The 70,244-nt window shown below is 42.5% G+C and overlaps 3 long non-coding RNA genes across 3 annotated transcripts; 2 read left to right on the top strand and 1 right to left on the bottom strand.

Moving 5' to 3' along the window:
* The first annotated feature begins 5,650 nt into the window (after positions 1–5,650).
* Positions 5,651–7,879, top strand: LOC103280084 (uncharacterized). Its single transcript, XR_507150.3, has 3 exons — positions 5,651–5,759; positions 6,056–6,183; positions 7,685–7,879. It is a non-coding gene; the product is annotated as an uncharacterized LOC103280084 (long non-coding RNA).
* An 8,813-nt stretch (positions 7,880–16,692) lies between these two features.
* On the top strand, positions 16,693–32,932 carry LOC103280085 (uncharacterized). Its single transcript, XR_507151.3, has 4 exons — positions 16,693–16,814; positions 18,508–18,628; positions 24,787–24,956; positions 30,882–32,932. It is a non-coding gene; the product is annotated as an uncharacterized LOC103280085 (long non-coding RNA).
* A 13,696-nt stretch (positions 32,933–46,628) lies between these two features.
* On the bottom strand, positions 46,629–51,691 carry LOC103280086 (uncharacterized). The gene is made up of 4 exons (XR_507152.3): positions 51,545–51,691; positions 49,410–49,495; positions 48,494–48,626; positions 46,629–47,773 (listed from the first exon to the last, which is right to left on the bottom strand). It is a non-coding gene; the product is annotated as an uncharacterized LOC103280086 (long non-coding RNA).
* Positions 51,692–70,244: the final 18,553 nt, after the last annotated feature.

Raw genomic sequence — 70,244 nt, forward strand, 5'->3', positions numbered from 1 at the left:
AAACACCAAAAAATCGTCCAGGTAGATTATCAAGAACCTGTCTAGATAGTCCTGAAAAATGTCATTGACAAAATGCTGGAACGTGGCGGGAGCTCCGCATAAACCGAAATTCATAACTCGGGACTCGAATAATCCGAATTTGGTCTGGAAGGCGGTCTTCCACTCGTCCCCTTCCCTGATGCGAACTAAGTTGTAAGCCCCCCGAAGATCCAGCTTGGTGTAAACCTTGGCTCCTCGAAGCCGATCCAGTAGATCCGAGATTAAGGGCAGGGGATAGCTGTTCCGCTTGGTGATATTGTTCAATGCTCTGTAGTCCACCACCAAGCGCAGTTCCCCTGACTTCTTCTTCACAAACATCACTGGGGAGGCGGCTGGGGATTGAGAGGGTCTGATGAATCCCTTGCGAAGGTTTGTCTCTATGAATTCCCTGAGAGCTTCTTGCTCTGGTTCAGTCAGGGAGTAGAGATGCCCTCGCGGGATCGGGGCCCCCTCCACCAAGTCAATGGCACAGTCATAAGGTCTATGTGGGGGTAATTTTTCGGCTTCTTTCTCATTGAATACATCCCAATACTCGGAGTACTTCTTTGGCAAGGTGATGATGGGCTCGGTGTCTGTGGCATGGCAGACCTTGGCTACGAGGCAATGGTTTTGGCAGTACGGTGAAGCAAACTGCAGTTCTCTGTTGGACCAGGAGATGTTAGGGTCGTGGAGAGTCAGCCATGGAATTCCCAAAATCACAGGGAAATGGGGAACCTCGGTAACAAAGAAGGAAATCTCTTCCATATGTTCCCTTATCCACATCCTGGTGGGTTCCGACCACTGACTTACGGGGCCCGTCTTGAGGGGGCGGCCGTCTATGTCTTGCACCACACGGGCATTCTTGAAATCATGATATTGTAATCCCAGAGAGTCGGCATACTCTCTATCAATGAAATTGTTGGTAGCTCCAGAGTCTATCATGGCGTGGATCATGACGGGTCCCCTTTTTGCTGACCATAATGTGACCACGAGAAGGAACAGGACCCCGGTTGGCGGCTCTTGAATGGATTTTTTGACCGGGTTGGCGAGCCTCTCTACACCCGGTCGTTGGCTTCCCCCGCCGGCTGTGTGCCAGTCGGCTCAGACGCCTTCGTCTCCGTGGAGGACGCCGCCGCAAGACGGGCGGCTGGCTTCCCTTTGGCTGGGCACTCTCTGGCGAAGTGGCCCCCGTTCCCGCAGTACCAACAGAGGTTTAAGCGTTGACGACGGGCCTTCTCGGCGGCATCTAGTCTGGGACGCACATTGCCCAACTGCATCGGCACCTCCTCGCCTCCTCTGGGGTATGGGGTTGGCGGTGGGGGTCTCCACACTGGACGTGGCTGAACGCTGGCGGGAGCGGGGGGTTTTGCCCCGGCTCTACTGCCCTGGCCTCGAACCCACTGTTTCCTGTTGGCAATCATGACTTCAGCCCGTAAACATTGATCAATGAGTGCCTCGAGGGTCTGGGGAGGATCCACCTTGGAGATTTCTTCCAGCATTTCAATGTTGAGACCCTCCCGGAATTGTCCTCTGAGGGCTACATCGTTCCAGCCGGTGTTGTGGGCCAGCACTCGGAACTCGGCTATATACTGAGACATAGGTCTGTCTCCTTGGAAAAGGCGACGGAGTTTGTGACCGGCTGCCTCCAAATTGTCCTCGATTCCCCAAGTCTCCTTGAGGTGGTCCAAGAAGTGTTGCGCTGATCTTAGGTGTGGAGAGGCTTGGTCGAACAGTGCCGTCGCCCAATTGGCCGCTGGCCCGTCTAGAAGACTGTAAACCCACGCCACTTTGATGTCTTCTTGGGGAAACTCGGCATCACGGGCCTCTAGATAAGCTTGACATTGGCGACGGAAAACATGAACCTTAGAAGCTTCTCCAGTAAACTTGGTAGGCAACGCCATGGCCGGGAGGCGGATTCCGCGCTCCCGCAAGCCCTTTATTTCTCCATCCTGGGCGTTGAGTCTGTCGCGGATGCGATCCACTTCGTCCTTGCTGATGGTGTAGCTCAGTGGCTGCCCACCGGGCACGGTTCCGGTAGACATTCTGGCCGAGGTTAATTGGTGCTTAGGGTGGCGGAGTCAAACTGTCACGACCCCGGCTACAGAGCACCAATAACCATACGCAGAGGCCAGATTCTAACTAATATCTTTATTAAGGAAATATATATGGTTAATAAAACAAATGTAAAAGTTAGTTCAGAAGCGGACCTTTCAGGAAAGGTCAAAATTAGTCCAAAAAAGCAATGTCCAATAAGAAATATTATGGTCCAAAGTTGTAATCCAATAACCGAAACACTCACTTTGCCAGGCAAAGTGAGGGGAGATGACAAGGTCCTTTAGTCCATAAACTTGAGCAAGGCTAGGAAATAACTTGATACTTGAAACAAGGCTTAAAACGTGGAACAAGGTAACTAGGAACAAGAACAAGGTCCGTAGAATAACTTGGTAAAATCCGTGGAACAAGGCAAGGATTGGTCCTGGGAACAAGGCAAAGTCCGTAGATAAACAAAGGCTGGGAAGCAAGGCGAAGGCTGGATAGCAAGGCAAGGCTTGAGCAGGAGCGAGGCTTGAATCGGAGCGCGCTGTCCAGACACAACTCGCTCCGTAGGCTGACGAATTGACTCCGCGAAGTTACTACGCGGGTAAAACACCTATATAGAGTCTAACTTTCCCACCGAAGCAGTTCTCCGGGAATCAGAAACGAAAGCTAAACTCTGAGACCAGATGTTAAACTCCTTAAAGATTCTCACGAGAAGCAGTCTTAATTGGCTACATTCTTAGCTGCAATCCTCGCACTCCTGCGCGAAGCTGATTCCAAACTTCTCTGTTGTTTACAAAACTCCCGGCGCAAGAACACGGGAGAAGTAGGCTCTGGGCTTGTTTGACATACTTCTGGGAGACAACTTTCTTGCAGGTGCAAGGTTCCCAGATCTGCCTGGGAAAGATCTGGCTGAGAGGAATCCAGTTCAGACTGGGAAGGTAAAAAACCCAAGTTTTCATCTTCATCAGGAATTACAATGTCCTGAGCAGGACTACAAGGCCCATGGGTCATCACAGACACATATTCAGTGGGACAGAGTACATCAGGTACTTTCAGAGAAACAAGTAACCACACAGACACCAGCACAGAATTTTACAGTCAATTTATTGATTACACAAACAGAGAGGAAATATCTCATTCACTCAAGATGTTCACTCAAAATCCATACATTCAAAATACACACTCACCAGTTGTTCAGGTTTGTTGGGAGAAATGAGGTGGGAGAACAAATGCTACATCCCCTGTGAGTCTGGCACAACCTCAGTAAGGTAGAGGGTCTTCCTTATCTAAGGATAAAGCTTCCTTAATTTAAAAAGTCATTGTGTTTGACTATGTAAGCAATGCGCATATCAGCTTTGACCCAAGGTTCCCAATTCAGTTCATTGGATTTGATCTTATCAGCACTTTTCTTGCCAAAGTTTATGAGCATTGTAATTCCTTGAGTCCTTTGCTCTCCCGTAATGCAATTCCTAAGTTCTATTTCGAAATGGAGGCTTATTATACTTTAGTAGGCCTCAGCTATACCACAGGCAAACAATCCTTTCCTTATATAGAGAATGATAGTTTTGTGACACAGCACCAGCTGGGAATGATCGAGGGAGAGCTACAGGTATTTCCAAGAAGAACGGAGTGGGATGAGAAAATCAGATGGTGAATGCAACACCTGCCATTTTCATGGAGCTGAAGAAGACATGCCTACAAATGTTAAACAATATCCTACACAACATATTAAAAAGGCAAGTTTCCAAATATGCCAATGAAGAAACCAGCTGAAATGTAAAGAAACACAAATTTCTGTGCTACATTCCCATAAGGAGCAAAATCCAAAGATTTCAAGATGTTAAACCCTGTAGAATGCTAGATTCTGGCAATGAAATGTAAGGCTGATGCTAATATAAAGAGAGCATGTGTCTTTTGGGAGTATTGTTCATAGGATTATAGGAAAATGTATGCAGTACAGAATACAGCAAAACCTGCTCATTAATGCTGTCTATTAGTTTTGATGGGCCCCATCATAAAGAAGAAGCCCTTTCTAATATTGTGCTTTTGTATGGAATTGCTGCTTGTTTTGTGTAGTTTAATTTGTTTCGTCTTATTTTCATATTTGTTCCTGCTAACGAAAATGGGGTGTCTATACTAACAGAATTTTTGTCTGGCTTATGAAAAAAATGAAAATTTTTGGATCATTGGCAGCCTTGAGAGGTCTTCCAAGGATCACCCCATTCCCGGCTTGTTTTTTGAGCTAGAGGGGTGAAAATAACCACACATGGAGAGCATTTCGACCCTTATTAGCCCACCAACTTTTAAAACGTTTGAGTCTTCCCCAGAGTACTATTGTTGTGCTGTGGCGCAGCTGGCTAGTAACCAGCTGCTATAAATCACTACTAACCGAGAGGTCATGAGTTCGAAGCCCGGGTCGGGTTAAGCCTCCCACCATTAATAGCTCCGGCTTGCTGTTGACCTATGCAGCCCCGAAAGACAGTTGCACCTGTCAATTAGGGAAATTTAGGGACGCTTTATGCGGGAGGCTAATTTACAACACCATAAAACTGCCAGCAAAACACGAGGAAAGGAATGAGGAAGTACAGCCTCTACTGGATGGTGAAGCAACAGCTCCCCCTGTGGCCGGAATCGTGAAGCTGGAAAAATGTTAAAAAATGCCTCTGTGTCTGTCTAATGTATGTTGTTTGTCTGTTGGCATTGAATGTTTGCCATATATGTGTTCATTGTAATCCGCCCTGAGTCCCCTTCGGGGTGAGAAGGGCGGAATATAAATACTGTAAATAAATATTATTAATGCTCATTGGCACACATCAGCTGTCATGGGGAAACAGCCCTCTCTCAGTCTCAGATTAGGGTCCCAGAATAACTGCTGCTATTATTATTATTATTATTATTATTATTATTATTATTATTATTATTGTGACCCACTGGTACACATCAGATGTAATAGGGAGGCACTCCTCTCTCAGACTCAGCTTAGGGTACCAGAGTAACTATCGTTATTTATATTATTATTAACACCCTTTGGTACACCCTGTAATGGGAAAGCAGCCCTCTGTCAGTACCTGCTTATTGTTACAGAGCCGAAACTAAAGGAAAATGAAAGCAAGCACGATGACTGTGTGGCTTTCATTTTCGTGTCGCCTCTTGTTTCCTACGAAAATGTCATCATTTGTTTTGTGTAGAAGCGAAACAATAGCACGAAGGAAACAAAGGAAAATTTTTCACACACATCTCTAGTCATTTCCCAATAATGTACTGCACAAGGTGGGTCCCATGAGAATCTAATTCCATCTATCATCCAGGACTGACAAAGACCTGAGAGTTAAGAAGCTAAAATCCTACAGAGGTGGAATCCTATCAGCTCAAACTCAGGATAATGGAAGATGGTGCTCAGCAAATCATAACTGCTTTTAATTTAATTTGTATAATCCCTTTTTAAACTTGTAAAAATGACTTCTTATCTTGCACAATGTTTTCTCGAGGTCACTGTACCCGAAATGAACATTCTGAAATTACGTAAAGATAATTACTGATAAAAGTTTGGTGGGCCCATAAATTGCTGGGCATTTGGGCATTAGATAGATGCAGGACTTTCCTCTTTTAGTTTTCAACTTCAGTTCCTGGTCAACTTTTGACAATGCAGATCAGCTGGCTTTCCGTCCTTATCCTTTCAGGAATGATCTTGCTTTGTTCAGGTAGGAAGTTTCAAACATTGACAATCAACTCAGGGAATGCTATAGCTATAGGGTCACCTGTCGTTTATGCACCCATAGAGACAGAATCATTGCTAGTATCAGAAATAGTCCGGAAAGTCAATAAATCCCCCTCATTTGGCAATGTGACATCTGATTAAGGGAAATCCAACTTAATGACTGTGCAGATGAATAACAAAAATTAAAAGGAGAAGATACTTTTCACTAAAAGATACAGTTTCAGTTCTGCCAGAAATGTGGAAGATCTTCAGTTTAACATCATCATTTGATCTTTCTAGCAAAGTATTTGATCAAAACAAAAGCGGAGTGTAAGGATATGCATGGAAAGTGTGTAAAGAAGAAAGAATGTGAAGTTGTAGGTTATGGCATCATTGGAAAATGTGGCCTTTCGAAATATTGCTGTTGGGTAAGCTTTCTACTGTTTTTGGTCCGTTGTTACTGTTGTTATCTGTTGTAAGGTTGACTTTCTTATGGTGGTCTTATTAGTGAGAAACCTCCAATATCTCATTTAGAGCTGTGGCTTAATTGTTGAATCTATCGAGATGTAATGTCATTTTCCTCTTTTCCTACTCCTTTTTCTTTGACAAACATTATTGCCTTTTCCAGTGAGCAATGTTTTCTCTTAATATGTTGAAAGAACAATACTGTCGGTCTTGCCATCTATTTATTTTTCTTTTTAACTACCCAACTCCAGCACATCATTTCAAACATCCTCATTCTTTTCCTATCAGCTTTCTTTATAATACAGCATTTCCATACATAGAAACTAGAATTACAAAGGTATAGACAATCCTGACCTTGCTATTTGCCAGTATAGCTTTACTAATAAGTGATGTTGTCATCTAGCTCCTTTATCACTGCCCTTATAAGTCCTAGTCTTCTTCTAATTTCTTGACTGTAGTTTTCCATCTTATCCCTTTCCTTTTCAAAATCCATCTAGAGCAGTGGTTCTCAACCGGTTGGTCCCCAGGTGTTTTATTTAATTACAGTATTTATATTCCGCCCTTCTCACCCCAAAGGGGACTCAGGGCGGATTACAATGAACACATATATGGCAAACATTCAATGCCAACAGACAAACAACATTCAGCTTTAGACAGACACAGAGGCATTTTTTAACATCTTTCCAGCTTTACGATTCCAGCCACAGGGGGAGCTGTTGCTTCACCGTCCATTGGTGGCTGTTCTTCCTCTTCTTTTCCTTGTGAGCAGTTTTATGGTGTTGTAGATTAGTTAAATTAGCCTCCCGCATAAAGCGTCCCTAAATTTTCCCTGCTTGACAGATGCAACTGTCTTTCGGGGCTGCTAGGTCACCAGCAAGCTGAGGCTTTCTTTTTTTTTTTATGGTCAGAGGCTTAACCCGACCCGGGTTTTGGTCTACAACTCCCAGAAATCCCAGCCAGTTTACCAGCAGGTAATTCCCGGTGGTGCAGCAGGTTAAACCACTGAGCTGCTGAACTTGCTGACTGAAAGGTGGGTGGTTCAAATCTGGGGAGCAGGGTGAGCTCCCACTGTTAGCCCCAGATTCTGCCAACCTAGCAGTTCAAAAACATGCAAATGTGAGTAGATTGATAGGTACTGCTCCAGCGGGAAGGTAACAGTGCTCCATGACCTTGGAGGCTCTTCTGCTTAGAAATTGAGATGAGCACCAACCCTCAAAGTCGGACACAATTAGACTTAATGTCAGGGGGAAACCTTTACCTCTACCTTTAGGATTTCTGGGAGTTAAAGGCCAAAACATCTGTGGACCCACAGGTTGAGAACCATTGATCTAGAGATTAGAATTGCTACCACATTACCAAGCAACAACTGTCAACTGTGTTTTCCAGATAATGCATGAAGGAGAATGACATCCCCTTGTGTCTGTACATAATGTTACATTTTAAAAATCCATTTTCTTCTTGCAGAACTATGCGAAGGGAAGTTAATATGTTTTTTGAGCACCGGTTACAACATCGTGAATGTCTCCCAATTTGAACCTGAAAGAATAAATTATCACTGTTGGAATGAGATTGAAGGTTATGAATCAACTGATCAAGTCATTCTTCTGCTTTATAAAAATACCAATGATTTCAATAAATGATTTACATGATTTACTGCAAGAGTATTCCTCATGTGTGTTTATGGCCATTAATTAAGTCTATGTCCCACTTCCCATAACACACACACAAAAAGGTGTGCCATGACCACAAACGTTTGCTTCACTGTAGAATAAAATAGGAGGCATGTGATGGATTTCTTTCCAAGTATGCAATTTCCTGATCCAATTGGTATCAAGGTCAAACCCTCTAAGCAAACAAATTAAACCTTCTCCAGCTCCCAGCTTCCTGTTCATTTATTCATTGAGTTTTCCTCATAATATGATCAGATTCTTTCATAAATTCCTTCTTACACAGATTTTTAGCCCAAATGTCAGAGATTGTCAGAGGAGAGGAAGACCAGAACTTGGCCTGTATTAGGTTATCTTGACTATCAGTCCCAAATGATACATATTCTTTACTGCAAACAATACATTTTTAAATCAGATACACATTTGTTTTGGAAGATTCAAGTAGAATATTAATTACAGAAGGAAGAAAAAGTGTGGAATTTACCAAACCACATTAATAGGTGAAGTGAAGCCTAAGGGAAGAAGCCCTTTCCTGATAATGTACTGCACAAGGTGGGTCACATGAAACTCTCATTCCATCTATCATGCAGGCCTGAAGAGATAAGAAGCTAGAATCCTACGGAGGTGGAATCCTATCAGCTCAAACTCAGGATAATGGAAGATGGTGCTCAGCAAATGATAAACTGTTTTAAATTTTAATTCATTTAATCACTTTTAAACTTCTGTGTTAATTTTTACTATATGTCTTTTATCTGCAGTAAACTGCTATGAGAGCTGACTGGGGAAAAGCTGGTGTATAGATACATATAATACCAATAAATGAGAGAAATGTCCTTATGTGTATGCATCAGTTGTTCCAACCAAATGCATACAAATAAAATCATCTGCAAAAATGATTTCTTCTTATCTTGCGCCATGTTTTATTGAGGTTAATGTACCAGAAATGAACAAACTGGAATTATATAAAGATAATTACTGGCCAAAGTTTGGTGGGCACATAAATAGCTGGGCACTTGGCCATTAGGTAGATGCAGAACCTTCCTCTCTTTCTGTCCAACTTCAGTTCCTGGTCAACTGTTGACAATGCAAATCAGCTGGCTTTCTATCCTTATCCTTTCAGGAATGATCTTGCTTTGTGCGGGTAAGAAATTTAAAATCTTGAGCATCAACTCAGGGAATGCTATAGTTATAGGATCATCTGCCGTTTGTGCACCCATAGAGACAGAATCCTTTGTTATCCTTTGATATATTCATTTTGTCTCCTGCAGATCTCTTTATGAGTTTCACTTTGAAAGGGAGCCTCTATTCTCCCCCCCCCTCTCTCTCTCTCTCTCTCTCTCTCTCTCAGTCGCATAGTCGTTTCCGACTCTTCGTGAGCTCATGGACCAGTTAACGCCAGATCTCCCTGTCGGTCGGCCGTTGCTGCCCCCAGTTCCTTCAAGGTCAAGCCAGTCACTTCAAGGATACCGTCCATCCATCTCACCCTTGGTCAGCCTCTCTTCCTTTTTCCTTCCATTTTCCCCAGCATCATGATCTTTTCCAAGCTTTCCTGTTTTTTCATGATGTGGACAAAATACTTCAGCTTTGCCTCTAATATCCTTCCCTCCAGTGAGCAGCCATTGGGCATTATTTCCTGAAGTATGGACTGGTTGGATCTTCTTGCGGTCCAAGGCACTCTCAGGATTTTCCTCCAGCACCAGAGTTCAAAAGCGTCTATCTTCCTTCGCTCAGCCTTCCTTATGGTCCAGCTCTCGCATCCATAGGTTACTCTGGGGAATACCATTGCTTTGACTATGCGGACCTTCGTTGCCAGTGTGATGTCTCTGCTCTTCACCATTTTGTCAAGGTTGGCCATTGCTCTCCTCCCAAGAAGTAAACATCTTCTGATTTTCTGGCTTTAGTCTGCATCTGCAGTGATCTTCGCACTTAGAAATATAAAGTCTGTCACTGCCTCCACGTTTTCTCCTTCTATTTGCCAGTTATCAATAGGTGTAGTTGCTATGATCTTGGTTTTCTTGATGTTGAACTTCAATCCAGTTTTTGCACTTTCCTCTTTCCCCTTGGTGATAAGGCTCCTCAGCTCTTCCTCACATTCGGCCATCAGAGTGGTATCATCTGCATACCTAAGGTTGTTAATGTTTCTTCCAGCAATTTTAACTCCGGCCTTGGAATCTTCAAGTGCTGCACGTCGGTATGGGGATATAAATTGATTTTTTCCAATCTGATGGCCAATCTTGTGTTTTCCATATTTGATGAGATATGGCATGCATCATGTTGACAGAATCACCTTCCAAGATTTTAAACAACTCAGCTGGGATCTCGTCCTCTCCTGCTGCCTTGTTAATAGCAATGCTTCTTAAGACCCATTCAACCTCACTCCTCAGTTTGTCTGGTTCTAATTCACTCAGCACACCATCAAAGCTATCCTCTAAATTATTATCCTTCTTATACAAATCTTCTGTATATTCTCACCACCTTTTCTTGATCTCTTCAGCTTCTGTTAGGTCTCTGCCATCTTTGTTTTTGATCATGCCCATTTTTCCCTGAAATTTGCCTCCGATGTTTCTGATTTTCTCCCTTGCTTAGGTGGAAATAGTCTCCTCTCTCTGCTGCCTTATGGGGGAGACAATTAACCTTGCTAGTGTGAAAAAAGAACTTGGAAGATGAATGAATTCACTAATTTTGCAACATGACTGAGGTGAAGAGAAATCCAAATATTTTTGCTGTTCAGATGAATCATACAAAATGGATAGGAGAAAATTATTTTCACTAAAAGGTGCTATTAATGCTTTACTGGAATAATAGTCATTGTTTTAACATCTCCATTTGACCCTGAGAGTATGCTTGATTCCGGCCACGGGGGAGCAGCTGTTTCATCATCCACTGTGACGGCACTTCCTCATTCCAACGGTGGCTGGGTGATTTTTATGGTGTCTCAAATTAGCCTCTCCTAAATTTCCTACTTGATAGGCACAACTATCTTTCGGGTTGCTTAGGTCAACAACAAGCAGGGGCTATATTTTATTTTAATTGTCGGGTGCTCACCCCAACACGGGCTGGACTCGAACTCATGACCTCTTGTGTTGTGGAATTTCGTTTGGACGCGGGTGAAGAAAGCAGACTGACAGCAGAAGTTGTCTTCAAGATAGTTTACTTTTGGCCAAGAGCAGGTGACAATGTTAGCTAATGCCCAGAAAACGCAATGCCACACCTTGCCTGTAGTGGCTTTCCAATTTATACAATTTTACAGAGCATGCGCAGAAGCTAACTGACAATGGAATTTGCTGACTATTACAATCCTTTTGGACATGCGTAGTTGCCTTGAAACTTATATAACTCATTACTCATCACATCAGGTGAAGTGTCCATAGTTTGCTCCACGTATGCACTATCCTCAGGTGACATGTTCATAGTTCATCCCACGTATGCATCATCCAGCAGCCAAATCATTACTGTAGTTTGCATGACCTTATATTGTGAGCAAAGAGCAAATGTCAGGCAGAACATGTCCTGTCAACACTTTCATGGAAAAATAAGATTTTTGAGTAAGGGTCATCTAGATAACAGATTTTTAGGGTCTATAAATAAAATATTCAAGAGCTGCTACATTACTTGGTCAGAGTGATTTATTGCATCTTGCTGCTAACCAGCCTGTGTCACAGCCCGGCCCCTTTTACTGCTTGATCTGCACTGATTAGACAATGTAATTTATCCTTCTCTGAATGTCCACCTGCTGGCAGTGCTTTGATTGTATGTTCCTGCAAGACAGAATGGGGTCGGGAAGGGTGGCCCTTGGGGTCTCTTCCATCTCTATGATTCTATGATTGTAAAATGTCACATTGTGTCATCACTTTGAGGCAGATTACAAAGGAGAAGTGGCTCCTGAATTGTTCTCAACTCCTGCTATCAGGAAAAGAGAAGAAGACGATAGAAGAAAGTTGCATTATAAAGTTGTTGTATACCTCACAACCTCTGAGGATGCCTGCCATAGATGTGGGCAAAACATCAGGAGAGAATACTTCTGGAACATGGCCATATAGCCCGGAAAACATACAACAATCCTGTGATTCCGGCCATGAAAGCCTTCGACAACACATTTGGCCATTGTGCTTGAAACTAAGAGCTGTCTGACACTTCAAAATGGTTTCAAAGAGGATGAAAACACACACAATGTCACCCTCTTCTGAATTACACCTTTATTCTGTTTGAAGAGTAGGTACTTTACTGTATATTTTTACAAAACAAAATTAAGAAAAGACACCTTTCTTTATGAATTATATTTTTCTCCCTCCGAAATGTCATGTAAATAATATTAACAAACGAAATACAATCTGTGATGGGTGAGTCAAACAGCTTAGTGTAGGAGTGTAAACTTTATCAGAATTATCTGAACTTCTGAATCATTTTAAAGGTTTTTATTCCTTGGGTAGCCTCTTTGAAGTGGAGGAGATTCACAGCCCTATGAATATTTTAGCCACCAGACCCTGTCCTGCATCAAACTAGTGAACCTTGAATGAACAGGTCAACAGGATAGGAGGGCGATGTGCCAGGTGTATCCTGCTATGAGACAGCAAACCTTTCCCCAAATAGACATTCACTTTGCATCGTCCAAATTGATTCTGTGGTGAGTCATTCAATCTTGACATGCCCAATGTTCCCTTCATGGTGGTGCCTTTGAATAAGGAAACTAAATTGGAGCGTGGATGCTGGATGACCCAATCAGTCAAAGTTTGGGAAACTGGTTCTACCCCAAGTATGTTTCTAACCTTAGCACCAAGCTTCCTGGTATGATCCTTATAGTCCTGAATGGTTTCAGATGACATTATCCGACAAACTACTTGCATACACACATATAAAAGTGCCTTGCTGTTAAGGAGTGCTTCAGAAGCTTTCCTCATACACAAGAACAATTTTTGTTGTTGGGAGGAGAGATACAAACTTTCCTCTGGAATTAGAATCTTTCTTGAGGTTCTAATTCCAGTTGCCTTATGTGTATTCAAAGGTTCCACCATCATGATTAACTAAATTTTAAATAAAAAACCTAATTGCTTGTTATTTATTTATTATTATTATTATTATTATTAACAACAACATTTATATCCCACCCTTCTCACCTGAATGGACTCAGGGCGGTGTACACAATTGGCAGCAATTCAATGCCTACACATAGTTGAAACATAGCAATGAATAAAATCCAATTACAACACTTAAAACAATATAAAAATATAAAAAATAAAATATAAACATATGGTTAAAATCCGTTCATCCAATATCCTCGTACTGTGGCTATAATCATCCCTCTCTATCTGAAATTTATTAAAATATGCTTGGTTTCTATTAAACGTGTTCATTTATTCATTGAGTTTTCCTCATAATATGATCAGATTCTTTCATAAATTCCTTCTTACACAGATTTTTAGCCCAAATGTCAGAGATTGTCAGAGGAGAGGAAGACCAGAACTTGGCCTGTATTAGGTTATCTTGATTATCAGTCCCAAATGATACATATTCTTTACTGCAAACAATACATTTTTAAATCAGATACACATTTGTTTTGGAAGATTCAAGTAGAATATTAATTACAGAAGGAAGAAAAAGTGTGGAATTTACCAAACCACATTAATAGGTGAATTTGACTCTGTTGTGCCTCAAATAACAGAAGAACAGACTTACTTACTTGCAATGGCTGCTGCCTGGAGAACTTTGATAATCCCTCCATATTTTGTCTACTATATAACGGGGAGCCCCGGTGGCCAAGTGTGTTAAAGCGCTGAGCTGCTGAACTTGCAGACCGAAAGGTCCCAGGTTCAAATCCTGGGAGCGGAATGAGCGCCCGCTGTTAGCCCCAGCTCCTGCCAACCTAGCAGTTCGAAAACATGCCAATGTGAGTAGATCAATAGGTACCGCTTCAGCAGGAAGGTAACGGCGCTCCATGCAGTCATGCCAGTGGCCACATGACATGGAGATGTCAGCTTAGATATGGAGATGAGCACCAACTCCCAGAGTCGGTCACGATGGGACTTAACGTCAGGGGAAACCTTTACCTTTTTACTATTGAACTCATATGGATATTAATATGAATCAGTTGAAAATGTGTTACTCTTGGTTATATATACATCAATGTGATAATGAACTCTGGTCAAAACATTTCTAATGGTTTATGTGCAAAAACATCTGGTCAAAATGTTGGAATTATGACTTCAGTCCTGCTTGATTTAATAGACCTCAACCAGATCATAGGCATACAATCCATTCATTGCATACAAGATGATAGTTTTGTGACACAGCACCAGCTTGGAATGACCAAGGTAGAATTCCAGGTATTTCCAAGAAGAATGGAGTGGGACACGGACACCAGAAAATCAGATGGTGAGTGAAAAGCCTGCCATTTTCATGGAGCTGAAGAAGACAGGACTACGAATGTGAAACCTTATCCTACACAACATATAAAAAGGCAGGTTTATAGAATCACAGAATAATAGAGTTGGAAGAGAGCTCATGGGCCATCCGGTCCAACCCCCTGCCAAGAAGCGGGAAATCACATTCAAAGCACCCCTGACAGATGGCCATCCAGCCTCTGCTTAAAAGCCTCCAAAGAAGGAGCCTCCACCACACTGGGACAGAAAGTTTGACTGCCAAGCAGCTCTCACAGTGAGGAAGTTCTTCCTGATGTTCAGGTGGAATCTCCTTTCCTGTAGTTTGAAGCCATTGTTCCGCATCCTAGTCTGCCGGGCAACAGAAAACAAGTTTGCTCCCTCCTCCCTATGACTTCCCCTCACATATTTATGCATGTCCCTCATCATGTCTCCTCTCCACCTTCTTTCTAAGTGTGTCAATGAAAAAACAAAGTGAGTACAAAGCCTGCCATTTCCATGGAGCTGAAAAAGACATGCCTATTTAAGAATGTGAAACAGTAACCTGCACAACATATGCATAAGACACGTTTCCAAATGTGTCAGTGAAGAAACTGTTACGGGTTTGTGGAAAAACAAACTGCATGCAGTCCTGTCCAGACTTATCCAGACCTTTTGTGCATCCACAATGAGCAAGGAAAAAAAAGCCAAGAAAATGGAAAAATCAAAGTTTACTCTTAAGTAGCAGAATCAAGGAGAAAATTAAACAAGCAGCTTCAAAAACACAAAAGCTCCAGCTTCAAAATAACTCAGTCCATCTGGAGCAACAAACTCACATAAAGTTCTTTGCATTAAATTCATGCATCTTCTTTGGATATTTCTTCAATGGTGCAAGGAGACAAACATAGTAGACTCTCAGCCAGGAACTTACTCCGAGTAAGTTCTGAAGCAGTAAGTCCCCAAAAGCATTACAAACATTCCCCAAGTTATACCCCATTCAGGGAGTGGTTCAAGCTTGTTATCCTTGATTGTTCTAATTACTCAACTATTTATTTATTTATTTATTTATTTATTTATTTATTTATTTACAGTATTTCTATTTCGCCCTTCTCACCCCGAAAGGGACTCAGGGCGGATTACAATGAACACATATATGGCAAACATTCAATGCCAACAGACAAACAACACACATTAGACAGACTCAGAGGCATTTTTAACATTTTTCCAGCTTCACGATTCCGGCCGCGGGGGGAGCTGTTGCTTCACCATCCAGAAGTGGCTGTACTTCCTCATTCCTTTCCTCGTGTTTTGCTGGCAGTTTTATGGTGTTGTAAATTAGCCTCCCATATAAAGCGTCCCTAATTTTCCAAAATCACAGGTGCAACTGTCTTTTGGGGCTGCATAGGTCAACAGCAAGCCGGGGCTATTAATGGTCGGAGGCTTAACCCGACCCGGGCTTTGAACTCATGACCTCTCGGTCAGTAGTGATTTATAGCAGCTGGTTACTAGTCAGCTGTGCCACAGCCCGGCCCCTGGTCAATTACAACTATGAGTTGTAATTGACCAGGTGTTTTCCCCTTAACACACACATGCACAAGTAGTGATCCCACAGAAACTTAGTCAAATACATGCCTATACAGCAATAGAAACAAGGTGACATTTAAAAAAGCACACATTTCTGTGCTACACTCCAATAAACAGCCAAATCTACAGATCTCAATAGTATATAATTATTTTTAACCCTCCCTATCTCCCCAAAGAGACTTTATGAGTTAAAACTTATAAAGTGTTATATTTTGGCAATGAAATGTAAGGCAGATGCTAACATAAAGTTATGGGGCTCCTGTTCATAGGACTGTAGAAACATATATGCCGTATGAATGCAGCAAAACCTGTTTATTAATGCTGCTTATCAATTTTGATGGAATCAAGCCTGAAGTGAAGCCTAAGGGAAGAAGCCCTTTCCTGATAATGTACTGCACAAGGTGGGTCACATGAAACTCTCATTCCATCTATCATGCAGGCCTGAAGAGATAAGAAGCTAGAATCCTACGGAGGTGGAATCCTATCAGCTCAAACTCAGGATAATGGAAGATGGTGCTCAGCAAATGATAAACTGTTTTAAATTTTAATTCATTTAATCACTTTTAAACTCCTGTGTTAATTTTTACTATATGTCTTTTATCTGCAGTAAACTGCTATGAGAGCTGACTGGGGAAAAGCTGGTGTATAGATACATATAATACCAATAAATGAGAGAAATGTCCTTATGTGTATGCATCAGTTGTTCCAACCAAATGCATACAAATAAAATCATCTGCAAAAATGATTTCTTCTTATCTTGCACAATGTTTTATTGAGGTTAATGTACCAGAAATGAACAAACTGGAATTATATAAAGATAATTACTGGCCAAAGTTTGGTGGGCACATAAATAGCTGGGCACTTGGCCATTAGGTAGATGCAGAACCTTCCTCTCTTTCTGACCAACTTCAGTTCCTGGTCAACTGTTGACAATGCAAATCAGCTGGCTTTCTATCCTTATCCTTTCAGGAATGATCTTGCTTTGTGCGGGTAAGAAATTTAAAATCTTGAGCATCAACTCAGGGAATGCTATAGTTATAGGATCATCTGCCGTTTGTGCACCCATAGAGACAGAATCCTTTGTTATCCTTTGATATATTCATTTTGTCTCCTGCAGATCTCTTTATGAGTTTCACTTTGAAAGGGAGCCTCTATTCTCCCCCCCCCCTCTCTCTCTCTCTCTCTCTCTCAGTCGCATAGTCGTTTCCGACTCTTCGTGAGCTCATGGACCAGTTAACGCCAGATCTCCCTGTCGGTCGGCCATTGCTGCCCCCAGTTCCTTCAAGGTCAAGCCAGTCACTTCAAGGATACCGTCCATCCATCTCACCCTTGGTCAGCCTCTCTTCCTTTTTCCTTCCATTTTCCCCAGCATCATGATCTTTTCCAAGCTTTCCTGTTTTTTCATGATGTGGACAAAATACTTCAGCTTTGCCTCTAATATCCTTCCCTCCAGTGAGCAGCCATTGGGCATTATTTCCTGAAGTATGGACTGGTTGGATCTTCTTGCGGTCCAAGGCACTCTCAGGATTTTCCTCCAGCACCAGAGTTCAAAAGCGTCTATCTTCCTTCGCTCAGCCTTCCTTATGGCCCAGCTCTCGCATCCATAGGTTACTATGGGGAATACTATTGCTTTGACTATGCAGACCTTCGTTGCCAGTGTGATGTCTCTGCTCTTCACCATTTTGTCAAGGTTGGCCATTGCTCTCCTCCCAAGAAGTAAACATCTTCTGATTTTCTGGCTTTAGTCTGCATCTGCAGTGATCTTCGCACTTAGAAATATAAAGTCTGTCACTGCCTCCACGTTTTCTCCTTCTATTTGCCAGTTATCAATAGGTGTAGTTGCTATGATCTTGGTTTTCTTGATGTTGAACTTCAATCCAGTTTTTGCACTTTCCTCTTTCCCCTTGGTGATAAGGCTCCTCAGCTCTTCCTCACATTCGGCCATCAGAGTGGTATCATCTGCATACCTAAGGTTGTTAATGTTTCTTCCAGCAATTTTAACTCCGGCCTTGGAATCTTCAAGTGCTGCACGTCGGTATGGGGATATAAATTGATTTTTTCCAATCTGATGGCCAATCTTGTGTTTTCCATATTTGATGAGATATGGCATGCATCATGTTGACAGAATCACCTTCCAAGATTTTGAACAACTCAGCTGGGATCTCGTCCTCTCCTGCTGCCTTGTTAATAGCAATGCTTCTTAAGACCCATTCAACCTCACTCCTCAGTTTGTCTGGTTCTAATTCACTCAGCACACCATCAAAGCTATCCTCTAAATTATTATCCTTCTTATACAAATCTTCTGTATATTCTCACCACCTTTTCTTGATCTCTTCAGCTTCTGTTAGGTCTCTGCCATCTTTGTTTTTGATCATGCCCATTTTTCCCTGGAATTTGCCTCCGATGTTTCTGATTTTCTCCCTTGCTTAGGTGGAAATAGTCTCCTCTCTCTGCTGCCTTATGGGGGAGACAATTAACCTTGCTAGTGTGAAAAAAGAACTTGGAAGATGAATGAATTCACTAATTTTGCAACATGACTGAGGTGAAGAGAAATCCAAATATTTTTGCTGTTCAGATGAATCATACAAAATGGATAGGAGAAAATTATTTTCACTAAAAGGTGCTATTAATGCTTTACTGGAATAATAGTCATTGTTTTAACATCTCCATTTGATCTTCCCAGGAAAAAAATCTTCAGAGAAGTGTCAGCGCAAGGGTGGAGTTTGTTTAAAGAAGAGTAAATGTTTAGGAACACGTATTGGAAAATGTGGGCTATTGAAAGTATGCTGTATGGCTTCTCCTGGGTAAGATTTCAACTTTCTGGTATATTGTTACTTTTGTTAACTGTTGTAAAGTTGACATTCATATGGTTGTCCTGTTAATGAGAGACCTTAAAGACGTCAATCAAAGCTGTGGCTTCCTAGATTGAATCTATCAAGAAATTATTCTGACTTTCTGTTTTCCAACTGCTTTCTACTTTACCAATAACTATTGTCTTTTCTAGCAAGTTATGTTTTCTCATAGTACGTCTAAAGAACAATTGCTTCAGCTTTGTCGTCTTACCTTTTAGGGGGAGTTCAGGCTATGTTTAATTTAAAACCCATTTATTTTTCTTTGGGACATCCCTTGATTTCTCCAGAACTTTCCTTCAGCATCAGCACTGCATTTCCAACAAGTTGATTCTCTGCATTCTTCACTGAGCTGCTTTTTGATTAATAATTAAACCAATGTATAGGAAATCTTTGACTACACCAATATCTATATTCATAAAAAATGAAACATTTTTCTATGTGTTGAGACTTATTTTTCAGTAATTGTACCAATGGATCTATTCCAGATGGGACCATAGTGTCAATCTCTAGATGAGACTCATATTTCCAAAAATTCTACTTGCAAAAGGCATCTACAGAATATATATATATATATATATATATATATATATATATATATATATATATATATATAGAGTATATATGTCAGGCACTGGTTTAGCAAAGGAACAACTTCCTTGGAATTAGATGAAAAGGAGTAATAGAGTTGGGTGTCATCTGCATATAGATGGCACCACACTCCAAAATTCTGGATGACTTTTCCCTGTGGTTTCATGTATATGTTAAACATCATGGGGGTTAAAATGAAACCCTTATGGACCACACAGGCTGGTGGCCAAGGAATCAAACAGGAGTCCCCCAGCACCACCTTCTGAAAATGCCCTTCCAGGAAGGACCAGAGCCACTGAAGAACAGTATCTCCAAGCCCCATCCCAGAAAGGTGACTCAGATACGTACCATGGTAGATGTTACTGAGAGGTTCAGGCGAATCATCAGGGACACACTCCCCCTGCCCAGTTTTCTGCAAAGGTCATCCATCAAGGCAACCAAAACTGTATCTGTCCCATAACCAGACCTGAAACCAGACTGAGATGGAGCTAGGTAATCTGCTTCATCCAGAAACCATTGGAGTTGAGATGCCACCTCACCCTCCAGTACCTAGAATCATAGAATCATAGAGTTGGAAGAAATCTCATGGGCCATACAGTCCAATCCCCTGCTAAGAAGCAGGAAATCGCATTCAAAGCACCCCTGACAGATGGCCATCCAGCCTCTGCTTAAAAGCCTCCAAAGAAGGAGGCCCAGAAACTACAGCTGATCCAATGATCGGATGCCAGATTGTTAACTGGAGCAACTTACAGAGAGCGGTCAACCCTCCTGTTTAAGGAACTCCATTGGCTTCCGATCATTTTCTGGTCCCAATTCAAGGTGCAGGTTATCATCTACAAAGCCCTGAACTGTTTGTGGCCTGCCTACCTTCATGATCGCGTGTCTCCCTATGAACCTTCTCAGTCTCTTTGATCTTCAGGGGAAGCCCTCCTTTTGGCCTCCAGGGTAAAAAGTTTGCCCATGCCTGTTATACAGTATAGTTAGTGAAAAATTCATTACTATAACGAAAGCAATGAAATTTTGTTACTTTTGTTATAGTAATTATACATTATTATAATTGGGAAACTTCAGGAGCTCCTTTCTCCATCATTTTTACAGCTATTGGGGTGAAACTTGCTACAATGGTAGAACACATTTACCACTGTTAGCCCATCAAGTTTTGGAACATTTCACTTATCTATGGATTTTGGGGGAATTTTCAAAAATTTAATAAACATTTTTAAACAAAAACTACAAGAGCTATCTCCTTGAAATTTCTACACAATGACACGAGATAACAGGGGGTCATCCCCCCCCCCAACTTTCAGAAATATTCTTACATCTACTGATTTTAGTGAATTTTTAAATAGTTTTGACAAAAATATTTTTAAAAAGCACAACATGGAATGTCTCTCATATTAAGCAATAGAAGAAGAAACCAATATTAATTAATTCAACGTTTTCATAGAATCCTAGAGCTGGAGGGGACCCCGCAAGGGCCATCTAGTCCAACTGCCTTCTTCCAAGCAGAAAAGCACCATGAAAACTCTCCTGACAGATGGCCATCCAGTTTCTAAACTCCCTAATTGAGTTATAAGTGACCCCCAAGGGCTATCAATTTAGGAATTTCTTCCCAGCCCAGCACACTTACTCCTTACTAGAAGTATCAGTCAGTCCTCTTCTTTCCAGATTCAAAAAATTATTTGAACTCTGGCTGGTTGCTGCTCTGGAGGGACAAACGTCTCCCCTATCCTGATTGGGATTTCTGGTGTGAGCAGAATTCTGGGAAATATAGTTTAGCGCAGGGGCTTTTGCATTCCCTGCCATAGGGCTCTTTGCCTTCCCAAACTACATTCCAGAGTTCTGTGCTTTCCTTCCTAGTGAACTCTGCTCCCTGCTTTCACTCTACTAATAACAAGAGGCCATTAATCTAAAGAAAAAAATGCAGCCTTTTTGGCTTTACTTTGCTTGCTTGCACTGAAAATAAAATTGACTTTGGTAGGCTTCCGAGATTTAGTTTCGATTCTTAAGTTTTTGTTGCAGGCTCTGCCCACATGTCAGATATCCTACTATACAAAATCCCAGAAGTACTTTACAAGTAAAGTATCTACACAAACACAAGATGGTCTATGTACAAAGAAAATATGTCCAAATAGAATATAATATTATTAAAGTTCCCCGTACAAAGCTCAATTTGGCAGTACCAGACAAAATGAAAAGGAACAACAGCTCTAACACAAAAGTATCCAAGTCTGATATTGGTTCCAATGTATATAGGCTTCAGGGATACATAGTCAATGAAAATATCTTCCAAACAAAGTTAACAGACGGTTGGTCATGTTGCTGTATACTGGAATGAAGAAAATAATGATGGAGCACCGCTCTCAAAAAAGTCTTCACAAGTAAAGTCCAAATAAAGCTCAAGTCTACAGGGGTTCCCGGGAATTTTTGTACCCTGTTTCGGGAAGAAAATACCCTTCTTCAGGAGTTGGTATACTCAGCAACAATGAACTTATATATAGTGCCTAATTGCTTACACAGAGTGACTCTGCTTGTGGAGATTTCAACTGCTCCTTTTCATTCATGATTCTATCAGAGGCTGGATGGCCATCTGTCAGGGGTGCTTTGAATGCGATTTCCTGCTTCTTGGCAGGGGGTTGGACTGGATGGCCCATGAGGTCTCTTCCAACTCTACTATTCTATGATTCTATGATTTTGTCTGGTACTGCCAAATTGAGCTTTGTACGGGGAACTTTAATAATATTATATTCTATTGGGACATATTTTCTTTGTACATAGACCATCTTGTGTTTGTGTAGACACATGTCAGATATCACCTTGTAAGTACAAATTTAACTAATCTGATACTACTTATGAGGACTAATGAAAAATGCACACCTCTTATATACATATGTGTGTGTATAAATAGTGATATGAAGTGGAATGTTAATAATATATACATGGTTTCTGTAGAGGTATGTAGTTGTTGTTGTTGTTAACTTCATTTATATTTATTATTGTTTAATTATTTACAGTATTTATATTCCACCCTTCTCACCCCGAAGGGGACTCAGGGCGGATTACAATGAACACATAAATGGCAAACATTCAATGCCAACAGACAAACAACATACATTAGACAGACTCAGAGGCATTTTTAACATTTTTCCAGCGTCACGATTCCGGCCACAGGGGGAGCTGTTGCTTCACCGTCCAGTAGTGGCTGTACTTCCGCATTCCTTTCCTCGTGTTTTGCTGGCAGTTTTATGGTGTTGTAAATTAGTCTCCTGCATAAAGCGTCCCTAAATTTCCCTAATTGACAGATGCAACTGTCTTTCGGGGCTGCATAGGTCAACAGCAAGCCGGGGCTATTAATGGTCGGAGGCTTAACCTGACCCAAACTTCGAACTCATGACCTCTCGGTCAGTAGTGATTTATAGCAGCTGGTTACTAGCCAGCTGTGCCACAGCCCGGCGCTCTCATTTCTCCCCATGAGGACTCAAGGCAGCTAACATCCATATCCACTAGGGTTGGGCAAAAAATTCGAATCCTTCTGATGTCGTATCCAATTTGTATGTTTTGTCACTTTTGAACTGTGTTTAGAAAAAGGTTATCCTCTCGTATGTATCCCACGATATCGAACCCTTGATTGCCAATTTTTCGAATGGTGTCGAATGTTTCGGAGGGGGCAAGCATTTGCAAAGGGCTCCTGGACTACTTGACTGCTTATGGGGCGCTTTAATCCGCTTTGCAGAACGAGCGGGGAGAGGTCTGGGTGTGCTGGAGTGCTTGGCTGCTTGCAATGGGCCACTTTAATCCGCTTTGGAGAACGAACGGGGAGAGGTCTGGGTGTGCTCGAGTGCTTGGCTGCTTGCAATGGGCCACTTTAATCCGCTTTGGAGAACGAGCGGGGAGAGGTCTGGGTGTGCTCGAGTGCTTGGCTGTTGCTTGCAATGGGCCGCTTTAATCTGCTTTGGAGAACGAGCGGGGAGAGGTCTGGGTGTGCTGGAGTGCTTGGCTGCTGCTTGCAATGGGCCGCTTTAATCCACTTTGGAGAATGAGCGGGGAGAGGTCTGGATGTGCTCGAGTGCTTGGCTGCTGCTTGCAATGGGCCGCTTTAATCCGCTTTGGAGAACGAGCGGGGAGAGGTCTGGGTGTGCTGGAGTGCTTGGCTGTTGCTTGCAATGGGCCGCTTTAATCCGCTTTGCAGAACGAGCGGGGAGAGGTCTGGGTGTGCTGGAGTGCTTGGCTGTTTGCTATTGGGGCGCTTTAAACCTATATCCCAGGATCTAGTTTCAGATTATCTGATTTAAACTGGATTATATGAGTTCTCTCTGCAGATAATCTGGGATAAGAAGAAAAGTGATGGATCTGGACCAAGCTTGGTACACACCAGCTGTGAATCCTAGGGGGGTTTTGGATGGTTGACCCAAGACTTTTGGGAATTGTAGTTCACCCATACATTTTCTCATGGGAGCATTCATAAAAAGAGAGAGAGAGAGAGAGACACCATGGTGTAATGTAGTGCAGGGGTTCATAGTCCCTCAGACTGTTGAGGGGCCAGACTGTGGTGAAATAGTCCAAAATTAGGATTGTTGTTGTGTGCCTTCAAGTCATTTCAGACTTAAGTCAACCCTAAGTGTAAAGTTTAGGACAGGGGCCAGGTCAATGGCATTGGAGGGCCGCATCTGGCCAACGGCCCTTAGTTTGGGGACTCCTGGTGTAGTGCATTATGGTTTCCTGAGTCCACCAATTTAACAAAGTTTCAGCCACAAAAACAAAGTTTCTGAAGTAGAACAATGACTTTCAAAGTAAAGACAACCCAATGAAACAGGAAATAAGACTTCCAAACCAGGAACAGATTTCTGCAATTATTATAAAATGGTTTATTATAAAAGCTATAAAAATTCGCCAAAGATCAGAGGATAAGGGAAATGTTCTGAATTTTCGTGAGCTATCAGTGTTAAATGTGTTCTACCACTGTACCAAGTTTGAAGAAGATAGCTCAAAAAATGAGGGCAAGAGAGACCTGCAAAGTCTCCCCCCCGCTGTTTTTTTTGGCCACTGCGCATGCGCGTCCGCCATTAACGAATTACTTTTGAAATTAACGAATTTTCGTTAAATTTCGAAATTTTGGAGGGGCAAAATTCAGAAATGACATCAGAAACGAAACGCTAGCGCCCCCTACTTTTGAAGCGAGTTTAGAATCAATTTTTTCATGGATCGCTCAAGCCTAATATCCACACCAGCCAGATTAAAAAGGGCAAATAGTAACAGTGTGGTAAAAACAGAATTAATACACTAAAATTGCCTTTAAGACTCATATCCCCCCGCAATCCCACCCAACATCTCCAGAGCCTGAGTAAAGGATATATCAACATGAGGAACCTCAAAATGTGGTGGGCCTATAACTCAGTATTAGTGATGGGCTGCACAAAATTGTAAGAGCCCATGGGGAATAGGCGAATAAGGTGAAGTTTGGCATTCCTTGTTTTCTCACTAATACAGAATTGTTTGGTGCTGAATTTTACTTTGTTTTGCAGTATGGGGTGGAATGGCATGGTCCCTCCTTCAAATATGGGATACAACGTTGGAAATGTTGTCGGTGGTATTGCTGGTGTGATAGCTGCAACTACAATGATGAACAGGGGCAATGCTATGTACCTAAAGAGAGCAACTGCAGGTGATGCCACCACTTCAACTTAGAACCCAGGTAAGAGTGGGGACTTGGCAGCTGGGGCGTGGAGGGAAAGCCGTGGCCTTGGAGGGGCTCCAAATATCCAGTCCAGTGGGCCTCAGAAGCAGGTACCCACTGTGCTAAAGGCAATGGTCAGCTACTCTCCAGTTTTTGGACATGGCCTGTGACCAGATGGCTGTCATATGCTGAGTTGACCGGTATCCCAATAGTACTCTGGCCAAATATTTATGGGAGAGTTTTTAGTATGGTTTTTGCATTTCTTACCAGGGAAAGTGTTGCATAATTTGTGTTCTGTGCAGCAGAATAAAGGTATTGCCATAGACAAAATTAATAAAGAAGTCAGGGAATACAGGGTGGTAGACCCATTTACCACACCCCCACTGCCTAATTGCCATGTCTCTTCCCTTGGGATCGTTCCAAAAAAGGCACCCAGAGAATTCTGGTTTATACACCATCTCTGATATACATGAAGAAAGCCAGTCAACGATGCCATTGCTGAAGGAAACTGCACATTTTTCATGGATATAACCTTAAGTCCCTTTTTAGAATGGGCCCTCAAATACAAAACTGGACTCTGGGGTGTTGTTCATTATCTAGATGACTTATTTTGTTGGACAGCCTGACACTTGGCAATGTGCTGAACTACTTCACTTCTCCATACACTGACAACCCAGTTGGGGGTGCCCTTAGCCCAAGAAAAAACTGAAGCCACACCCACAGTTTGATGTTTTTGAGCATAGAGATTAACACTGATTAGCAACAGTTTTCTTGGCTGCCACAATACAAAGTTGAAGATTTGATAGTTTGGGATCCAACAGTTCATTCCACGTATGAAAGCCACCCTCAGGAGATTTCAGGAGCTGATAGGGCAACTGAACTTTGCCTGCCAAGTTGTTGCATCAGGCAGGACCTTTCTGCATAGATTATGTGATGCCACTTGTGAGCCTCTTTGTCCCATCACCATTTCAGAGTCACTCAGGATATAGAGTTTGACTTGTTGGTTTAGCTCAATCTCTTCTGGGAATTCAATGATATTTCCTTCTAGAAGCAGAAAACAGTGGCCCAATCATTGGTTTGCCATTGGAGCCACCATAGACCTTACCTTTCTCTATTTTTCCCATATCGGTGGCAGTAAAGATTTGAGCAAAATTGTTTTCTAGCTCTTCCATTAATATCTGTTGCAACATTACAGCCATCATCCAGGTCATTAACGCCCTTATATCCAAATCCAAGTGAGTCATGGAGGTGGTGAATCATTTTACCTTTCACTGCCTCAGCCACAATATCTGGTTCAAGGCATTCCATGTGGTCTGGATTGAAAATAGCTTAGGAGATGCTCAGTCCCACATATAAATACAGCATTTCAGATGGTTGGCACCCAACACCAACCATCAGCCAGATCCAATGTCAACTGATTTCTTGGGGGAATTGAAAAGGAAGTAGGGAAATTGGGCTGGCTTTACCCTCAAGCTCTAGGAGGGTATATATCAAAGCAGTATGGAACTTCACAGATTTTGGAATACAACACAGGCTAAAGGATTTATTGCCATGGTTCAGTTGTTTCATTGAAGATAGATGAGGACATGGGCTGGGAGGGCCAACTGTCACAGCTGATCCAAGCTTTTCTCTTAGGGCAGTTCCTGTTGTGGACATCTCTGGCACTGAATGTGTTGGTCTGGTGTGGGATTCCCCTGAGAGCATGGCCTTTCTGCTGGTGTACCGTGCGCCTAGTGCACCAGCAGACAGCCTATCCCAGCTGCTCGAGACTGTGTCGGAGTGGTCCTTGAGGTTCCCCAGACTTGTTGTCCTGGGGGACTTCAATGTCCACGCTGATACGGACTCTTGCTCAGCAGCGGCTATGGACCTAGTGTCTACCATGGAGACACTAGGACTCTTGCTCTGCAGTACTGGGCCCACGCATCAAGCAGGACATACGCTAGACTTGATCTTCAGCGCAGGAATTCAAGTGACCCAAGCCTCTATTTTAGAGGTTCCATGGTCGGATCACTGTGCCCTGAGAGTCAGGCTGGAGCATGCCTACCCACCTGGCAAGGGCGCCGAGCCGATTTGGGCTCGCCCAAGAAGACTTATGGAACCTAGTAGGTTCCAGAATGCTCTGAAGGATCTGGAGCCTGTCAGCGACTCAATCGATGTGCAGGTGGACATGTGGAACATCAGGCTGTCCAATGCACTCGACGAGATCGCCCCTAGACGCCCTCTCCAACCCCGCCGAAATCGGTCTCCTTGGTTCACCGAGGAACTTCGATCGATGAAGCGGGAAAAGAGACGGCTAGAGGGCGTGTGGCGAGAACTTCATGACAGAGCTTCGAGATCAGCTTACAGGGCATTTATGGAGTCCTATGAGCATGCTACCATCGAAGCAAAGAGAGTATACTATGTCTCTTTGATAGAGTCCGCCAGCTCACGCCCGGCAAAATTGTTCAAAATAATTAGATCTCTAACGACGGTTCCTACCAACCCAAAAAGTGATGATCAGACCCCTTCAGCCGAGGCTTTTCAAAGCTATTTTGCTGACAAGATCTCACTACTACGCCGGGACCTCCCCGCCACAACTGATACAATGAGAGAACTTGAGACTACGTGGCCACTTGCTGGGCCCACCCTCGACCAGTTCATCCCACTGGACGCAGAGGGTCTCGATAGGCTCATAGCTGCAGCTAGACCGACCACTTGCTCCCTTGACCCGTGTCCCTCTTGGTTAGTAAAATCCTGCTTGGAGGGATTACGTGACCCGCTGCTGAAGATAATAAACAGCTCCCTTGAGCAAGGAGTCTTTCCAGAGGGATTAAAAGAGGCAGTGGTCTCTCCTCTGCTGAAAAAACCAGATTTAGATCGTTTGGTTCCCTCCAGCTACCGCCCAGTTTCGAATCTTTCATTTCTGGGCAAGGTGATTGAGAGGGCAGTAGCGGTGCAGCTGCAGCAGTTCCTAGACGACACAGCCGGACTGGATCCTTTCCAGTCTGGCTTCCGTGCGGGGCATGGGACAGAGACTGTATTGGTTTCCATCACAGATCATCTCCGATGCCAGCTTGACCGGGGCAGGTCGGTGTTGCTTGTGCTATTGGATCTCACAGCAGCATTTGACACAGTCGATCACAATCTTCTGACCCACCGCCTTGCCGTTGCTGGAGTTAGGGGGACAGCTTTAAATTGGCTGGCCTCCTTTCTTCACAACCGTGGACAGCGAGTGGAGAGGGGGGGCCTGGTCTCTGAGAGGTCCCCTCTACATTGTGGGGTTCCTCAGGGGGCCATTCTCTCCCCTCTGTTGTTTAACATCTATATGCAACCACTTGCTCAGCTGGTCCGAGATTTCGGGCTCGAGTGTTATCAATATGCTGACGACACTCAGCTTGTGTTAAAGATGGAAGGCCAACCGGAGTCTGTACCCGACAGTTTTCACCAGTGCCTCGAGGCCATTATTGGATGGTTGCGTTCCAGTAGTTTGAGGGTGAATCCAGCAAAGACGGAGTTCCTATGGCTGGGCCGACCGGGCAGTGGGGATATCCAGTTGCCAACCCTGGATGGTGAAGTGCTACGCCCGTCTTCACTAGTAAAGAGTCTGGGAGTCCTCTTGGACCCTTCACTGACGATGCAGGCCCAGGTCTCCGCCGTTACCAAAACTGCCTTTTTTCATCTTCGGCAGGCTAGACGGCTAGCCCCCTATCTATCTAGGGACAACCTGGCTACAGTGATCCAGGCTACAGTCATCTCGAGACTGGATTACTGTAATGCCCTTTACATTGGCCTTCCTGTGTCGGTGATCCGGAAGCTCAAATTGGTGCAAAATGCAGCTGCCCGGCTCCTTGCGGGAGTCCCCATAAGATGCCACATAACACCAATCTTACAGCAGCTGCACTGGTTACCAATTGAGCACCGGATCACTTTCAAAGTGATGGTGCTTACCTTCAAGGCCTTACATGGTCCAGGGCCGATGTACCTGAGGGACCGCCTCACCCCTTACAAACCCCAGAGATCCCTCCGTTCTGAGGACCAAGACCTGCTGGAAGTCCCCAGTTTTAAGACCTTGCGTCTAACTGCAACTAGACGCAGAGCCTTTTCAGTAGTGGCGCCATCTCTGTGGAACACCTTGCCACCTGAAGTTCGTGCCTTGCGGGACTTGTTGGCCTTCCGCAGGGCATGTAAGACACACCTGTTTCGGCAGGCTTTTGAGTTCTGTTGCTGATGTTTTAAAAGGTGCTTTTAGGATGTTTTAAAGATTTTTTTTTAAATGATGTTTTTAAAATGTTTTTTAAATTGTTGATTTTAGCCGGTTCTTGTAAGCCGCTCCGAGCCCTAGGGGAGTGGCGGCATATAAGTTTGAAAAATAAATAAATAAATAAATAAACATCAAGTTGATCCCCTATTGATATAAAAGTCAAAGTATTGATGTATCTTTGTTGATTGGTTGGTTTAAACCTCAAAGGACCCTAAGCCACTTGATGGGTCTGGACCAAACTGGCACATATGCCCCTCATATTTCCATTTTTAAAATGATAGGTTATAACCTCATACCCAGAGCAGAAGGAAATAAAAGAAACAAAATGATTTACTGTGGCTAGGTGAAGGTGAAGTGGCCCTCTGTCATGTGACTGGGAAACAAAGGAAGTAAAGGAGATTGGCTGTTGCTATACAGAGGCAGTCCAACGGGGAGGCAATGTAGGCGGCTGCCATTGGCACACACCAACAGGGGGCGCACTCGAGGCGCCCTCGTTAAAACGTGGTGCCGCCGCAGCCCTGCCGTCACCCATCGCCACCTCTATTGCATTTTTCCCCGGCAGAACCCCTGTGCATGCGCGGAGGGTCCCATCGTGCAAAATGGCAGATGGGACCCTTCAGCACATGTGTAGGGGGTCGCTTGCTTGCTTGTGTGGTGACGTAAGGCACGCAGCATACCTTATGTCACTACGCAAGTGAGGGACCCTTCTGCGCATGTGCAGCGGGTCCTGCGCTCATGCAGAACGGTTAAGGCACCCAAGCCGCCCGTCCGTGTGCACGATGGAAGCCTTGCACACAGGAGCCATGCGCAGAGGGGTGCTTGCGCAGTGACGTGAGGCATGCTGCGTGCCTTACGTCACTGCTCAAGCGAGTGACCCTCTGCTGCGGTGACAGTGCTGGTGCACGCTCTCATGTCGCCCGGAAGGTGGGCCCAGGAGAGCGTGCATCGGCACGCAGGGCGTATGCTCTCCTGGGCCCGCCTTCCCGGCAGTGTGAGAGCATGCCTCAGCAGCCGTCGCTGCAGCCACCACCGCAACTGCCGCAGCCGCAGCCACAGCCACCGCCGCCGCCGCCACGGCCTCTGGTTTGTGTGGGGATGGGGGTTGGGCACCATAATGGGGGGCGGGCGCCAAGTAGTAGGTTCGCCTACTACTTGGAATTACCTTGGGCCGGTTCTGTTGCTATATGATATGTATGAGGAAAAGGGAGGGAGAAAGGAAAGAGAGAATGAAGGCAAGGAGGCAGGAAGTAAGAGAAAGAAAAGATAGGAGGAAAAGAATAATTGAGAAAGTAGGGAAGGGAAAGGTAGAAAGAAGAAAAGGGGGAAAGGAGGAGAAAGAAAAAGGAGGGAAAGAAGGGAAAGGAAAGGTGAAAGGGTATGATGGGAGGGAAAGAAAAAAGAAAAAGGAGGAAAGAGAAACAAAATGAGGAGGAAGAGAATGAAGGGGAAGAAAGAGGAAGAGAAAGAAGGAAGAGAAAAGAGAGGGGAAAAAAGGAACGGGGAAGGTTTACTATGTGATTTCAGCTCTGCTAAAATCCAAGGTTTGCCAAGCTTCCAAAGGATCAGATGAGATACAGACAGGGTGAAGGCAAAATCTGAGGCTTTATTCTCAATGGCCAGAGAGGATGACAATGGAGACAGCACTACAAAGAAAAGACATACTGCAATTGCATATATACAGCATTTTTATTGAATTTTGACAGTTATTCGTCAACTGCACCGGCTCTGGAAACTGTCTGGCTAGGACTTGCTCCCTGAGTGATCCAGGACTTCATTTGACATCGCTGGTTGGTCCTTGTGGGGCAGGATACTTTAATAAACTACCACTGGACTATTTTGAAGAATGTGTCCGTTTAATTGATCTGCGCATGAGAGGGGCACAATAAAAAAGCAATTGATAGCACTTTGTAACAAAATGTTTGTCATTTCCTAATTGCTTCTATCATCAAACATGGAATTTTTTTATTAAACTACAAAAACTTTGTTCTTGTGGGAGGAACTATAGTATTTCTATAGTATTTTTGCTATAGTATTTCAATGAATATCTCATAGAGTCTCAACCAGTTCAACATATAATGGGCTTAATACTCTAGCTCTGGTTGATACAATGGGATTAGCCCAGATAAATAATGGGTGCTATTAGGTGATAGCCATATCAATGGGTGCCACAGGGATGGGTCTGGCTTGGAGCATGGGAGAGGAAATGCTCCCAAAGACAGCCCAGATCATATTAGGTGAAACAGGAAAAAGGATCCAGGGGCTATGACATAAACCCATTGTGCTCACCTCAGTCTCCCAGTCAATTGTGAAAGGATTATCAAAATCTTCTCTGGGTCCATAGCATTGTGAGGCAGCATTTCAGGAAATTCATAAAGAAGATTTATGACAATCGGAAATATCCATGTGAACTCCCTATATTTCTCAATGGAATCAAGTTTCATAATTCATAATTTTGGGGTCAATTTTTTGATAACAAATATATGAGAGAAAGCAATGGAAGAAGGAAAGAAAAGAATGAGGGAGGCATTATATATGGGAAATTGAGGAGGGAAAGAACAAAGCCATAAAGAAAGCTTTCCCATTGTTGCCAGACTGTTGCCATGGAGACATTGTGAGGTAGGCATTCTCAGATCTGGAGAAGCTAGAAAGCAGGTGAGAAGCAGCCCCTCCAACACTAACACTTTGAAATATTGATGAGATAGCCTGCTTGTTTTCCACTGCTCTGGAAACTAGAACTGCAGGAAAAGAGATTCCACCTAAATATTAGGAGAAACCTCCTTATGGTGAGAGCTGTTCCATAGTGGAATATGCTTCCTTAGAATGTGGTGGAAGTCTTCTTCTCTGGAGATTTTTTTAGGGGGGCTGGATGACTATCTGTCAGGAGCGCTTTGATGATATGTAACCTGCATAAACAGAATGGGGTTGGAGTAGATGGCCTTTCTAGCTTTTTCCAACTCCATGATTCTATGGACCTCTTCACAACGGTGTTTTTTTATTCCTGTTTGTCCAGTTGACGGGACCTGTCGAGCGTCATCAGACGATGATTGGCAGGTCCCACCCACATTCCTCCTAAAGTGGAGGGGAAGCGTCACAAGATGCTTCTTCCTCCACGACAGAGAGAAAAGTGTTTTCGGGTAGCTCTGATGGAGCTACCTGCACTTTCCTCTACTTTTCCCCATATGATGGGTGAAGGAGCGATGGGGCTGCCTTGTGTCATTCCCACCATATGATGGGGGAGCAGGGAGGGTGTGCAGGATGCCACGAGTTGCCCTGTTCACCTTCCTTTTCACTGGCAACTGCCGGCAAAACAGCATGGCCCCAGGGGTCCTGTGAAGTGGTCCTATATTTCTACAATGTCATTTTATAGCATCATTTCAAAAACGATTATAAAGAAGGAAAAGTTATTGTGCCAAATTGCTATGTGTGTGTGTAAAGAAATCCTTGCAAAGTTGCTTGCAAAAGATCTCTGCAAAAAGGGAGCTGAGCTTTTACAGAGGCAAGCCACACCTTAAACAATGTATCGGTTTGCTGGCAGATGGCTGGTTTTGTCAGCTGGGAATCTGAGCTTTCAGGGAGAGCACAGAAAAGACAGGCTCTCTAGCTACGGTCAAGTAGCAGTTTAAATATGCTATGCTGGATATATTGAATGCTGATTGATTAGTTATTGATCCTATGCAACTACAAGGACATTGTACGATTGCTGAACTGTTTACTTAACTTCAACTCAACAAGTAAAGTTCCTTTGTTCTTTCAATTCCTCTGCCTGGTCTGAGTCTTTTGCACATGGTGTTAACTGGACGCTGCTGGTTCCGCTATACACACTCGCTAACAAAAGTGACCCTGGACTGTTGCCAACTCCTGCTTTCGGAAGAAGAGTGGAGGAAAGGAAACTTTGAGCAAAGTCATATTTCAGTGCCCAGCTAAAATGCAAAAAGGGTGTTTCTAATGAGAAGATCACTATTAACTGCTGTTGACAAACTCTTAGCAAGATCTCAGATCCAAAACTTGGGTCACTCACCCATGACTGTTGGGGAGGTAACTACAAATGACTTGCTACCTAAACTCTGTATACCTGGATGGTCCTTGGGATTTTTTCTGACTATGAGTCTGCACTTTCTAAGTTAAACATTTATTAAAAGCACACAACAACAGAAAACAAGCTCACAATGAGTGAATATTGCCTATCTGCAGTTTTAAACAATCTCTGTGGTATATGGTCCCACAGTTGTTTAGGCGCTGAACAGTCTGCACTCTGATACCATGAGATGTAGAGCCAATCTTAAGAAATGGGGCTTCAAAGTGGAATCCACAACATGCGAGTGTGGAGAAGAACAAACCACAGACCACCTACTACGATGCAGTTTGTGCCCGGCCACATGCACAATGGAGGACCTTCTTACAGTGACACCAGAGGCATTTGATGTGGTCAGCTTCTGGTCAAAAGGAAATGTAGTAACTTTGTTTATGCTTTTCATTATAACTGTAATATAATTTGCTTCTGACACAATAAATAAAACATCTATACTGACCATTTAATGCAGTTAGAAGGAATCGTTAAAGTGTGCTTGGAACTGTTAAGCTGAAGTAAGCAAAATTGGAGGATACTCCAAAATAGAGCTTGTAATACACTCTAGTTTAAGAACACAGTGTTCCCTTGGTACTTCGTGGTTCACTTTTTGTGGATTCGCTGTTTTGCAGTTTTTTTTAATAAACACTAAAATCTATATATATAAAAGACAAATGGTGTCCTCCCCTGCCACTAAACAACAAAAGTACAAGCCCCAGAACCTGGAAATTTGGCAGCACAATCCACCATCCTTGCCCCTACGTTCCAACAACAAAAATAAAATAAAAATAAAATCCTAATTAGAGGGAGAGGAATAATTGTCTTTAGCCAATTGCTGCCAGTTAGAAGACTAAGCCCCGCCCACTTGGTCGCCTAGCAACCTACTCAGGCCTCACTCTCTCTTCCACACTGCCTATAAAATACAGATTATCTAATTTGCACTGGATTATATGGCAGTGTAGACTCAAGACCCTTCCACGCAGCTATATAACCCATTTATAATCTTATGTTATCTGCTTTGAACTGGATTATCTTGAGTCCACACTGCCATATAATCCAGTGTGCATTTTATTCAGCTCTGTAGAAGGAGCCTCATATAATCCAGTTCTAAGCAGATAATATAAGATATACAATAGATTCCCACTTATCCAACATAAACACCCCGGCAGAACATTGGATAACTGAATATGTTGGATAGTAAAAAGGGATTCAGGAAAAGCCTATTAAACCTCCCATTCCCTCTCGACCCTCTCTGCTGCCAAACGGCCATCCAAGTCTATGCCAGGCATCCTCAGAGACTATGAGATCTGTTTGAAAACAGACGTGGGATGTTTATTTCTATCTCACCAATGATATCCAGGATGGGATGACTCTTATCTGTCTCAGGCGACTGTGAATGTTCCCCTTGGCCACCTTGATTGCCATTGAATTCCCTTGCACCTTCAAGGCCTGGCTGCTTCCTGCTTCGGAGAGGAATCCTTTCTTGGGAGATGTTAGCTGGCCCTCAGTACATCATGTCTGGAATTCCCTGATTGCTCAGTGCTATTCTTTAGTTAACTGTCCTGATTTCACAGATTTTTTTCAATACTGGGAGCCACATTTTGTTCATTCCAGGCAGGCAGGAACCATCCAGGCTTTGAAGCTACAAGGCTATTTAGTGCCAATTCCAACATTCACACTTGCCTAAAGCAGACAACAGTTCTTTCTTCCACCCTGGTCATTCCACAGATATATAAACCCCACTTGCTTTCGTTACAACACATTTCACAACCTCTGAGGATGCCTGCCATTCATGCAGGCGAAACATCAGGAGAGAATATATTTGGAACATGACCAGGCAGACCACAGAACTCAGAGCAACTCAATACAAATAGAAACAAAAATAATAAAATAAATACAAAAAACAAATAAAAAGCAAAATAAAATAATACAATTAAAAAAACATAAATAAAAATAATATAATCAAATAATAAAATATAATACATACAAATAATAAAAAATAAAATAATAAAAACACAAATAATAATGAAAGAATAAAAATAAAATAAATACAAATAATACAATAATAATAAAAACACTAAAAATAATTAAAAACACTAAAAATTAATACAATAAAATACTATAATAACAGAAAATAACTAACACTAACACAAGAAAATAATAAAATATAATAAATAAAAAAGATAAGTTACAATAAAATTAATTAAAAAATACAAATAACATCAAAGAAAAATTCCACAACAATTTTTAACCAATACCACCAGCACTTTGCCACAGCAACGCGTGGCTGGGCACAGCTAGTAATATTATAAATCATAAAATAATATCATAAATCCCTCTTCCTACTTCCTTCCTAAGGAGAAGGAAGGAACGAGAAGCCAAAGGGAGAGAAAAGGAGGCTGAAGCAGCTTTGTTTTCACCTCAAGCACACATGTGCATGCTTCAGAGGCGAGGAGGGGACAGAGACGCTACTTGCCAGTGAGATTGTAAATAACACAAATATAGTGTCCGTACTTCGCGGATTTTCACTTATCCTGGGGGGTCCTGGAACGTAACCCCCATGATAAGTGATGGAACACTGTAGTTTAAATTGAACGGAACAGTGAACCAATATAATTGTGTATTTTGTGTAAACTGTCATTAAGTGGACAAATTGAAGCATTTTTTTGAAGGCACTGTTGCTGCTCAGGTGTACTATTTAGACATGCAATGCAAACTCATTTTATTTTACCTGCAATTCATATACTTTTAGGGAATGGGTTGCTGTGAGTTTTCTGGGCTGTATCTTCATGTTCCATAAGCATTCTCTCCTGATGTTTTGCCCACACATTTTAGGGAATGCTCAATTTTACTTTCAACAAAACTGTGCTTCGCTTCACTTCCACCGAGCTGTGATAGCTTACCTCAATGAGAATTTTCTAGGACAATGGACAGGATAAAGAGTTGCTGACTTAACACCCCTACTTATAGGTGATCTTAAAGGATGTGGTGTTCTGTTGAAAACAAGCTACGTAGGTGGTAATTTGGTGATAAATTGAAATTGAAGTGACACAAGTGGACACTTTGGTCAATGTCATTCAAGCAGTAGTTCACCATAATCAGAAATGTCTGGACACTGATAGTAACCACTTTGAGCACCTCTTACAAACACAGAAGTCAATGTGACATGTATTCATCTTTTGTGATTTATACCTATTGAATATCACTGTTTCTTTCTTTCTTTGAATATGTATCCATTTTGGCTCATTCACACATACATATTACACAAATTGTAAGATGCATTTTTCCCATTTTAGGGTTCCAAAAATAGAGCATGCCTTATCATTGGTGGTGCCTTAGGGATTCCTCTTCTTCCGAAGAGGAAGGGGAGCAGGAAAGTGTTCATGAATCAGAGAGGCAGTTGGAATCTGAGGAGGAGATTTTGCAAGTACCCACATTTCAGGAGAGGTGAAAGGAAACAGAGTAGAGACCTCGTTCAGCTAGAATAGCTGCCAGAAATGCAGCTGAGTAATTAGGAACTGCCCTAGCAGGGCTATAAAGCAGAAGCAGGTGCAGCCAGTTCTTGCTGGTAACAAACTGACTCTTCGCTCCCCTTGTGCCTGCTCCAAGTCTGCATCTGGGAAACGGCTCCTAAGGATTTACTGCTGTTTCTTTGTCTGAAGTAAGACTGCTATTTGATTTGGGAATTTTTCAGAGACTAAGAACTGTGCTTGCCCTAATACTTCCTTGCTCCCTTTTGCATTATTCAAGTGAGTGTGCTGTACTTTACGTTTTGCTGAAGTAAAGCAGTTTTCATTTACTTACCACAGTGTTTTAAGGCTGTTCTTGAAAGACAAAACAGGACAACAGGGTATGAAGACCCTCAAATGGAAAAGGAGAAAGGTAAATGGCCCAAGACCCAAATGGCTCATTTAAAAAAAACTTATCTTATCTCCAAGAGAGGAGGAGGAGGAAGAATGTCTTTGTGTGTAAGGATTCATTTTCCCAACCTGATTAAACCAGAATAATCACATTAAAACACTGTTCAGATAACTCCCTCTTGTTCTGAACACTGTGTTTTTTTGAGGGTTATGATATCAAGAAGGAAACAAATCAATATTATATTGGGATCACTACTAAAAAGGGCTTACGTGTCACTATATCAAAAAGGTTTATATATAACTGAGCATTCAGTTGTTAAATAGATTCAGAACGTTCCTCTCTTACTGTCCAACAATGCAGATCAGCCAGCTTTCCATGGTACTCCTTTCAGGAATGCTCTTGCTTTGTGCTGGTAAGGCATTGCAAACCTTGAAAATCAACTAGAACTCCAGAGTGATAGGACCATTTTCCGTCTCCTTTCTAATTGAGACAAAATCCTTGGTATGTTCTGACCTCATGCAAATCTTCAATACGATTTCTCCATACTCTACTAAAAAAAATCATTAGCTTCAGTTTGAAAGTGGATCTCTCTTTGTTTAGGTGAAGAGGGTCTCCTTTCTCTTTCACCTTATGGTGGACAGAAAATATCCCTACATAGCATTATATGTGACATAACCTGGAAAGTGATTGGCACCCTCTTTTTTGGCAAGGTGGTATGTGGTAAAGGAAAACCCCAAAATTATGAATGTTCAAATGAATCATAGAAAATGAAGAGGAGGGAAGGACTTTCACTAAAAGATACAATTGTAGACATGCAAAATTCAAGAAAGATCTTTAGTTTTAAATTCTCACTTGATCTTTCCACGAAATAATGTGACCAGAACACACAAAGAGTGAGATGAGGACTTTAGGGCTATATGTATGACAATTAAAACAAATATCAGAACATGTGGTGCAGGTGGAGACTTGCTTTAAGCAAGCAACCTAAAATTTCTACTATCTAGTTCATTGTTGCTGTTGTTAACCACTGTCAAGTTAACTTTCTTATTATGATCTCCTGAATGAGAAACCTCCAAGACATCAATCAATGCTGTGATATGTTTAATTGAATCTACTGAACCTCAGTGCAGTTTTCCTCTGTGTGTTCACTGTATATAAACTTATTTTTGTTGTTTTATATGCTTATGTATTATGTGCAGCACTTTGAAATGCTTTTGTGAGCTACCTCGAGTCCCTTCGGGGCGATGTTGATGGGGTATAAATAAAGTTTATTATTATTTTATTACTGCCTTTTACTTTCCTGAACATTATTGTCTTTTCTAGTAATGGCTTCTCATTATATGGGTTGCAATAGATCCAAATATCAACATGCTACCATCCAACCCATAAATATTACTATTAACCTGGGATTGGAAGTGTGTCAAACAGTTCAGGATGGGGTTACACACCCCCCACAAAAGACTGATCATCAGTTTTTCTAAAGAAAATACATTTTTAAATGGGTGGATCACCTAAGGTATATATTATTAGGTAAAGGTAAAGGTTTTCCCCTGACATTAGATCAAATCATGTCAAACTCTGGAGGTTGTTGCTTATCTCCATTTCTAAGCCTAGGAGTCAATGTTGCCTGTAGACACCTCCAAGGTCATGTGGCCGGCATGGCTGCATGGAGTGACATTATGCTGGAGCCGTACCTGTTGATCTACTCACATTCACATGTTTTTCAACTGCTAGGTTGGCAGAAGCTGGGCTAACAGTGGAAGCTCACCCTATTCCCTGAATTTGAACCGCTTACCTTTTGGTCAGCAAGTTCAGCAGCTCAGCGGTTTAATCCGCTGTGCCACCAGGGGCTTCATATATTGTTAATTCTGATAAAATAGGAGGTCAAGGGACAAATACTGCACATTTAAAGTATCTATTGTTAATTGCAAAAAAGTTATCAAGAAATAAAGACAGAGAGAATGCAGTGCAGGAGACCCACTAGAGGGCAATGAAACAGAAGAGAAAAGGGGTTTCCTAGAAGTTTGCGGGAAAATACAAATGACACCCTGGATTCCTAAAAGTAGTTATTCTTCTATTGTATAATGAAGCATAAGAAAAACAATAGGCCCTGAAATGTGGGATGTTCAGATGCATTTTCTAAACAACACAGCATTGAAGGAGGTGAAGAAGGGTGCGGTCCTAAATTGTGATGCCTCATGGGCCTTGTAGTCCTGTTCCTAGTGCCATCGTGGCAGATGAAGACGAAAACATGGGGTTTTCGCCGGTTCAACAAGAGCCGGAATCTTTTCACCTGCCGGATGTTGATGTTTGTACCCAAGAACTTAGTAAAACAGACCTTGGGCATTCCTCTCCTCCGTTCCCTAGGAGAGAGTCCTATTCTGCAGACAGAGGAGTGAGGGAACAGAATTGCAGGAGTTTACGGATTGCAGCCAAACAATAGGCTGATTAGACCTGCTTCCCTTGGGAAATTCTAAGGAGTCTTGCATCTGGCCAAAGTTGGGTTTCGCTTCTCGTTCTCTAGGGAAAGAGGTTGTTGGCGGGAAAACGAGACCCCAATATAGGTGCCTGACACGGGAGAATCTTTGCGGAGTCAACAGAGCAGCTTCAGGAGTAAGATCATGTGTGGACTTCGTAACCCCAGTTCCTTGCTTCCCGGATCAAGTATTCAAGAATTGCCTTGCCTTGCTTTTAACCACGGACCTTGTTCCAAGAATCACTGTTTGCCTTGTTCCTAGTCACGGACCTTGTTAAAGAACCAAGATTGTATCCAGCCTTGTTGTCAAGAGAGATTGGCCTCCGTGTATGGTTCTTGGTGCCCTGCTGCCTCGGGTCTGACATAAATCAATAGAATCACAGAATATACATAGCACAATATAACTCAAGTGTATACCTCAAGAATATAATTTTGTGATTCTAGGACAAGCAGGTAGCAGTTGCCTTAATCCAGAGACAAAGAATGCCACATGAATGGTGAATGTTTTAAAAAATGGATGTCCTCTTGGTCTAAAAACGTTTGGAACTTGTGACAAAACCAGAAAGTGCTGTGTGCTGATAGGGTAAGATTTCTCCTTCTCAGTCTTTGGAAGCAAATATGTTCGGTATTCAAATGGTTCAAATCATTGATTTTCTATTTCTTTGGATTATGAGCCTGGGAAGCTGAAGGTGGCAGTGTTATTTTAAGAGTCCCGCTATCTTTTAGTGTTGTTTCTTCACATGTAGGATTCTGCTGTCACTATATTGTTGAAGATTAATGATTGCAAGGCCTTGATATCCTTGAGAATACCACTACCCCAAAATACATGCAATAAAAACAATTAGTCATGGCAATACTGATATATTTTGAATTGCATGCTGACCTTTTGTTGGCTAAATCGCATAGTGGAAATTAAGGTGTACATCAGATCAGATGACATGTTAGGACTGCACACATAAACCCACCAGCGTGAAAAGCCCCAGAGGAACCTGATATCTTGGAGGCTTGGAGAGCTTGTTTGTGTGGGAAGGCTGTTCCTGGTAGTGGTGGTAACTTCAGGGCTCTGTGGTGTGAGGAGGAGGAGGAGGAAGAGGAGGAGGAACACATAGTCATTCCTGTCACTTAGCTGCAGATCCTATTGGGCATCCCTCGCAGTTTTCTCACTTCCCCAGGCTCAGTCTCATGCGGTTCCCAGCTGAATTCATTCACAAGACCTTCAAAACCTCCTCCTTGGTTTTGAAGGCCTTGTGAATGAGGCTGGTTGGGAATTTTATGAGGCTAGTCAATTTGCCAGTCTCAGCCTGACAGATTGACAAGGCTTCCCAAATGACTTCATTCATGTTGCCTCTTTCTCTGATGTTCTATGCCTGAACTGTTAGGTGATTAACATTCAAGGGGAAATGCATCTTTTGTAATGTACACTTTCAAAATTGAGGTGGACATTATATTTGAGTAAATACAGTTGTCTGCTCATATACAAATATGTAAGGATAGTTGCCTCCTAAATGTGAATAAGTGACATTACCAAGGAAAGGAAGCAGAGCTGCTGTGTGTTTCTTCAGAAAGTAATAGCATAGAATTGGCAGAGGCCTGAGGGCCATCCAATCTATTCCCTGCCATGGAGGAACGTATATTCAGTCACTTTCGAAAAACCTACAAAAAAAGACTCCACCACACCCCACGGTAGAGTATTCTACTGACAAATAGTAAGTAGTTCTTCCTAATGTTTAAGTGGCATCTCTCTTCTTGTAGTTTGAATCCATTCCTCCATGTCCCCAACTCTGAAGGAGCAGAAAACAAGCTTTTTCCTTTTTCAATATAACATCATTTCGAATACTTGAATCTCATGCCACTTCTTAATCTTCTCCAGAAAAAACCTACCCAAATCCCCAAGCCACTCCTCATAGGACATGGTTTCCAGGCTCTTTACCCTCCTTGGACATATCCAATTAGTCTATATCTTTCTTGAATTGCTCTGCCCAAAACTAGGCATAGTATTCCAAGTGAGGTCTAACCAAAGCAAAATAGAACTAGTATAGAACAAAACAGAACTGCAACAATGGGGCATCACTCTCAGGAGGGTTCTGGTAGACCCACTGATTCGCCCCTTGGACATCGGGCTGAGTATTGACATTCAAGAGTCCCCAATTCTAAGTCATGCTTATTCTACCTCCGAATCCCACAACAAGACTCCAGTCTTGTTTAGTCGCCTTCCCATTCATGTTGATGATAAATCAACTGACCCCTCTCTCCCATTAGTGGAGAGAAGCTCCTTCTCTAAACAAACAAGTACCCTTGGAGGCTCTCCTTGCCAGGACAGCTGACTAGTCCCGGCAACTGGCAATTCCACCCAGTTTATCCATCAGGGGGAAGAAGGCTTTCATGGAGGTGGCCCCATTGAGGTGATATGGGGGAGGAGAAAGCACGGTCACTATCGACCCGGGGAGAAGCGCAACAGAGTTTTTGCGACCCTGGAGAGGTCTAGGTGCGGTAGTCTTCAGGACAGACCCCCCAACCTCAAGGTCCTGCTTTTGAATGCCAGATCCGTCAACGGTAAAACAGCTATCATCCAGGATTTGATCCTGGATGAGGGGGCGGATCTGGCATGCATCACCGAGACGTGGCTGGATGAGCTGGGAGGTGTGAATCTCACCCAGCTGTGTCCTCCAGGTTTCGCGGTGCATCAACAGGCCAGGGTTGGGGGGCGGGGAGGAGGAGCTGCGGTGATCTTTAGGCAGTCCATCGCCCTGATCAGATGCGCCGTTCCGCAATCTCCGAGGTTCGAGTGTGTTTTCCTGAGGGTGGGAGCCCGAGACAGCTTGGGGATTCTGCTGGTGTACCGTCCACCCCGTGACCCAGCAGTCTCTCTGTCTGAGCTAGCAGAAGTGGTCTCCAATGCGGCTCTTGTCTCCCAACAACTGATAGTGTTGGGAGACTTTAACATTCATGCTGAGACCACATTGACAGGAGCAGCTCAGGATTTCATGGCTGCCATGACAACCATGGGGCTGTCTCAAATTATATCTGGGCCCACACATCAGGCAGGACACACCTTGGACCTTGTTTTTGTTGTGGACGGTGGGACAGTCAGAGTGGAAGAGCAAAATATTCTTCCATTGTCATGGTCTGACCATCATCTGATCTGTTTAAGTATCGCCGTTTCTTCTAACCTCCGCAGGGGTGGTGGACCCATTAAGATGGTCCGCCCCAGGAGACTGATGGATCCGGATGGACTTCTGAGGTCTCTTGGGGATCTTCCTGTCTTGGAGACTGGCGATCCTGTCGATGCCCTGGCTGATCGCTATAACAGGGAGTTGGCAAGGGCACTGGACACGATCGCTCCCGAACGTCCCCTCTCGCTACGTAGAGCCACGTCGACTCCTTGGTTCACTGAGGAGCTGGCTGTGATGAAGCGTGCGCGGAGGGGACTAGAGTGCATCTGGAGGAAATCTCGGGATGTGTCTGACCAAGCACGGGCTAAAGCCGCTATTAGGGCTTACTCCGTGGCTTTGCGAGCAGCCAGGAAAGCTTTCACGACTGCCCGCATAGCGTCTGCGGCCAATAGGCCATCGGAGTTGTTCCGAGTTGTTGGGGAGCTCCTACGGCCTCCTGAGGCACAGGGGCTTCCCGATGACTCGGCAACTAGGTGCAGCGATTTCGCTCACCATTTTGCAGGCAAAGTTGCTCAGATACGCCTTGAGCTAGACTCCAGTTTAATTGTAGTTCAAGAGGAGGTAACCGAGGTACCTGTCTGTTCGATCTTATGGGATTCTTTCCGGCTTGTTCTTCCTGATGATGTGGAGGGGATTCTCGGGTCTGTGAGGGCGACCACCTGCGCTCTGGATCCTTGCCCCTCCTGGTTGGTCAAGCTGGCCAAAGATGGGTTGTTGGATTGGTTTGTGACCATAATAAATGCCTCTTTGGTTCAGGGGTCAGTTCCATCCTGCTTTAAGCAGGCGGTAGTAAAACCACTATTAAAAAAGCCTTCGCTTGATCCATCTATTTGTAACAACTACAGACCAATCTCCAACCTCCCATTTTTGGGCAAGGTGCTGGAGCGGGTGGTTGCCAAGCAGCTCCAGGAGTTTCTCGATGACACTGATTTTCTGGACTGCTCGCAGTCTGGCTTCAGGCCTGGGCACAGTACCGAGACGGCGTTGGTCGCCTTGGTGGATGACCTCCGCAGAGAGCTGGACAGGGGGAGTGTGACCCTGCTGGTTCTCTTGGATATCTCAGCGGCTTTCGATACCATCGACCATGGTATCCTTCTGGGGAGGCTCTCTGGGATGGGGCTTGGTGGCACTGTGCTGCAGTGGCTCCGGTCCTTCTTGGGGGGTCGTTCCCAGATGGTGAAGCTGGGGGACTCCTGCTCGGGCCCCTGGCCATTGACCTGTGGGGTCCCGCAGGGGTCTATTCTATCCCCCATGCTATTCAACATCTACATGAAACCGCTGGGAGAGGTCATCCGGAGTTTTGGAGGGCGTTGCCATCTCTACGCAGATGACACGCAAATCCACTACTCCTTTCCATCTGAATCCAAGGAAGCCCCTCGGATGCTGAACCAGTGCCTGGCCGCTGTGGCGGACTGGACGAGGAGGAACAAGCTGAGGATCAATCCTGACAAGACAGAGGCCCTCCTGGTCAGTCGCGCGTCGGATCGGGGTATTGGGTGGCAACCTGTCCTGGACGGGGTTGCACTCCCCCTGAAATCACAGGTCCGCAGTTTGGGGGTCCTCCTGGACTCAGCGCTGACGCTTGAGGCTCAGGTGTCGGCGGTGGCCGGGAGGGCCTTCGCACAACTCAAACTTGTGCGCCAACTGCGACCATACCTCGTGAAGTCTGACTTGACCACGGTGGTGCATGCCTTAGTTACCTCTAGGCTGGACTACTGTAATGCGCTCTACGTGGGGCTTCCCTTGAAGACGGCCCGGAAACTACAATTGGTTCAGCGCTCGGCGGCCAGATTAATTACAGGGGCGAGCTACAGGGAGAGATCTACTCCCCTGTTCAAAGAGCTCCACTGGCTGCCGTTCACCTTCCGGTCCCAATTCAAGGTGAACACCATCATTTATAAGGCCCTAAACGGTTTGGGACCCACCTACCTTCGTGACCGTATCTCCTATTATAAACCTGTTCGATCCCTCCGCTCATCCGGGGAGGCCCTTCTTTCGCCACTGCCTTTATCCCAGGCCCGTCTAGTGGGAACGAGAGAGAGGGCCTTTTCTGCTGTGGCCCCCCGACTGTGGAATTCATTGCCCCCTGAGATCAGGCAAGCCCCCACCTTATTGGCTTTTAAGAAAGATCTAAAAACATGGCTTTTTCGATGTGCCTTCGGGGAGTAAATGTTATATACCTTTTTGATTACTCCCCTTGGATTTTATCCTTTGGACTGTTTGGACTGTTCCATCTTATACCCCTGTTCTCTTTATTTATATGCCTCTCTCTCCCGAGTTTTTAATTAAATGTTCATGTGGCCCGCCCTGTCTGCTCTGATTTGTGTTGTAATGTATATGATTATTTTTGTACTATTATATTGTGTTATGATATATTGTTTTATTTTGTTATATTGTATGGTGTCTGGGCATGGCCCCATGTAAGCCGCCCCGAGTCCCCATCGGGGAGATGGTGGCGGGTTATAAATAAAGTTTTATTATTATTATTATTATTATAGTATTACCTTCTTTTATTGAGAACAGAGCTTCCAAAGCTTTGCGTCGCAATATATTACTATGTTGGCTCCAGTGTGTAGGTGTGTCACATGAACATAACATGAAACCTCTGAGTGTATGTGAAATAAGCAATTATATATAAAGTTCTCATGAGGCATTCCTTTTCCCCATACATTTCATTACTGCAATTTATGTATGTGTTCATGTCTCTTATAAGGCATTCATTTAAACTCCAATTTGCTAGTAAAACTGAATCATTATATGGTGAAATGATGCATGTCTTAAAAGTGTGTCACCAACATGAAATGTTTGGAAAGCTTTGATAAAGAATCTATACTCCTATCGATGCAATCAGGAAGCTCATTGGCTTTTTAGCAACCATATTGCACTGTTGACATGTTCAGCTTGTGGTCGACTAAGATTTCTAGATCCATTGCACATGGAAAACATGTGATCTCTTTCACATAGAAATAGCAAATGTTCCACTCATCATGACAGTAGGCAATTGGAGCTATATTTCCTTTAAAACGTGATGTTGTATTTAGTCGTTAAAGCAACAGACATTCAAATAAGTATCAGAGCATAATTGAACTTTCTTTCTGAAATGCTATTTTAATTTACAAACACCTTTTGTAAATGTCTTTTGTAATGTTATTGATTTTATTGAGTTATGTTTTAATTTATGGTTAGTTTTAATTGTTGTTGGATTGGGTGTGTTCCCCAACTAAGCCACCCCGAGTCCCTCCGGGGTGATGGAGATGGGATATAAAAATAAAGATTATTATTATCATCATCAGGGCTTGTAAGATACACCTTGATTTCTGTTATTGATGTTTTTAAAAGATGTTTTAAAGATGTTTTTAAATTGTTAGATTTTAGCCTGTTCTTGTAAGCTGCCCCGAGCCTTAGGGGAGTGGCGGCATATAAGTTTGAATAATAAATAAATAAATAAATCATTATCATCATCTCCTTGTACTGAGTTTCAAAAACTGTGTCCCACATAACATGTGAAGAAGAGCTTTTATTATGAATCTGCTGACATAATTTAAATTTGGCCTTTCTTATCCTTTTGCAGAGAACCAGTTAATTGTTGATACCAGGTATTTCAGCAACAGTTACCAAGTCATGAAGAAGATGGATCACTCCAATTTAGCACCTATAAGCACTTCAGAATAAATTTGCAGGATATGAATGAGTTACTTGTGTTTAGGTTCACAGTCATCACGAGAAGACTATGAGCAACCAACCACCACAGGGCAAGAGTATTTCACACACGCCAGTTTAGTAACACTCTGTTCGCTTGTACAGTTGTTCCAGACAAACCTCTTTTTGAGTTCCACGCACCCACTATTATTGAATATTACAAAACCAATAAACATTAAAGTCTCAGCATATATATTTTTACAACAATACAACAAATAATACATTAGAATTGATACATATGGACTGCTCCCAAAATCCATCCAGTCAGATACTGGCTCAGGAATAAATTGCACGACCCTTCGTCCCATGCTGATCTCCATTTCTGCAACATTTCTTGCAACTTTAAAATCCTAATTAAATTTATTTATTTATTTACAATATTTCTATCCCACCCTTCTTTACCCTGAAGGGGACTCAAGTTGGCTTTACATAAAAAACATACAGAACAAAAGCAAATGGAATCTAGAAATTAACAAAGACTTTCTCCTTTATTCCCCGTTTCCCAAGGGCAAAGAGTTCTTTTTGGATTCCAAGACAATAGAAAATTTTATTGAAAAACAAGCAAAGCACCAAAAAGAGCATACAAACTTAGCAAGTCTCTCAATCAGCTGCCCAGAATTCCAGGACTGACAGCGAAAGATGTCCCAATTGTCAATCATACAGCACCGATCTCAGTCTGTAGATAAGTTCAATCATAAAGCTAACTTCTCTTGACTTCTATAGACATCTCTTATTTGATTGAGCTAGTATATTAATCATGTTAAAGCCTTTAATTGAGCTACTCAAAACGCTAAACATTAGCCTCTGGCCGAGGCTCCCTGAACCATTAAGGAAGTAAACACTTGTTAACTATAAACTATATGCATTTTCAAGGGGGAAAGCAGTAGGGTTCCAAAATGAAACATAGACCAATCTGCTTAAACAAAAAAAAATGTGGGAACCTTGAAAGTATGTCAGTAGTTAATAGTTTTGCTGTAGAGGTGGGTACAAGGCTGAGTCCATGTGGGGAGAAATGCCAGCAAACTGTCTCCAGCTTAGATTCTTTTTCTAAATTGAAGATTGAAGATGTTTGCTAGCATCACAATGGAGGAGGAGATTAGGCCAAGGATGAGAAATAACAGAAGAATCAAGATATAACTATTGGTCTTCTTCTCATGCAGACAATTTCACCTGTCGGTATGGGGCACAACCCAAATAGGCAGGTGATTCTATCAATCAGAATTACAGATAGATTTCTGGGGAGCATCGGTTGCTGAAGGTGGTGAAGTCCACGTGTCACTAGGTGTTGTTGCTCCTTCACATTCAGGACGCCAGCTCTCTCTAGATAAATTTGAAATTTTGAACAAGCAGATTATTAAACTGCCACGACAGTTTTCATTGATGCAGCTATTTACATCACAGAAAGTCTTTACTTGAAATGTCCATGTTTGCATCTTAACCACAACCCTAAACTCATCCCTAACTATAAAGCAACTCTAACCCAGCTCTAACCCTAACCCCAATCCCAATTCTAGTCTTAAATCTGTTCCTAATCATTGTATTCCTGCATGCTTATATAGCTGTATAAAGGATTCTATTTTGTATGTGTGCATGAGAGGGAGAAACAGACTCCACATATTTTACATCTCTACAATTTTAAACATTTTTATTTATTTGCTTGCCTTATTTATACTCTGCTTCTCTCCTCGTGGGAATTCAAGGCAGATAACAACCACACAATCCAAATGCATTTTTAAACAAAGCAATACAATCTTTTTTTTTAAAACCAATTAAATACTACTGTGTGGATTTAGGTTAAAATACAGTTAAATATAATAAATATAATTAAAATTACATTTAATAAATTTTACTCATATTCAGGAAGGAAAGAATTTAAGCTGCACAATGTTCACTGGAGAAAGTGGAGCTGAAAACATTTCCACACTTTCTTTTCCATCCAACTTCTGATCAGTTCTGCATCTGGTTCACCTTCAGAATCTTTGCTACATACTCTGCCTTTAGGCCACGGTATGATGTCTATCCTGAAGAAGGGTGGCTTACCTAAAGCAGCACGTCACACCAAAGTCGCAGCTCCCATATTCACCAAAGCACGAGGGACACTTGGCAACATGATAACAGAAACCTCCATTAATCTCACAGCTGGATACATCATGGGGAGTATCAGGAGATAATCCTGCACAAGGTAAAAGGCTATATTGTTCACTACATACATTATTATTTTAAACTAAATTTCATGCGTTATTTGTACCCCTTCCCACATACGCACAAATACACAATCTACAACTCCCAAACTGCATTCATTCTACAGTGTGGATGCTATGATTGTTTCTTCTATACCCGTGTTTCTCAACCTGTGGGTCCCCAGATGTTTTGGTCTCAGCACTCAACTACCCCACCCCGATTAATCCCAAGACATTGATTCTGTTAGCACTTAAAGAAATGATGAGTAATTTACACATCCTGGCAAAACTGTTTCTACCCAGCCCAGGCAATTATGCTATATGTGTTCTTAAAACTGGTAAGAAATAGCAAATCGGTGGAAAGCTTTTGATCCAACAGAGCCTGATCTGTCAAAAGATTCTCACACAACTCAATTTTTTAATCTTTTATTTAACAACTTTCTATTTTTATTTTTTATTTTTTCCTTTTCCCCTCTCTTTTCTCTTCTATCCTTCCTTCCCTTCACTTTTTCTTCTTTACCGTTACTATCTAATTTACTTCACTAAGTTTCATTTAAATTAATGTATGCAAAAATCATAATAAAGAGTACATTTTTTTAAAAAAAAGATTCTCTGTTTTGTGTTTCTATTTTTAGTGGGCCACAACATATTGCTAAATGATGCCTACTAGTTAAACAACAAAACTACGCTGCACAAGAAGTCCAAAAGTCAATTCAACTTTTTGCACACCCTTTTGCATAGTGCTTATATCTCATTTATTTATTTATTTATTATACCTGGTGTCACCAAGAGTGTTATGAAGAAAGCAGTCAAGAGAAGATGATGGCTTCTCATTACTGATGAACAGATGGATATATTTTCTCTGTAGGAAATACAAGTATATCTATTAGTCATGGGCCCAGTAACCGTTTCAGCTGTTTAATTCATGTTTCTGTACTCTTTTTTTTTCTTTCAGATGGCACGAAACAGTACACCCCCTCCAGTATGAAAATATCAGTGAAACGAAAGGAAAATGAGAATGGTAACCATTTGGTCACCTGAGTTTTGGTGCTCGGCGACAGGCTCTGGCAGGCACTTGCACTTTGGGCCTGCACACTACACACACTCTTTTTCCAAGGAGAGAGTATGCATGGGGCATGCAGGCCCAAAGTGCCAGCACCTGCCAGGGCCTGCAGCTGAGCACCAAGTGCCTCTTACTCAGCACTCTGCACTAAGTGTTCAGCTGCAGGCCTTGGCAGGCGCTGGCACTTTGGGCCTGTATGCCACACATACACTCTCCTTGGCAAACACAATGGAGGGCAAGTCTCGGGCGCTTTGGGCCTGCATGCCACACACACACTCCTTAGCAAACATAATGGAGGGAAAGCCTCAGCAAGCTGCCAGCAAATGTGACACGTTACAACCCCGGACCAAGGATCCTACTATGGGTCCACCCCTAGCTCCAAGGAAGAGACACAAGGTAGGTTTCCTGATTGAAGGGGGAAACAGCAGGGAGAAATGGTGGTGGAGCTGGCTAGTTTCCCCACTCTAGCCCTAAAATGGAGGGAAGGGGAGCATGCCCGCCCATTGCCACCAATGGGTTGGAAATATTCAGGTTACTTTTGGACTAAGGTTGAAGAAGCTCATTCAGAAATGTGCCTGTTTTCAGGAGAGGTGCTCGAAAATGAAAACGGGGCCTTATGAATTAAACAAACAGAAACAAATAACAATTTTATACAAACGCACAAGACTAATATCAATTAAAATCATTTTAATTCTGCATCAGGATGTTGAAATGTATAATAATCTGATCTACTCCTTCGAGAGATGGAACAAATATTCGCAAATGTTCTTCTTAATGAAAACAATGTTGCTTTAAATTGAAATATAGAATATGAATAATAGCAAATCAGCATGCATTTTTTCCATCATCATGAAATGTTTCACTTTTGGAACAAGGAAATGCTAATTATTATTTCTTTGGGGCAAGTCACATTGTTAAGTTTAGAGGAAAACAAAGGAAAATCTCCTCTGGACAAATTTTTGTAAGAAAACTCTATGGTAACTTAATCTTGGAGTCTTTATAAGTCAGATACATACTAGCAGCAATATGATTCTATAATCAGAAAGCTTTCTTGTGTGTATGTGTGGCTGCTGTCTTATGAAGACTCTCTAGTGAAGTTTGCCACTGACTCCCATCCAAGTACTAACTGCGGTTGTCCTTGCTTAGCTTCCATGATCAGATGAGATCTGGTATCTAAACCTTATGATATTGGTAATAATTGCTGATGCCTTTTAAAAAGAAACAAATGAAAAAGGTGATTATTTTTCCAAATATGCACATTCATCGTATCTAAGGAGGACAGAAGAATTCAATTATAGTATTTTACAAAATCATGTGCTCATCCATGCAAAATTTTCTTACCATATATACCATATTGTAAGTTTTTTGTTGTTGGTTGGCGGTTATATCACTTATGTTTTGGGTTGCTGTGAGTACAGCCTCTAAAGCTAGAAGAATTGTTTCCCTATTTCCCCTTCAATGGAGGAGAAAGAAGCAATTTGAGCAAATATCACTGGAGGGTGGGAAAAAGCCATCAGTCAGTCCTCTTATTAATGCCTTCTAATGCTTTCTACCATTTTCCCAAGACCAGGACCAAAAGCAACTTATAATTTACATCAAAGCACAAGTAAAACCACTCAGAGAGAGTTAAAACATACATCAAGTCCCTCTCCTAAGATTTCTTCAAATGTCCCCATGAAGTATATGATTTCTAGAATAAACATATGGGCAAGGGAAGTTTAAACTCCTGATTACTACATGCTGAGATGTTAATGCAAAATATGCACCCTTGCTGTAGCAGAGGATCTGTTTAAGCAAAGCCAGGCAATTCACTTAATTTGACTATAACATAAAAACAACTAGACTCACCAACAAAAGACAATTCTTTCCACTGAAAACCCTATTATAGAGTGTATAGCTGAAGGAGTAGAGTCAATTTTCTTCTTCTGTGGCAGGTGAAACAGAGAAGTGTTATTTTATTTAGACAGGTGTCAAGTATGTATCTTACAATAGCTAGGTCTAGACTTGGGCAATGTGTATAAGGAAATTGCTGGGGAAACTCCCTGGAACTTACCAGAAAGAAGTTAGCAAATTAATCCTTCTAATGTTATCTTAAGAACAAGCAAAGCTTGTCTGCTAATATATTGAGCTCATGTTTCCTTGTTGGTGTCAGATGAATTATTTCTATAACAAAAAGAAAAACTTCAGTTTTTGCTTCCTATAGCAAAGCAGGGATTTTTTGGTCTATAAGAGAAGATTGTGGATGGAAAGAATATTTAAAATTATATGAAAAAAGATTGAAAAAGATTGAAAAAATTAGGTGAGTTGTCACCTAATTTGACAAAGACAAAAAATAATTCACCCAGTCACTCAGTGCTATTTGTGGAGTAGATATCCACCTAAACATTAGGAAGAACATTTTTATTGTAAGAGCTGCTCAATAGTGAAATAAATTGCAACTGGAGTGTGGTGGATCTTCCCTCTTTGGCAGTCTTTAAACAGATGTTGATTGTGTATCCTTCAGGAGTGTCTCCATTCATGAAAGACAGGAGGTTGGATTAGATAGCTCTTGAGTCCCTTCTAACACAAAAATTAAATGATTTTATGAAATTCCAAGTCTGGCAAAACTGGTTCAGAAATGTGTACTTTAGAACAAAACAAACCCAAATATGAAGTGACTGACATGGACTTTTCCAGGCAGGACGCCACTTGATATCTGAAAGATGAAAGATTCAGTGGGTCATGCTATGCTATCTTATGGGCTAAGCTAATGCAGAAGGACTAGTTCTTATTGTGTGGGGATGGGCAACACAAATCCCACTTTGAAGGTCACAAATGACACAAACACAGGGTTGGAGAGAAACTGGCCACAATTTGTTTATTGATTACAGGAACAGAAGGGGTTGGCAGCCATGCATGGGTCAGCCCAATGCTGACCGTTACCAAAACCATGCCAGGTTGCAATTGGGTCAATACCGGGCCAGTGTTAATCCCACATCCCTGGCAACCACCAGACCCTCCCCCCGCCATCCAGTAGGGGAGAGGCAAACCAGATCCAGTGCCCATGCCAAACGCCAACCATGTTGTGACAAAACCAAAACAGATAACATACAACCACATACTAAGACATGTAGGGAGGGAGGGATGGGACAAAGAAAACAGGCCCAGTGCCTGCTGAGGCCCAGGAGCACCCTTAAAAAGGTTGCCCTGGCCAATCAGCAGCAGGCCCCAGCCTGCTGGCAGTGGGCAGGCCGCTGCCACCGACAGGAGGATGGGAAACTTTCCCACCAAACAGGGAGCTCCTGGGAAAAAGAAGCCCCCTTCAGGAGCCATTAGCCACATGGAGGTGACCACCCCCACAATGGCCACGCCAGATAAGTCAGTCACTGCATTTGCGTGAGGATGGGCATCACAAATCCCGCTTTGAAGACCACAAATGACACAAACACAGGGTTGGAGAGAAACTGGCCACAACTTGTTTATTGATTACAGGAACAGAAGTGGTTGGCAGCCATGCATGAGTCCTGGGTCCTGTATCAGTCAGCCCAATGCTGACCATTACCAAAACCATGCCAGGGTGCAACCGGGTCAATACTGGGCCAGTTAATCCCGCATCCCTGGCAACCACCAGACACTTCCCCCGCCATCCGGTACCAGATCCAGGTCCCATGCCAAACACCACCAAAAGGGGAGTGGGGGCCAAGTTGTCAGGGAATTGGTGACCCTGACTGATTGATGAGCCAGATCTCACTTCTGCCCATCCGTCAGATCATTCTGCAAATGGCGAAAGTGGCACTGACCAAGAATGACAACTTTGCTGATTTTATCTGTTGATTCCAGTGGCACTGAAGCTTTATTTACAATAATAATATTTACAGTGCTAATTGACCAAAGCTGTCAGGACACATATTGCATCTGCAAGATCAAACACGGAACTTTTCCATCTCTCTCAAAGTCTCTTCTCTGTACACAGAAGCACCTCTTCTGCATTCCACAGCATGTGATGTATCTTCCTGTCACATAGCACAAACGGAAGTCTTTGTCATTTGGCCTTCCAGCAAACAATCAGGGCTTGCTGCAATTAACCTCTTGACTGCTGAAATGCTTGCTGGAATGAATGCACACAATACCACAGTAACAATAAATTAAACATTTCACAAAAACACTAACACAAGTCAGGTCAGAAGGAAAGCAAGATGGAAGCAGGCATTCCCTTTTGTTGGTCTCAATTAAAGAGATGTGTATAATATCTGAAGACAGACAGTTTAAGTAGCTGCTGTGAATATAAACCATAAATAAATCAATTTTAAAAAGATAACACAGCCCAGCAAAAATGAAATTCTTGGTGTCTTTGTTTTTAGACATGTCCCTGGGATTGTTGGGATGTTGATTCAGAAAACTGCATTTGATAGATCACAACAGTTCTAGTTTCTTAGATATTGCTATCATTGCTTTCTATGGACAAGATGCTGGCAACTGATAGATGACACATGTTCTTTATCTCAGAACCTAGGACTGATATATGAAAACTGGAACTATTTTTAGAATCAGCAGGCCAGATATACCCAGAAAGAGGACTAATATTTAAGGCATTAGAACATGTTGGCCAGTGCAATAGAATTCTTTTGTTGATACCTCTGTCTCTCTTCAGTATAAATACTTACAAATGCAGTAGAACCCCGGTAGTCCGAGTTAAATGAGCGGACCTCTGCTCGGTCAACCAGATAACTTGGATTACCAGGCTTCCTCTCCGTGGGGACAAAGGCTGGATCGGGAGATGCTTGCAGCACCTCCCGATCCAGCTCTCGTCCCAACCGCGGGGAGACTTCTCCGTGGGGACGAAGGCTGGATCGGGAGGCGCTTGCAGCACCTCCCGATCCAGCCCTCATCCCAACCGCGGGGAGACCTCTCCGTGGGGACGAAGGCTGGATCGGGAGGCGCTTGCAGCACCTCCCGATCCAGCCTGCATCCCTATGGAGAGGTCTCCCCGTGGTTGGGAGCACCCGCTGAATGAAGGGGCTCCCCCTCCCTTTGGTGGAGGCCTGGAGCCAGGGAAGCGACTCCCGCTTCCCTGGCTCCAAGCCTCTGCCAAAGGGAGAAAACTCCTTTGTTCGGCGGGTGCTTGGAAGAAGCACCTGCTGAATGAAGGGGCTCTTCCCTCCTTTTGGCGGAGGCCTGGAGCCAGGGAAGCAACTCCCACTTCCCTGGCTCCAAGCCTCCACCAAAGGGAGAAAGCTCCTTCATTCGGCGGGTGCTTGGAAGAAGCACCCGCTGAACAAAGGAGCCCCTTCGTTCGGCGGGTGGGTGAACAGGGAGAGCCGCAAAAGCCCTCCCCGTTCACCCACCCACCCGCCCGTGCCTTGGCTCCTTTGTCACACCGGGGCCGGCAACACTGGCGCCCGGCCTGGCGAAGGAGCTGGCCGTGCGTGTTGCTAGGTAGATAGCTATCTACCTAGCAACACGCACGCCAGCGAGCAGGTGAACGGGGATGGCCTTTGCGGCCCTCCCATTCACCTGCTTGGATTGCACAGAGGCTCGGACGAGCGGGGCTCGAACGAGCGGGGTTTTATTGTAACACAAAGACCATAAAAATAAGAAAAAACAGCAGTAAAACAATTATATACATTTTCTATGAATGTTACAAATAGTTAAAAAAAAAACAAATCGATGTTAGCCAATCATCATCATCATATCTTTGATAGTCCATTCCAAAAAAGTCAGTTTTGCAGTGCCCTAAGAAATTTATTTATTATTTATTTATTTCAATTATTTATACCCCGCCCTTCTCACCCGAGGGGACTCAAATAATGTTAATGAATTCACAGAAGCTTGTATTAATCAGCCAAACAGCCTCTATCAAGTGGATGAGTTGTTGCTCTTGTTGTTGTTGTTGTTGTTGTTTTTGTTGTTGTTGTTGTTTGGGAAGCATAAGGTACATAAGCCAATGCTTTGGCTAGTTTTAAGAGGAGATCTATCTCCATCTTTCTTTCGTAATTCTTTTCATCTGCATGTAAAATACCTTGCATTTGCATATGGAATATATTTCATTTATATATGGAATAACTTTGAGTTACACACAGAAATGTTCCTTCTACTGAGTTAGACCATTGGTTCACCCAGCCCATAGGCCTTATTGTTGCCATCAGCTCTCAAGGAAGTGATGTACCTGAAGGCCCCTGATGTTCCCCCTGAGAATCTGCCACCCAAGCATTAATCAGGCCTAACCCTACTTACTGTACATTTTCATGAATTAGTCAACCTTATGTATTAGTTGAGGACAGGTTTGGGGACAAAATTATGGATATTTATATGATCCATGGATAAGTTGAGGGTCAATCTACAACAGTGGTTCCCAACTTGTGGTTTGTGGACCAACAGTGTTCCACAAGAATTAAAATATGGTCCGTGGCCTCACTGTACTTATTACACTGTTGCAACGCCCCATGGACCATGCTTCCTTCCTCATGGCCATGTGCCCATGGCGAGGAAGTGAGAGAAAGCCATTAGGGACAGTTTCTTGGGTCTCGCATTATGCTTTTTGTATTTTTTTCTACCTCACCCTCTCCGCATCCTTTTTTTTTACATGGACGTTAACAAAATCCACAGATAATAACACAGCCAACAGAAAATAAAAATCTTGGTGTCTTTGTTTTTATGCCTGTTCCTGGGGTTATTTGGGTGTTGATTCAAAAAATTGCATTGGATAGACCACATCAGCTCTAGATTATTAAATATGGTTTTCTGTGGGCAAGCAGATCACGACTACTGGATGGCATATGCCAATGCAATTTTCTGAATCAGCAACCCAACCTAATCTAAAGTTGACCAAAAACTGGTTTGTAACCCTTTTGGTTCTAATGCCAGAGAATGGTCCTGGTCAAAGTGGTCCCTGGTCAAAAAAAAGGTTGGGAACCAGTGATCTAAATAAATAAATCTACAGAGAGGGAAATGAATCATTGATGACTCATAGTTCAGTGCTCACATTGATCCATGGATAAATCAACCCAGGTTTTCTGGGTTGATTTTTTTTACTTAAACTTAAAGACTTAAACCTGAAAATATGGAGTAGCTTCCAAAATCAGATGATATGTTTGTTGGGGTCAAGAGGAGTTTAAATTATTAATTAATTTACTCTTTTAAAAGTCAGGGACACCAGTATTGCCACAAATAATTGTTCATAAAGCTCTTTCCGGTAAATAATTTTTAAATGATTAAAAAAATAAAACAAATTATCCTTGACTCATGGCTTGTTTGGAATGGCATTTAGAAAGAATGGTTGCATTCTCTGCAGCCCAACAATCTCACCATTAGAAAAAAAAATCAGTATATTTTCCTATCTCAAAACAATTAATCAAGCATGAGCGAAATTATAAAATACCTCCCATTTATCTTGAAATATTACTCAACCTCAAAGTGCTCTGAAATGTTAATATAAAATAGTTTGAGACATTTAGGTTAATGTTTAGCTTAGTTTGTAGTTTTTCATGATTTCTTAGAAAATTAAACTATGACAAAATGAAATAGAAATGCACTGCGAATTCAAAGCCAGTGAAAGCTAATTGTTAGGCACTTGGTCTATCATACATATTAATCTGTACATCATGATTAACCATAGAGCTATTTTATCAAGATATTACATTGTGTAGAATTTCAGCTCCTATGAAGTTGTGGAACCTGAGAATTATGAATGCACGCTTAAAGCCTTTTGCCAAACATTACAATGAGCCTCCATCCCTTTGGACTTCAGATTTGTGCAGGACATTGGTTCTCATCCTGGGGTCCCCAGATGTTTTTGGCCTTCAACTCTCAGAAATTCTAACCACTGGCAAACTGGCTGGGATTTCTGGGAGTTGTAGGCCAAAAATATCTGGAGATCCCAAGTTGAGAACCACTGGTGTAGGAGTTTGTCTACCGCAGCCCTAAAAGTGAAAGTGGACCAGAAGTTGCTCCTGGATGTCCAGAGAGTTCTGATCCTTAATGTACGGGTAAATGAGAATGAATAGGTTTAGCCCCACATTAATGGAAATCAGCTCCAATACAAACCAATCTATATGGACTGGCATCACCATATCTTTTCCCTATGTTTAGAATCACAGGCCTGTGTTATCTCTTCTTTCTTCATCTTTCATCAAGGTGCCTGCTTGGTGATGCCAGGAAGACATCTGCTGCATTGACAATAGTGACAGGATAGGAATTGGTTTCAGCCCAACTCGACAAAGTAGACTCTGATTGGAAATGGAATATCTGAACCACTCCAGAACTCTGGAATATTTATAAATGGACATGAGTCCTTAGTGTCAAAAATGTGCCTAACAAGTCACCTGCTCTGTGTGTGAGTGTGTGTGTCTGGGTGTGCACAAGACAGTGCCAAATCTTTCATAACGGCCACATTCACCTTCCCCAACACATCTGTCCCTATCTCCTGTTTGGTTTATATGATATGCTTCATGGTTCCCAACAGAAGAGCTGGATCAGCTCCAAGAAAATCTTACAGCAGTTAGCTATTTGCTAACTACCAGCCTTTTCCTTATCTATGGATTCATGCCAAGTTCTCCCCAGCTTCCAGCAAGAAAGACTGGCAGCAAGCACTCTTGCTCACTTCCTTCCTCCTCATACCTTCACTGGACACATTTATACTGTAGAATTAATGCAGTTTGATACCATTTTAGCTGCCACTACTTAATACTATGGTATTTTGGGATGTGTAGGTTGGTGAGGCATCAACATTCTTTGGCAAAAAAGCTAAAAATCTTGTAAAACTTACATTCTCATGACTCTAAAGCATTGAACCCTTGGCAGTTAAAGTGGTGTCAAACTGCATTACTTCTACAGCATGGATGTACCAGTAGGTGCAAGGCTGTCAATTTTCAAGTTCTCAAATTACATTTGAAATTTCAGAGGATTTTATCCATGTATCATGACATGGAAGATCTGAGAATGCCATTTTTCATGTTAAAAGAAAGGTCAATAGTAGCTGAGAGGAGGTGGGACAGGTGGTTTTAGTTGGCTGTAGAGTGATTTGGAAGGGACTTAAGACTCCTTTCATGACATTTTATCAATTAAAATTATACCTGAGCTTCTTTTGCCCTGCAGGGTAAAACATTGTAAGTGGAGAGGTGACTCAATTGAGGCTGTTGTACTTTGGACATATCATGAGACTGCACAACCTAATAAAAAAGACTACGATGCATGGTAAAGTGGAAGGAAAGATTAAAACTATATTACAGGTGGATTAGTTCCACCAAGGAAGTTACAACCATCAGTGTTCAAAACCTAGGCACTAAGCAGGACAGCTGAAGGCCAGACCTCTCAGAGGTCTGCCAGTCATTAGTTTGCTAAATCAGTTGGATGATAAATAACAGCAAGGATAATCTACCTAAGATTTTATGGCTATGGTCATTAGAATCTAAAATGTTTTTTATTATTTGCATAAAAGGATGAGTGTTGAGTTATTCAGACTGTAATCCTGGTGATAACTTGAAAGAAATTCAGGACAGTTAACAGCCAACTTTAATTCTTATATGAGTGTGTCTTTTTTATCATGTCAGAAGCAAATTGAGAACATACTGCAAGTTGCTTTTGGTGTAAGAGAACTGGCCGTCTACAGAGATGTTGCCCAGGGGATGCCCGGATGTGCTACCATGCTGCTGGGAGGCTTCTCTCATGTCCCCACAAGCTATAGCTGACAGATGGGAGTTAACCCCATCTCACGGATTCGAACCCGCAACATTTAGGCCAGCAACCGAACCTTCAGGTCAGCAGTCCAGTTGGCACAAGGGTTTAACCCACTGCTCCATCTCAGCTCCTTATATGAGTATGTAACTGAGTGTAAGAGAATTGGCCATCTACAGAGATGTTGCCCAGGGGATGCCCGGATGTGCTACCATGCTGCTGGGAGGCTTCTCTCATGTACCCACAAGCTAGAGCTGACAGATGGGAGCTCACCCCATCTTATAGATTCGAACCCGCAACATTCAGGTCAACAACCCAGCCTTCAGGTCAGCAGTTCTGTCGGCACAAGGGTTTAACCCATTGCTCCTTTCAGCTCCACACATTTCTTTATGTTCTTTTAGGTAACTGATACTAGAGTATGCTTTATGGAGTTTATTTTACTGATCAAAAATGCATTTTCCTCTTTGTCAGCTTTGCACTTGAATGCCAAATTCACCCACTTCTACAGAAGAACAGAAATAGCTCAAGGCCAAATCAGCAACGTGGTTCATAACCTGGAACATTTAAGCATTAACTATGTTCTAGCCTGAGGAGATTGCAGATTTGCAGTTTTAATGGAATCACTTTTTATGACTTGTGTTTGTTCGTGTTATTTATTAAAATGTGAGTTATATGTATTCAGCAATGGGTTCAGTCACCCGCATAACCTCCTGTAAAATACAAAGCCATGGAATTTTCCTACTAATTCAAAAGGAGTTTCCTCATATGTAGCAAATCATGCAAAATTGTGTCTTGACTTTCTCAACAATTTAAAAGAAACAACCTGACTCTACTGGCTATTGCCAAATTTCTCTTCTTCTGACATTTCAGTCCATTTCCACAAATCTTTAACCTTTCTTTTAGAGAACATTGACCACTGTGTGGTTCTGGGAGCACTCACCCTATTTCCCACCCCTTCAACCTCCAATGGGATTTTGTTTTCAAAACAGAAGTCGCCAGAAGGTAACTTCAAGGTCATGGATTCTTTGATTTGAATAAACTCATCTTTTCTCATTGTTTCTTCCTTTAGGAAGCATTGCTTGTCTTTTCCAGTGAGTTCTTTCATCCCAATATATGATCAAAGTACAATAGCCTCATTGTTTGTTCTAGTTTAAGTTCAAGCTTGATTTGCTCTCAGACTCACTTATTTGTCTTTGGTAGTCCATAGTACCACCCAAAAGCACCTTTCAAAGAATATTTATTTATTGTGTCAGAAGTGAATTGAGAATACAGTTATAATGTATAAAAACCACAAAGTTAAAAACTTGTCATTATACTAAATGTCCTTTGATCAATAGCTGACTTGGAGTGCCTCTGGTGTTGCTATAAGAAGGTCCTCCATTGTGCATGTGGCAGGTCTCACATTTTTATTTTATTTCGTGTCAAAAGCATTGCATAATAAATAAGTTTAAAACGATAAAATAAAAGAATCACAAACAGTGAAATAGTTTTAGACAAAAAGTGGGCAACAGCAATTGCATTGTCCGTAGCTTTAAACAACTCCTTCTCTTATGACTCTTAACAAAGGATGCCCCCCAGGCAAGAGACAAACCTTTCAAATGCTAATTAGGGTGATTAAGTGAAACATTAATGCTGGCTTCCAACTGACAAAGGACTCTTGTCACACCCTGGACTCTCAACAGATATACATATTTTTTTCCTTCCTTGCCCAGTTTATCCATGCCTCAGAACCTCTGAGGATGCCTGCCATAGATGTGGGTGAAATGTCAGGAGAGAATACTTCTGGAACATGCCCACACAGCCCGAAAGACATACAACAACCCTGTGATCCTGGCCATGAAAGCCTTCAACAACACAACTCCTCCTCCGTGCATGAGGCAGGGCATTGTGGGCAAGCATACATATGCGGAGTTGTTTGTTCTGCTCCACAATCACACAAGGTGTGCCATCTTGCCAGGTTGTCTTTTGATCTGCCCACTCTGCTTCTCAGTCTGTTTAGGGACTTTCAAGTTGCCCATTCTTGGTTTGCTCCTGGAGACAGACCTTCATGGAGGGCCGTCCAGTGGGAATTGCCTGGTTTAGCTGTCCAGAGGGACACTCTTGCTGTTGCTGGGGGAACCTCAAGAGGAGTGGTGGTTCTCATGAAGCTTTTCCTTGACTTGAATCTACTGGGAGGAGGCTGATAGTCATGCAGGGGGTGGCTTTCACAATGTTCGACCTTATTTCTCTCACCGTTAGCAGCAACTTCCCGTCATACATCGGGGGGGGGGGGGGCAATGCCAGCTAGCTTATAGAGTTTATCAACAGATGTAGGCTTAAGGCATCCTGTGATTATTCTACATGTTTTGTTCAGTGCTATGTTCACCTGCTTCGCATGGGCAGACTTGTGCCAGACAGGACAGGCGTACTCAGCAGTTGAGTAAGACAAGGCCAGGGCTGATGTTTTCATTACTTGTGGGTCTGCTCCCCATGTGCTGCCAGTAAGGTCTCACACTGCATTGCAGTAGATGGTCTGTGGTTTGCTCTTCTCCACACTCGCATATTGTAGACTGCATTTTGTAGCCCCATTTCCTAAGATTGCTCTGCATCTTGTGGTACCAGAGTGCTGCCTGTTCAGTGCCTCCCATGTTACCCAGTCTTCTGTGTGTCCAGAAGGGAGCTTCTCATCCGGTATCAGCTATGGATTGAGGTTCTGGGTTTTAACCTGTCACTTTTGGACTCTTGCTTGCTGAAGTGTTTCTGTGAGGATCTCTGTAGATCTTAGGAAGCTATTTCCTGATTTAAGGTGTTGTCTTGCTAGCTGAAATCCAAATAGGGGATGGGCCAGAGATGTCACTGCCTTGGTCCTTGCATTACTGGCTGCTACACACACACACAAAATATATATTTTAGACCATGACTGGTTAGCTGCAGTTCTAATCAGGAGTTCTACATCTAAAATGACTGATACGGTATATTATTTATGTTCAGTTAGGGGGTTTCAGGGGGAACAAATGTGAGATCCAAGAGTTGAACTATGTCCATTCTTGTCTTAAGGGATTAAAGGCCCAGTTTGGAGCAAAATATTTCATTAAATTCAAGGTCAAACAAGATGACAAGCAGCACCTAGGGCAGAGCTGGAAAATCACCTATGTTAGATTTTTTAAGGACATTTCCCTAGTTTTGTGAATATTTTCCCACCATTACCTCTTAGGTGATGGAGGCCAAAAATTTTGGATGTGATTTGGATGTGTTTCAAATTATATAATAAAGCAGAGCTTAATGGATTTGTCACCATGCATGTTGCGTCATTGCTTTACTGGTCACATCACTTAAAATCTGCAGTTTACAGGCTATGGCTGACAAATTTTCCAAATGGTTAAGGACAGTTACTTATTGACAAGTGACCTCAGCATTTCAATTTCACAACCATTTCAACCCTATAAATATGTAACCTTTCTCTACCTTCAGCCACCTCAAAACATCTGGCCTGACTATTCTTCTCTTCACTGAGGTCCATAGCTCACCACATCATCCATTATGAGGATCCTTTACTTCTTTTTTGCTGTGGTTGTCCTCCTCTTCCAGATTTGCCCAGGTAAGTTGGAAAAAGCATTTGGGTTTGGGCAGTTTTGGTCTTCACAGAAAGATACATGGTTAGCACACTGGTTACCAAACTATGATTTTCCAGGTGTTTTTGGACTTCAGCTTCCAGAAGTTCCAGCCAAACTGGCCAACAGAAAGGAATTCTGAGAGCTGATGTCTCAAACCCCTGAAAGACCAAAGTTTGGCATCCACTATTCTAGAATAAGGAAGGAAGATCTGAAATTTCTTAGTGAGATCTTTAACTTGCCTCACCTCAAAGGCTCAGAGTACTCAATTCAGGATATTTCTTTGTTCCAAGTCAACCCATTGGTTTAGCTTATTCAGTATTGTCTACAGTGATTGGCAGCAGTGCTTCAAAGTCCCACCTCCCTAGGACTGCTTCCTGGAGTGGACAGGGACAGAACTAAAAAACCTCTGAATGCAAATAGGAGTTCAATTGCTAGAAAAATTACTGTAGTATTTTAGGGTGCAAATATATATGTTGTCCAACTGATTTCATTGTGATAGATTTCAGTGGTACTACCCATGCTCAAAATGCAGATATTAGGAGGTTGAGAAGAAAAACGAACTTTTCTACACACTACACAATTGTATCACTTTGATATCCTTTTAACTGACACAGTTCCATCCTATCAATTCATGGGAACTGTAGTTTGATGAGGTGCTAATGCTCTCTAGTAGAGAATTCTAAAACACCTCCCAAACGTTGTGAGTCCCATCCATTCATTTAACACTCAAGAGGGTTGTGTATATCCATCTTCAATATATTAATAATGAATAGGAAACATTCCTGATGGTAAGAACTATTCAACACTGCAATATCCTACTTCTTCTAAGTGTGAGGAGGCTTCCTTCTCTGGAAATATGTAATCAGAGTCTGGTTAGATGGTCATATGTCAGGACTGCTTGGGTTGGGCATTCTTGCATGTCAGGAGGATAGCCTGGATTGTCCCTGTGGTCTCTTCCAAATCTATTATATGTATAATCTTTATTTAACTTGGTACAGTACAGTGGTATAGAATAATGACAGAAAGTAAGAGTAGCACACACAAGCTCACAACATGTTCTTTCACCATCAATGTATGTTAAGAGAACTGCAAAGAAAAAAGAGGTTGATGTATCAGATTGCTCCTGTTCCATTAAAACACTTCATGTGTTGGAATCCTATTAGTGGCTTCCACATGTAGAAGTTCATCTACAAAAGAGATCAGGGATTTCTGTCCTATGCAAAAGGCTCACATTCCATTCATAGTTGTAAAATCAGAGTTTTGCATGAAAAGCAGAATGATACAGATCGATTCACATTTTGCATTGCACATGGATGCAACCAGGTATTTAGTAGCCCATTTGATATCTTAGTTTAGTTGTGCAGTATCATCATTCATTAAAAGTATTATAAAGAAAATGTCAGGTGTAACTACTGTGTATAGATTTACACTACACATTGCAGGTTTGTCAACTATGGAATAGCTGGTCTCATATCAAGAAAAAATTACTCTTTCCTCTTTTGAACACTTGCAATGACCACTAATCTCTTTTGGTTTGTGAATGGACTTCAAGTCAAGAAGGTAATTTTTTTATATTCTGTGGCTAGGTTACACTCAACCACCTCCTCTTGAAGATACTATACAATGCAAAAACGTTGGTGGTTTTTGCAAAACAGGTCCGTGCCCAACGACTTTCAGCTTAAGTGGAACTTGCCATGGGGGAGCCTTGAGCTGCTGTAGAAAGTAAGTAGTCTGCCTAGATTGGCTTTAAAAGTTTGTGTTGTTATTGCATAGTTTTCCTAAGAGAACCTCCCAATGATCGTACTTCACATTCTGCTCTTACATTATGTGAGATGAACTGGTCTATTTGTACCTGCACCCAATGCAAACTTTCTTTCTTTTCCCTTCTTTTGATATTTATATCTCACATTGCATCTGGGACTCCCAAGGTAGTGTATGAACATTAGTTTAGAACCGTTTAAAACAATTATCAAGCTCATTTGTCAAAAACAGATTTGAATATTGATATGACCCATGGACACAATGGAGAGGAAGAACACCAATGCAGCTTAAAGGGGCCACCCATCCCTAGCTGCTGCTGCTGCCATTTCCCCACCCAGGCATTCAAAAAGTCTATAAACTTGCCATGATGGAGAAAGTAGAGGGATTGAAGCTTCATTTCGGTTTTCCCAGGATGGATAGATTCATGTCGTCTTTCACCACTTTACTTGGATACTGAAGGAGTTTGACCCAATCAATTTCCATGGCTGAACAGGGATTCAAACTTTGGTCTCTGCAGTCCTAGTCCAAAACTGAAACTACACATACAGCACTGGTTCTTTATCATTTAACGGCCTGAATCAAATGTGGAATACTGAGTTAAATGTTTATGTAAAACCTATTGATTCAATTGGTCTCTTTCAGTTGGGAGTATAAATAGTGGCCTTGAATTCTTTTCTTCTTGAGGTTAAATAACAAGATAATTTCACCCTAAAGTAGCCTTGAAGGCACATAAGAACAATTAAATGAATTCCCTGTCCAACAGCAACATTTTTCTGTGAATCAAGAAGAATGGAGGTAATGGTTTCAGAAAAAAAAAGACAAATACAGTGGACCGGCACATTTGCAGATCCGATTTGTTGCAGATTCAATTAAAATTTTCCTTCTAGGAATTGTTGGGTCTTTCAGAAAGAGACTATCTCTCTAGAAATCTTAAAATCCTCCAACGTGAACCTATGGTCAAATTCCAATCATAGAGTCATGCTGGAGGGCTAAAGGGTTCATAAAGAGATGTTCTCTCTCTTTCTCATTTTATATACACACACAAACATACACAGTCATGTAGCCCATCCCACAACAGTTCAAAATCCACTGCTCCTTTCCCCCCAAATAGTGGCCGCATAGCCACTTACTGCCTTCCAAGGAATTAATTCATACAAAGCCTATATGGGAATTTTCAGCCTTAAAAATTGGAGATGAAAATTAGCTCAGGTGCCTTTGATGAGCACTAAAATTTAGGGAAGAGAAGGCTAGGAACTACTATCAGCAATGACATCTAGCTTGAACATTAGTGACATCAAAGTACAACCGCAATAGTGAGCGGATGCCTTTATGGACTTCTTCAAAGCATTCACTTGGTCACCATGAGGAAACGAGGTGCTGTGTTAGAAGAGAAGTAGAACTTCACAACCAAGGGGTTACGGTTGCTATCACACAACACCATGTAAATCCCACTGCCAGTTTGCTATCTCTCTGTTAAGGATCCATCTCTTGCTATTAATGGGAAAACCATTCCATAGCCACATTCCCATCACATTCCCATTGCCTCCCACTCTCCCACTCCATTTTGTGATTCCCAAGACATTTAAAAATGAAACTTGCTGTAATTGTGAAGTTGTGCAATTTTTAAAAAGTATTTTAAAAGTTATAGAGTAGTGGAACTGTGCAAGGGCAGTTATGAGGATAAGCGCAAGTATCCTTATAGGACCATGGATTGGTGAATCTGCACAGTTGTACCAACGCTGAGAGGTAAGATCCAAAGAGTGATTATCCTGGTACGTTTTTGCTTTACCTAATTGCAAGACTGCAATGGGATAGCAGCTTCGTGCACGGCTGGCCTCCTTAAACTTCTTGACAAGTTGCTATTGGAACGGTTCCATGCTGGGAATAATTATATCAATTGAACATGACCTGCACAAGGAAATGAAAGCTTTGTTCAATTTCTTGTTGATAAGCATGGACCAACAATGTCATCCTGAAATTTAAGGTCGATCAAAGACTAGATCACTTCCATGTGGTAGCTGTTCAACTGTTACTATAACTGTACCACAGCAAAGTTAATGTATTCCTTTTGAACCTTTACAGGACTGTTCCCTAACAATGTCTTTGTGTCATGATTGTGCCACTTCCATCAACATTACATCTGTCTTGGAAGTAAATCAACCCTGATATCTTCGTCATCACTCCAGGGATTTCCTATGAATTCATCACATCTAAGCACAATATCTACAGTTTGATTGCAATGCTTTTCTGTTTGAGCGGCATTTCCATGTTCTTTTAACTGGTGCAGAAACCAAACTCAGAACTTGCATGGCTTTCGGCACCTTAACTCACGAGAAACATTTGCTGCCTGTCTGTCTTTCAAGCACTTCATAAAGGGCCAGTTTCATGTTATAATATCCTTCAGACTTAAGTAGAAATAAACTGATGAGCATCATACTTGTGTCTGTCGTTGATTTCAAATAAACTGCAAAATGAGGGTCAAATAAATGCTGGCAGAAGTAACAACTAGCAAGCTATTCAAACCATTTCAGGGGTAGCTCTGTTGACCGTATAAAACATCCCAAACCCTTGTTGTGGTATTACTTTTAATAGGATTTTTAGAAAGCATATATTCCATGCAGAAGCATCAAAAACTATCCAATCCTAGGTTTTTTTTAAACATGCAAGGATGATTAAGAGCTTCACACTAAGTAGGCATAAATTTGCATTTTCTCAGGATTATTTTGTATATTCAAAAGGAGAACCATATTTTACTGCTCTTATTTTATTGCCACTGCTGTCCTTATGAGATCAGGACCATTACAACCTTGATCTAATAAGCCTTATTCGATAGAGTGTGGACTCTGTAAATCTGACCCAAAGCAGCCTCGGATCTAACATGCATATGCTGAATCTGGAATTGTTGTCCATGTGTCATCACTTTCTTGCTGGCCATGCTGGTGCTCTGTTCTAAATAGAGGCAACTGCAGTGTCCAGGGGCTCGGGCAGAGATCCATGGATGGCTACATGTGGTAGCAGTGGCAATGCAAAACAAGCCATCCTGTTTTCCGGGGCTGATTAGAATTGGACCTCATTCAACTGTCCACACTGTCCTGAAGCCCTGGGATACCCTAGACTTTTAAACAAACTCTACTGTATCTCCCAATGTTGCCAAAAATGGAGCAAAGTTGAAGTATAGCAAAAAAAAAAAAAAATCTGATATACTAATCGCACACCGTTGTGCATTGTGAAGACTTCCAGCAGTCCACTCATATTGAGTGTGAGTTTTCAGTTAATGTAACACTTGTCTTTTTCATCAGGAAAAAATGATCAAACATTTGCTCCAAGAACACTTGCAAACTTATCACATGAACTATAAGATCCGTGGTGTTCTGTTTGTCTCTCGTATTTTTTTTAAAATGTCAGGAGCAATTTGAGAAACTGTAAGTCACTTCTGGAGTGAGAAAATTGGCCACCTGCAAGGACGTTGCCCAGGGGATGCCCAGATGTTTGATTTTTTACCATTCTGTGGGTGGCTTCTCTCATTTCCCTGTATAGGGAGCAAGAGCTGACAGATAGGAGCTCACCCAGCTCCCCAGATTCGAACCGTTGACCTTTTGGTCAGCAGTCCGGTTGACATAAGGGTTTAACCCATTGTGCCACTGGAGGCTCCACCTCTCATATGCAATTGTACCATTTAGATAGCCCTTCATGACATATTGAATTATGTCTTCCCTCACATGTTATTTTGTTCTTTCGTCTTTCCCCCGTTGTCCCTAAGTATTTCTCTTCATCATATTTGTCTTCCTTTTTTCTCTTTCTCCCATTGTTCAGCGTGGTCACTGGAGGAATGTTTATCTCCACCCTCTTCCCATTTTTTAAGAAAAAGCAACTGAAATCCCAACTCTTGTGAAACTAAAGATATTAACCCCCCCCCCCATGGGACACTTTTGCCTCACGTGAAGGATGGAGAGAGACAGGTGCCATCAAACAAGGTAGCCCCACTTCCCTAATTTTTGACCACCTGGCCTTCAATTGTGGAGATGTTGTCCTGGGTGCGGCAAGCTCTAAACATGGATGACCCATCGAGTTCAGAGCTCCTATGGTGCGCCCCAACCATTTCTGCAGCCAAAATGCAGGTGTAATGTAGTCCATCCCTTTTCGTTTCATGTCCGAATACTGGTTGGTCTTTCGTGGAGCAGTGTTTGTGATATGAAGTCTTTATTTTCTGAGTTGTGTGTTTTCTGGGCATTATGGCCATATTCCAGAAGTATTCTCTCCTGATGTTTTGCCCACATCTATGGCAGGCATCCTCAGAGGTTGTGATGTATAACCTCACAACCTCTGAGGATGCCTACCATAGATGTGGGTGAAACATCAAGAGAGAATACTTCTGGAACATGGCCATACTGCCCAAAAACCACACAACAATCCTGTGATCCCGGCCATGAAAGCCTTCGACAACACATCATTATTTTCTCTTTGTTTTCTTATTTAAATATATTAAAATTGGTTGATAATGGACTATTGAGGGCATAGCTTAACTCAGATGAAGGTCTTCTCTCCCTTTTCAGAATGTCTTTGTACTTCTGGAATTTATTTTATTATTCATTATTTTATTATTTTATTATAACTTGTGAAACTTCATGATTGTTAATAAAAAGAATAATAAAAAATTTCAAATCTCTTTAAAATTTGTTCTGCTTCAGAGTAATTGTTTATCCATCTCCCAGGGGTGCTCTGTGCCTTTTTATTCTTTCTGAAATGGGAGCTGGACTAGATGCCCATCTGGAATCTCTCTCTAATAAAGGGTACAGGTTTTCCCCTGACGTTAAGTCCAGTCATGTCTGACTCTGGGGGTTGGTGCTCATCTCCATTTCTAAGCCGAAGAGCCGGCGTTGTCCGTAGACACCTCCAAGGTCATGTGGCCGGCATGACTGCATGGAGCACCATTACCTTCCCGCTGGAGCGGTACCTATTGATCTACTCACATTGGCATGTTTTCAAACTGCTAGGTTGGCAGGAGCTGGAGCTAACAGCAGCCACTCACTCCACTCCCCGGGTTTGAACCTGGGACCTTTCGGTCTGCAAGTTCAGCAGCTCAGTGCTCTCTCTAATAGGAAGGCAGAATTGCCATCTGTTGGGATTCAAACTATAGGAAAAGACAGTACACCTGAACATTAGGAAAGACCTCCTGACAGTAAGAGCTGTTTGACAGTGAAACATGCTTTCTGGGAGTCTGATGGAGTCTCCTTCTCTGGATGTTCTTAAACAGAGACTGGCTACCTCTTCAAACGAACAATTGGAAATGTGCCATTGCACCAGCAGTTGCCAAAGGCACGTGGGGTGCCTCATGGTGCCTCCATGCCCTCTCTCCTTCCCCCATCACATAGTGAGAATGGGCCAGGGCTCCTTCCTCATCATATGGGAGAAAGGGTGGAAATTCACATTGCCCCACTGCCATTACCCCCACCATGTGGGGAAAAGGGAGGAAAGTGCCGGTAGCTCCATCAGAGCTACCTGAAAAACACTTTCCTCTTTGTGGTATAGGAGGAAGCAACTTC

This window comes from Anolis carolinensis, chromosome 1 (genome assembly GCF_035594765.1).
Source record: "Anolis carolinensis isolate JA03-04 chromosome 1, rAnoCar3.1.pri, whole genome shotgun sequence".
In the NCBI taxonomy this organism is placed as follows: domain Eukaryota; kingdom Metazoa; phylum Chordata; class Lepidosauria; order Squamata; family Dactyloidae; genus Anolis; species Anolis carolinensis.